Raw genomic sequence first — 72089 nt, forward strand, 5'->3', positions numbered from 1 at the left:
AATTGTAGTAGTTGAATTGTATATTAGCTACTAAGTATGAACTTAACGGGTAGGTACTACCCGAATTTAAACTTATAAAACGCTAATATGAAGAAAAAGCTTTTATAAATGAGTTCATATTATGCTACGAAATACTATTAACTACTCTTAATATTCTGTATGATTAACTTGTTCCATTTAACTATTTTGAAGGAAATGGCACCGACTACTCGACACACCGTGAATATGAATGAAGAGGAATTTCGTACTTTTCTAGCTTCAAACATAGCTGCAGTACAGGCTGCGCTACATACCAACAATAACCTTGGATCTAGCAGTACAGGAAATCGTGTAGGATGCACCTACAAAGAATTCACTGCCTGCAAACCTTTGGAATTTGATGGAACCGAAGGACCGATCGGATTGAAACGGTGGACCGAGAAGGTTGAATCGGTGTTTGCCATAAGTAAGTGTACTGAAGAGGACAAAGTGAAGTACGCTACGCATACCTTCACAGGTTCTGCGTTAACATGGTGGAATACCTATCTAGAGCAAGTGGGACAAGATGATGCGTACACACTACCGTGGTCAGCATTCAAGCACTTGATGAACGAGAAGTACCGTCCCAGAACCGAGGTCAATAAGCTCAAGACAGAACTTAGAGGGTTATGAACCCAAGGATTTGATATTACCACGTACGAAAGACGATTCACAAAATTGTGCCTATTGTGTCCGGGAGCATTCGAAGATGAGGAAGAGAAGATCGACGCGTTTGTGAAAGGATTACCGGAAAGAATCCAAGAAGATATAAGTTCACACGAGCCCGCCTCCATACAACAGGCATGTAGAATGGCTCACAAACTAGTGAACCAGATTGAAGAAAGAATTAAAGAACAGACTGCTGAAGAGGCCAATGTGAAGCAAGTCAAAAGAAAGTGGGAGGAAAACGGTGATAAGAATCACCAATACAACAATAACAGTAATTACAACAATAATCGCAACAATTATCCCAACAATCGCAACATCAATCGTAACTACAACAAACGGCCCAACAACAACAACAACAACAACAACAGCAACTACAACAATCATCCCAACAACAATAATAACCGCAACAACAACAATCAGAAGCAGCTATGCCAAAGGTGTGAAAAGAATCACTCGGGGTTCTGCACCAAATTTTGCAACAAGTGTAAAAGAAATGGTCATAGCGCGGCGAAGTGTGAGGTCTACGGACCAGGGGCTAATAGAACGAAAGGAACAAATGGTGTCGGAACGAGTAATGGCGGAGCAAGTAGTGTCGGAGCAAGTTATGCCAATGTAGTTTGTTATAAATGTGGAAAACCAGGCCACATTATTAGAAATTGCCCGAACCAGGAGAACACGAATGGACAAGGCCGTGGAAGAGTTTTCAATATTAATGCGATAGAATCACAGGAAGACCCGGAGCTTGTTACGGGTACGTTTCTTATTGACAATAAATCTGCTTACGTTTTATTTGATTCGGGTGCGGATAGAAGCTATATGAGTAGAGATTTTTGTGCTAAATTAAGTTGTCCATTGACGCCTTTGGATAGTAAATTTTTACTCGAGTTAGCAAATGGTAAATTAATTTCAGCAGATAATATATGTCGGAATCGAGAAATTAAACTGGTTAGCGAAACCTTTAAGATTGATTTGATACCAGTAGAGTTAGGGAGTTTTGATGTGATAATCGGTATGGACTGGTTGAAAGAAGTGAAAGCGGAGATCGTTTGTTACAAAAATGCAATTCGCATTATACGAGAAAAAGGAAAACCCTTAATGGTGTACGGAGAAAAGGGCAACACGAAGCTACATCTTATTAGTAATTTGAAGGCACAAAAACTAATAAGAAAAGGTTGCTATGCTGTTCTAGCACACGTCGAGAAAGTACAAACTGAAGAAAAGAGCATCAATGATGTTCCCATTGCAAAAGAATTTCCCGATGTATTTCCGAAAGAATTACCGGGATTACCCCCACATCGATCCGTTGAATTTCAAATAGATCTTGTACCAGGAGCTGCACCAATAGCTCGTGCTCCTTACAGACTCGCACCCAGCGAGATGAAAGAACTGCAAAGCCAATTACAAGAACTTTTAGAGCGTGGTTTCATTCGACCAAGCACATCACCATGGGGAGCTCCTGTTTTGTTTGTCAAGAAGAAAGATGGTACATTCAGGTTGTGTATCGACTACCGAGAGTTGAACAAACTTACCATCAAGAACCGCTACCCACTACCGAGAATCGATGACTTATTTGATCAACTACAAGGCTCGTCTGTTTATTCAAAGATTGACTTACGTTCCGGGTATCATCAAATGCGGGTGAAAGAAGTTGATATTCTAAAGACTGCTTTCAGAACACGTTACGGTCATTACGAGTTTATGGTCATGCCGTTTGGTTTAACTAATGCACCAGCTGTGTTCATGGACCTTATGAACCGAGTGTGTGGACCATACCTTGACAAGTTTGTCATTGTTTTCATTGATGACATACTTATTTACTCAAAGAATGACCAAGAACACGATGAACATTTGAGAAAGGTGTTAGAAGTATTGAGGAAGGAAGAATTGTACGCTAAGTTTTCAAAGTGTGCATTTTGGTTGGAAGAAGTTCAATTCCTCGGTCACATAGTGAACAAAGAAGGTATTAAGGTGGATCCGGCAAAGATAGAAACTGTTGAAAAGTGGGAAACCCCGAAAACTCCGAAACACATACGCCAGTTTTTAGGACTAGCTGGTTACTATAGAAGGTTCATCCAAGACTTTTCCAGAATAGCAAAACCCTTGACTGCATTAACGCATAAAGGGAAGAAATTTGAATGGAATGATGAACAAGAGAAAGCGTTTCAGTTATTGAAGAAAAAGCTAACTACGGCACCTATATTGTCATTGCCTGAAGGGAATGATGATTTTGTGATTTATTGTGATGCATCAAAGCAAGGTCTCGGTTGTGTATTAATGCAACGAACGAAGGTGATTGCTTATGCGTCTAGACAATTGAAGATTCACGAACAAAATTATACGACGCATGATTTGGAATTAGGCGCGGTTGTTTTTGCATTAAAGACTTGGAGGCACTACTTATATGGGGTCAAAAGTATTATATATACCGACCACAAAAGTCTTCAACACATATTTAATCAGAAACAACTGAATATGAGGCAGCGTAGGTGGATTGAATTATTGAATGATTACGACTTTGAGATTCGTTACCACCCGGGGAAGGCAAATGTGGTAGCCGATGCCTTGAGCAGGAAGGACAGAGAACCCATTCGAGTAAAATCTATGAATATAATGATTCATAATAACATTACTACTCAAATAAAGGAGGCGCAATAAGGAGTTTTAAAAGAGGGAAATTTAAAGGATGAAATACCCAAAGGATCGGAGAAGCATCTTAATATTCGGGAAGACGGAACCCGGTATAGGGCTGAAAGGATTTGGGTACCAAAATTTGGAGATATGAGAGAAATGGTACTTAGAGAAGCTCATAAAACCAGATACTCAATACATCCTGGAACGGGGAAGATGTACAAGGATCTCAAGAAACATTTTTGGTGGCCGGGTATGAAAGCCGATGTTGCTAAATACGTAGGAGAATGTTTGACGTGTTCTAAGGTCAAAGCTGAGCATCAGAAACCATCAGGTCTACTTCAACAACCCGAAATCCCGGAATGGAAATGGGAAAACATTACCATTGATTTCATCACTAAATTGCCAAGGACTGCAAGTGGTTTTGATACTATTTGGGTAATAGTTGATCGTCTCACCAAATCAGCACACTTCCTACCAATAAGAGAAGATGACAAGATGGAGAAGTTAGCACGACTGTATTTGAAGGAAGTCGTCTCCAGACATGGAATACCAATCTCTATTATCTCTGATAGGGATGGCAGATTTATTTCAAGATTCTGGCAGACATTACAGCAAGCATTAGGAACTCGTCTAGACATGAGTACTGCCTATCATCCACAAACTGATGGGCAGAGCGAAAGGACGATACAAACGCTTGAAGACATGCTACGAGCATGTGTTATTGATTTCGGAAACAGTTGGGATCGACATCTACCGTTAGCAGAATTTTCCTACAACAACAGCGACCATTCAAGCATTGAGATGGCGCCGTTTGAAGCACTTTATGGTAGAAAGTGCAGGTCTCCGATTTGTTGGAGTGAAGTGGGGGATAGACAGATTACGGGTCCAGAGATTATACAAGAAACTACCGAGAAGATCATCCAAATTCAACAACGGTTGAAAACCGCCCAAAGTCGACAAAAGAGCTACGCTGACATTAAAAGAAAAGATATAGAATTTGAAATTGGAGAGATGGTCATGCTTAAAGTTGCACCTTGGAAAGGCGTTGTTCGATTTGGTAAACGAGGGAAATTAAATCCAAGGTATATTGGACCATTCAAGATTATTGATCGTGTCGGACCAGTAGCTTACCTACTTGAGTTACCTCAACAACTCGCGGCTATACATAACACTTTCCACGTCTCGAATTTGAAGAAATGTTTTGCTAAAGAAGATCTCACTATTCTGTTAGATGAAATCCAAATCAACGAAAAACTTCAATTCATCGAAGAACCCGTCGAAATAATGGATCGTGAGGTTAAAAGACTTAAGCAAAACAAGATACCAATTGTTAAGGTTAGATGGAATGCTCGTAGAGGACCCGAGTTCACCTGGGAGCGTGAAGATCAGATGAAGAAGAAATACCCGCATCTATTTCCAGAAGATTCGTCAACACCTTCAACAGCTTAAAATTTCGGGACGAAATTTATTTAACGGGTAGGTACTGTAGTGACCCGAACTTTTCCATGTTTATATATATTAATTGAGATTGATATTTACATGATTAAATGTTTCCAACATGTTAAGCAATCAAACTTGTTAAGACTTGATTAATTGAAATAGGTTTCATATAGACAATTGACCACCCAAGTTGACCGGTGATTCACGAACGTTAAAACTTGTAAAAACTATATGATGACATATATATGGTTATATATATAGTTAACATGATATTATGATAAGTAAACATATCATTAATTATATTAACAATGAACTACATATGTAAAAACAAGACTACTAAGTTAATGATTTTGAAACGAGACATATATGTAACGATTATCGTTGTAACGACATTTAATGTATATATATCATATTAAGAGATATTCGTACATCATAATATCATGATAATATAATAATTTAAAATCTCTTTTGATATTATAAACATTGGGTTAACAACATTTAACAAGATCGTTAACCTAAAGGTTTCAAAACAACATTTACATGTAACGACTAACGATGACTTAACGACTCAGTTAAAATGTATATACATGTAGTGTTTTAATATGTATTCATACACTTTTGAAAGACTTCAAGACACTTATCAAAATACTTCTACTTAACAAAAATGCTTACAATTACATCCTCGTTCAGTTTCATCAACAATTCTACTCGTATGCACCCGTATTCGTACTCGTACAATACACAGCTTTTAGATGTATGTACTATTGGTATATACACTCCAATGATCAGCTCTTAGAAGCCCATGTGAGTCACCTAACACATGTGGGAACCATCATTTGGCAACTAGCATGAAATATCTCATAAAATTACAAAAATATGAGTAATCATTCATGACTTATTTACATGAAAACAAAATAACATATCCTTTATATCTAATCCATACACCAACGACCAAAAACACCTACAAACACTTTCATTCTTCAATTTTCTTCATCTAATTGATCTCTCTCAAGTTCTATCTTCAAGTTCTAAGTGTTCTTCATAAATTCTACAAGTTCTAGTTACATCAAATCAAGAATACTTTCAAGTTTGCTAGCTCACTTCCAATCTTGTAAGGTGATCATCCAACCTCAAGAAATCTTTGTTTCTTACAGTAGGTTATCATTCTAATACAAGGTAATAATCATATTCAAACTTTGGTTCAATTTCTATAACTATAACAATCTTATTTCAAGTGATGATCTTACTTGAACTTGTTTTCGTGTCATGATTCTGCTTCAAGAACTTCGAGCCATCCAAGGATCCGTTGAAGCTAGATCCATTTTTCTCTTTTCCAGTAGGTTTATCCAAGGAACTTAAGGTAGTAATGATGTTCATAACATCATTCGATTCATACATATAAAGCTATCTTATTCGAAGGTTTAAACTTGTAATCACTAGAACATAGTTTAGTTAATTCTAAACTTGTTCGCAAACAAAAGTTAATCCTTCTAACTTGACTTTTAAAATCAACTAAACACATGTTATATATCTATATGATATGCTAACTTAATGATTTAAAACCTGGAAACACGAAAAACACCGTAAAACCGGATTTACGCCGTCATAGTAACACCGCGGGCTGTTTTGGGTTAGTTAATTAAAAACTATGATAAACTTTGATTTAAAAGTTGTTATTCTGAGAAAATGATTTTTATTATGAACATGAAACTATATCCAAAAATTATGGTTAAACTCAAAGTGGAAGTATGTTTTCTAAAATGGTCATCTAGACGTCGTTCTTTCGACTGAAATGACTACCTTTACAAAAACGACTTGTAACTTATTTTTCCGACAATAAACCTATACTTTTTCTGTTTAGATTCATAAAATAGAGTTCAATATGAAATCATAGCAATTTGATTCACTCAAAACGGATTTAAAATGAAGAAGTTATGGGTAAAACAAGATTGGATAATTTTTCTCATTTTAGCTACGTGAAAATTGGTAACAAATCTATTCCAACCATAACTTAATCAACTTGTATTGTATATTATGTAATCTTGAGATACCATAGACACGTATACAATGTTTCGACCTATCATGTCGACACATCTATATATATTTCGGAACAACCATAGACACTCTATATGTGAATGTTGGAGTTAGCTATACAGGGTTGAGGTTGATTCCAAAATATATATAGTTTGAGTTGTGATCAATACTGAGATACGTATACACTGGGTCGTGGATTGATTCAAGATAATATTTATCGATTTATTTCTGTACATCTAACTGTGGACAACTAGTTATAGGTTACTAACGAGGACAGCTGACTTAATAAACTTAAAACATCAAAATATATTAAAAGTGTTGTAAATATATTTTGAACATACTTTAATATATATGTATATATTGTTATAGGTTCGTGAATCAATAGTGGCCAAGTCTTACTTCCCGACGAAGTAAAAATCTGTGAAAGTGAGTTATAGTCCCACTTTTAAAATCTAATATTTTTGGGATGAGAATACATGCAGGTTTTATAAATGATTTACAAAATAGACACAAGTACGTGAAATTACATTCTATGGTTGAATTATCAAAATCGAATATGCCCCTTTTTATTAAGTCTGGTAATCTAAGAATTAGGGAACAGACACCCTAATTGACGCGAATCCTAAAGATAGATCTATTGGGCCTAACAAACCCCATCCAAAGTACCGGATGCTTTAGTACTTCGAAATTTATATCATATCCGAAGGGTGTCCCGGAATGATGGGGATATTCTTATATATGCATCTTGTTATTGTCGGTTACCAGGTGTTCACCATATGAATGATTTTTATCTCTATGTATGGGATGTGTATTGAAATATGAAATCTTGTGGTCTATTGTTACGATTTGATATATATAGGTTAAACCTATAACTCACCAACATTTTTGTTGACGTTTAAAGCATGTTTATTCTCAGGTGAATATTAAGAGCTTCCGCTGTTGCATACTAAAATAAGGACAAGATTTGGAGTCCATGTTTGTATGATATTGTGTAAAAACTGCATTCAAGAAACTGATTTCGATGTAACATATTTGTATTGTAAACCATTATGTAATGGTCGTGTGTAAACAGGATATTTTAGATTATCATTATTTGATAATCTACGTAAAGCTTTTTAAACCTTTATTTATGAAATAAAGGTTATGGTTTGTTTTAAAAATGAATGCAGTCTTTGAAAAACGTCTCATATAGAAGTCAAAACCTCGCAACGAAATCAATTAATATGGAACGTTTTTAATCAATAAGAACGGGACATTTCAAACTGAAATGTCCCGTTCTTATTGATTAAAAACGTTCCATATTAATTGATTTCGTTGCGAGGTTTTGACCTCTATATGAGACGTTTTTCAAAGACTGCATTCATTTTTAAAACAAACCATAACCTTTATTTCATAATTAAAGGTTTAAAAAGCTTTACGTAGATTATCAAATAATGATAATCTAAAATATCCTGTTTACACACGACCATTACATAATGGTTTACAATACAAATATGTTACATCGAAATCAGTTTCTTGAATGCAGTTTTTACACAATATCATACAAACATGGACTCCAAATCTTGTCCTTATTTTAGTATGCAACAGCGGAAGCTCTTAATATTCACCTGAGAATAAACATGCTTTAAACGTCAACAAAAATGTTGGTGAGTTATAGGTTTAACCTATATATATATCAAATCGTAACAATAGACCACAAGATTTCATATTTCAATACACATCCCATACATAGAGATAAAAATCATTCATATGGTGAACACCTGGTAACCGACATTAACAAGATGCATATATAAGAATATCCCCATCATTCCGGGACACCCTTCGGATATGATATAAATTTCGAAGTACTAAAGCATCCGGTACTTTGGATGGGGTTTGTTAGGCCCAATAGATCTATCTTTAGGATTCGCGTCAATTAGGGTGTCTGTTCCCTAATTCTTAGATTACCAGACTTAATAAAAAGGGGCATATTCGATTTCGATAATTCAACCATAGAATGTAGTTTCACGTACTTGTGTCTATTTTGTAAATCATTTATAAAACCTGCATGTATTCTCATCCCAAAAATATTAGATTTTAAAAGTGGGACTATAACTCACTTTCATAGATTTTTACTTCGTCGAGAAGTAAGACTTGGCCACTGTTGATTCACGAACCTATAACAATATATACATATATATTAAAGTATGTTCAAAATATATTTACAACACTTTTAATATATTTTGATGTTTTAAGTTTATTAAGTCAGCTGTCCTCGTTAGTAACCTACAACTAGTTGTCCACAGTTAGATGTACAGAAATAAATCGATAAATATTATCTTGAATCAATCCACGACCCAGTGTATACGTATCTCAGTATTGATCACAACTCAAACTATATATATTTTGGAATCAACCTCAACCCTGTATAGCTAACTCCAACATTCACATATAGAGTGTCTATGGTTGTTCTGAAATATATATAGATGTGTCGACATGATAGGTCGAAACATTGTATACGTGTCTATGGTATCTCAAGATTACATAATATACAATACAAGTTGATTAAGTTATGGTTGGAATAGATTTGTTACCAATTTTCACGTAGCTAAAATGAGAAAAATTATCCAATCTTGTTTTACCCATAACTTCTTCATTTTAAATCCGTTTTGAGTGAATCAAATTGCTATGGTTTCATATTGAACTCTATTTTATGAATCTAAATAGAAAAAGTATAGGTTTATAGTCGGAAAAATAAGTTACAAGTCGTTTTTGTAAAGGTAGTCATTTCAGTCGAAAGAACGACGTCTAGATGACCATTTTAGAAAACATACTTCCACTTTGAGTTTAACCATAATTTTTGGATATAGTTTCATGTTCATAATAAAAATCATTTTCTCAGAATAACAACTTTTAAATCAAAGTTTATCATAGTTTTTAATTAACTAACCCAAAACAGCCCGCGGTGTTACTACGACGGCGTAAATTCGATTTTACGGTGTTTTTCGTGTTTCCAGGTTTTAAATCATTAAGTTAGCATATCATATAGATATAGAACATGTGTTTAGTTAATTTTAAAAGTCAAGTTAGAAGGATTAACTTTTGTTTGCGAACAAGTTTAGAATTAACTAAACTATGTTCTAGTGATTACGAGTTTAAACCTTCGAATAAGATAGTTTTATATATATGAATCGAATGATGTTATGAACATAATTACTACCTCAAGTTTAGTAGTTAAACCTACTGGAAGTGACAAGAAATGATCTAGCTTCAAAGGATCTTGGATGGCTTGAAAGTTCTTGAAGTAGGATCATGACACAAAAACAAGTTCAAGTAAGATTTTTACTCGAATTAAGATAGTTTATAGTTATAGAAATTGAATCAAAGTTTGAATATGAATATTACCTTGAATAAGAAAGATAACCTACTGTATATAACAAAGGTTTCTTGATCTTAGATGATTACTTGGAATGGATTAGAAAGCTTGGAAGTAAATTAGTAAACTTGAAGGGATTTTTGAAGTGTTCTTGAAGTGTTCTTCCTATGATGAGTATAGCTTGATTATTGAAGTGATTTTTGATGAAGATGATGATTAACTACTGGAAAAATACGTTCATAATAGTGTGTGTGTGTTGAGAGAGAATTAGAAAGAGAATTGGAAGTGAAATGGAGTGAATGATGAGTGGTAATTGGTGAGTGGTGAGTGGGGTTAAAAGGAGTTCTAGTTAGTTGACTAGCTCATGGTAGAAGTTTAAAATTGATTAGTCATACAAGACATAATCAAGAGTGGAATCCCATGCTAGTTCCTATTGGTATATACCCATAGTAATTACGTTTTGAAGCTGTGTATAATACGGGTAAGAATACGACTAGAATTCTTGATGAAAGAAAAGAATGGGAAAGTAACTGTAACCATTTTCGTTAAGTATGAGTGTTTTGATATATGTCTTGAAGTCTTCCAAAAGTATTTTAATACATCTAAATACACTACATGTATATACATTTTAACTGAGTCGTTAAGTCATCGTTAGTCGTTACATGTAAGTGTTGTTTTGAAACCTTTAAGTTAACGATCTCAATTAATGTTGTTAACCCATTGTTTATTATATCTAATGAGATGTTAAATTATTATATTATCATGATATTATGATATATTAATATATCTTAATATGATATATATACATTTAAATGTCGTTACAACGATAATCGTTACATATATGTCTCGTTTCGAAATCCTTAAGTTAGTAGTCTTGTTTATATGTATATAACTCATTGTTAATATACTTATGGAGATACTTACTTATCATAATCTCATGTTAACCATATGTATATCCATATATATATCGTCATGTCGTTTTTACAAGTTTTAACGTTCGTGAATCGCCGATCAACTTGGGTGGTCAATTGTCTATATGAAACATATTTCAATTAATCAAGTCTTAACAAGTTTGATTGCTTAACATGTTGGAAACATTTAATCATGTAAATATCAATCTCAATTAATATATATAAACATGGAAAAGTTCGGGTCACTACACGTATGAACTGTTATGTTCATGTAGGATTTCACATTCAAAATAATGAACATGTTTTGAAAGTTCAAGACTTTCTCCTCTAACAGTACCTCATCGTGAAATGATGGGTAATGAAATGGCACGCTTAAGAGGTATACGTACCAAGTAGAACGTTCGGAAGACTTTACTTCCTTAATGAGTGGATCTGAGTCACTCGGAAGTGCCAATCTGTTTCAATTGACACTGGTTTTGAAACAACTTTCGGAAGACTTTACTCCCGATAAATCCCGAAAACCTTCGGGTTCCATAGCTTTTGGCTATGGGTTGTGTTGTCTAAGCAAACACAAGCACGTAGCTATTGCTCCTAAAAAGGACAGCACTGGTGAAGCTCAAGGCTCCTCTTCCCACAGTATCACATCATTAAATGATGCAATAATAAAATGATATAGTTTCGGAAGTCTGCTATACCAAGTAACCAAAAGTTTTTGATCTGGCACGTGATTCGGTCACAATCACGCTATGCAATCACCGCTCTCTCACGGTTTACACCCGTTTTGGTACAGGTGACCTACTATTGAGTTCTTTGAACTAGTAGGATTTCATGTTCAATGGAAATGAACATGTGGAACACTTTCGGCTTCTCCAAATTCACAAAATAAAAATACCAAGCCAAATCTTAAACAAGGGTTTTGGTCGAATTTTTAACTATTTTTCTATTTTTTTTTCGCTAACTAATTTTTCATTTTTTTTTTTAATGTCCCCTAAATTTTTCAAATTTTTTTTTTACGACCAAAACCCCGTGAAACGTCAAGTCTTTTAGATATCAAAACCAAAATAATGATGATTCTATTAACAACCAACCCGAGAGATTTTACATCCCCACCCCACACTTGAGATCAAGTAATGTCCCCATTACTTGAGATAAAAAATGGATTAAAATCGAAAGGGTAAGAAAAATAAAAACTTATCGAGCTTAACCACTAATCGTGGAATGACAGTGACAGATGGCGCTGAACTGACTGCCAGCATAAGAACATCGTCCATTCCCGATCCTAACACCAATATCATCACTCAAGTAGTTTTGCTGAACTTAATGCCAGACTTGAAAAAAAATTGTTTCACCAACATACCTAAGAAAAGAAAAACACACGAACTACATAAATGGAACAAGGTGGCACCACCCGGTACCGAAACGCCTTGTCCCTAAATAAATCCACAGTACATAAGCAAAATATAAAATTATCCAAGTACAAACCAACGAAACGGAAATAGTTTAAAACAAATTACAACATAATCACACGCTGTAAGACCCGAATAATTATCTTACTTACCTGTGTATTATGGCGTTCAAGGGTGTGGGTTTTATTGTATATAAATTAAAATGCAAAAGAAACTGTTTAAGTAGGATCGCGCGCCGCGCGGGTTTAGGGCGCGCCGCGCCATTTGGCGCTGACAGAATCCTTTGTTTTAATTGGTTTAAATGAAGGGTAATTGGGTAATTTCACTTGGGGCCGGATTTGTGAGCCATATTAGCTGGTTTGGATCAGTTTTGGATCATTTTCACATCCATTCATCACTCCCAACTATCTAGAGAGAGAGAGAGAGAGAGATTCTAGAGAGAGATTTGGGGTTTTGGAGAAGAAGGAGGCCGTTTGGATCAAAAGCTCGGGTTCTAAAGTTGTTCCTCTCGTTCTTGGCTACGCGGTGATAGTATTGGTAAGCTCAAACTCTGAATTTCATCTATTTGATTTGATATTCAAGTTAGGGTTTGAGTTAGTTTGATGAAAAACCCTTTTAGATGATGAAATGGGTTTAGTGATGCTAGTAATTGGGTTTATTGTTAATTGTTGGTGGATTTTGGGTTGGTGAACTAATTGGCCATGTTTAGGACTTGAAATTGAGTTTAATCACTTAAGTTAGTGATTATGAAAGTATTGAAACCCATTTAAGGTTATTTGGTTGACTAATTGTGACTTTGGGTCAAATTAGGGTTTGGTGGTGATTATGACCCATTTGGCGATTTAATGAGGTTTATAAACTTGAAATGGATTAAGTTGAAGTATAAAACCAAGTTAAATGTGTTTTGGTGTCAAAACTTGTAAATGGTGAGATTTTGACCTTATGGGTCAAAATTAGGGTTTAAGTGTCAAAATGGGTATGACACGTGTTTAACACTTGAGTTCGGGTTTAATTGGTGTATTAGGACCATTCTCACTTGTGTTAGTGATTATTGGTTAGTTTTGGGCACGGTTTGTGCTTGGAAGTGCATTTGGGTCGAAATTGCACTAAGTGACGAATTGGGTTGATTTGTAAATCCACTCTAAGTGTATTGTTGTAATTGTGATAATGGAATAGGTACTTTCCATTGGTGAGTTGCGGATTACTTGGAAGCATTCTTGAAGACTTCAAGGTGAGTGATAATATCCTATGTGCATATGTATGTGTAGGATGGGTGCGGGTCGGGTGAAGTGATTCTCGGCTATAGAGCTCACTTCACATATAGATGGAGTTGATGGACTTTTGTATGAGTCCAATTGGCACGGTTGTGCGTTTTGGTTGACCATCTTTGGCGAAGTACGCGTTCGCGTGTACATTATCACACGTGATTGTGATGTGGTTGATATAACCCCAATGGCGAAGGGTATAATGTTGAGAAGTGAATCGCGTGTGTATTCGGATTCACGATGATGCGTGTGGTTTCGGTCATCTTATTGTATTGTGGAAATGAATCTCGTGTAGTTCGGATTCATGGTGACTCGTGTAGTTCGGTCATCTTATTGAGGTAGTAATCTCGTGTGGTTTCGGATTACTAAGGCTCGTGTAGTTCGGCCAACCTCGATGTTGTGAAGATAGTAATCTCGTGTGGTTTCGGATTACTAAGGCTCGTGTAGTTCGGCCAATCTTCATTGTGGTATTTGGTTCTCGGTATTGGGTTAAGGTGTTAACCTTGTTCGTTTATATTGTTATATATTAATGTATTGTTGTGTTGTAGCTAACCCTCCGGGTGTAGCTATTTGGCGTTGTTCACATCATCGTTGGTGAACTTATATTGTTGTTGTATCTTTAGCTCGTTGCTTAGAGATCGTACGGTATGCTTAGTGTAGTGCCTTATATGGATGCCTCGGTATGCGGTATTTGTTATTTTGTGGCGTGTCCATTTTATACATATATATGTATGTAGTATATTATCATTCACTAAGCGTTAGCTTACCCTCTCGTTGTTGACTCTTTTTATAGATTGCATGCGGATGGTGGCTCGGGTAAGCGCGAGGATTAGAGGACTTGCATAGTTTGCGTAGAAGGCTTGCTTTTGGATTTATTAGGATTGGGTAGCGTATCCCCAATCGCCATGCTCGGCTTTGTTTCGTATTAAAAGTCGTATGGTCGAAAATTGTATTTTGGTACTTAAGGGGTAATTTGGGTCAATGTGGGCCCTGCTTCGTAAACTAAATTTTATTAATGGAACGCGCTAGTTTTTATATATTGAACATGCGGTTAAAAGCGTTTTGTCTAAATACGTCGGGAACTAGTCAAACATTTTCGCATTTAAAGACTTTTCGGACAGTCAGGTTTGGCGCGCCGCGCGGCCTATATGGCGCGCCGCGCCAGGTGGCAGTCCAGCAAAAAAAAAATTTATTTTGTATTTTCACGTGGTTTGTTCGCGGGTTGGTTTGGGTTGTTACAAGTGGTATCAGAGCATGGTCTAAGGGATTTAGGTGACTTGAGATAGGTGCCTAGACTTAGACTTGTGTGTGCTTAAATTGTTGCGGGACTTGTAGGATTACGGGTCGGAATGGGTTTGGTTAGTGCCTTGGCTATAGGTTGACTAACGTTTATATTAGTAATGCGGATATTATTAATATGTTGTTGTGTTGTGATAATAATTCTCGCGTGTGTTTGTACCGCGTAGAATTTTGGTTGTGTTTGTGTATATCATCGAGCGAGATGGTCGTTGTACTAACGAGTCGATGCGGCATGTGTGCGTAATAAGAACTTGCAAACCTTATTACGGGTGCAAATCGTGTCTAACAAGTGATGTACGATGAGTGTTTAGCAAGATGGGGCTGTGTCGTGCGTACGGTTTTACACGTTCGTGGACTAATCGTTTTGCATTCTTTAGAATGACGACGCGAAACGAGACCGAGGCGAATGACGCGGAGTTTAACACTAGGGTTGCGGCCGCCGTTGCGGAGCAAATGGGTGCGTTAGAAGAAAGAATGGAAAGGAGGTATTCCGAACTTCAAAGTAGTGGTGAAATGGAGCGTTATCTTAAGAGCTTCATGAGGACTAAACCCCCGATGTATGACGGAAAGCCGGATCCTTTGGTAAGCACAACTTAGATTTCGGACGTCGAAGGGTGTTTCCGTACTATTGATTGCCCTCCCGAGAGAAAGACGAGACTCGCTACGAGTTTGTTGCGGGGTAGGGCAAGGGATTGGTGGATGGTAAGATTGATCTTGTCGGTGGCGAGACGTTTATGGCTTTATCGTGGGACGACTTTAAGGAGGAATTCTTCGAGTAGTTCCGGACTTCGGCCGATTTGTGGGAATTGCGTAATGAGTTGCGAAATTTGCGACAAGGATCTATGGATTTGAGTACTCTCAAGACGACCTTTATGGCGAAGGCTCGTTTTTGTCCGGAGTATTTGGGGAATGATCGTTTGTTGATGGGAGATTTCTATCGGACCTTGAATGATGACTTGAAAAGTAAAATTAGCCGGGGTCAAGCGAAATCGTTTTCGGAATTATTCGACTTGGCTAGAGGTTTCGAGTCGTATTCACGATCGAAAAAGGGTGAACCTTCAAGTGAGCGAAGGGTCGTTTCTTATGGTGCTTCGAGTAAGAGGGCTAAGGGTCCGAGTGTGAGCACGGGTGGTACGCGAACGGGTATGTCGGATTCTAGTGCGGCTAGATGTTACAATTATGGCGTGAGGGGTCACAAGTCTTGGGAATGTTCGGTACCAAAGGGTGATGGTATGGTGTGCTTCAATTGCCAAAAAGAAGGACATCGTAAGTCGGAATGTCCCAAGTTAGCGGGGACGGGTGCGGCCAGGAGACGTTAAGGTACGTTTAATTTTGATAAATATGTCTTTTGATTATTTATTAAATGCCGTTTGAGTTTGAGTTGCGTGCCTTTGTTGTGCATGTTATGCTATGGGTGACGTTCCTAATGGAAGTACCCTATGTTGATGATTGATTGACGGGCGAAGGACGTAAGACTTGGCGTAACCAAGCATTCCTTAGTATTTGGGAAACGTTTCTACCAAGCCACGGAAATGGTTTTGGTGTTTGGTTGTTAAGCGCGTGTTCGCTTTTATGTTGAAGTGACGAATCATGAGGTTCGTCGGTTGGTTGGAACCCTTGAGATCGAGTGTTTTAAATCTCGATGTGTGTTGGTAATGGAGTCTTTATGACGCCACATTAGGTGCCTCTTTTATACCTACTAGCGTGGTGTTCGACTCCGATTGTGTTGCGGTACACTTTTCGTTCAAAGTGTTTAAGAGTTGGTTAAAATCCTTCGTGTGCTCAAGGTTGGAGCAAGATGTAGATATGGAACGTGGTTCTAAGTGGGGGAGTTACACTCCCGCACGAGGAAGTTTTAGTGTGAGATTTCGGGTGATGCTTTTGGTAGATCCGGAAAATGTTGTCGAGACCTGGTTGGGTCGATTTGTGGTAGAGTAAAATTTCGGATAAATTGTACTTATGGTTTGGATTTGAATCATCACCGAGGTGGTAACGTGGTAAATCTCGTTGAGAGATAATGGACGTGTTTGGCGAGCAAGGTGAAATCCTCCGGTTAAGGGAGGTGTGTGTCGGGTTCTCTTGTGGAGAATTATTGTTTGGTACCTATGTTTGGTATAGGTGGTTCTTGCTCGATTATGGTATGGTTGTTTGATGAAGCATGATCTTTAGGGTTCGCTGACTTCATCATGGGAATACGTGATTGGTGGAGCATGACTTTCGGGGTCCGCTGACTTCATCATGAGCGTGGTGTTATATCGGTGAAGCATGATCTTCGGGTCCGCTGACTTCATCCGGTGTTGTGATTGGTGGAGCATGACCTTCGGGGTCCGCTGACTTCATCAAGGGAGTAGTGTTATGTCGGTATGGTGTAACACTATCGGGAAATGCGAGTACCGGTGGGAAATGCGAGTACCATTCCTGTGTTGAGATTGTGGATCGCGTGTGTTTTCGGATTCACGATGACGCGTGTAGTTCGGTCATCTTATTGGAATGAATCTCGTGTAGTTCGGATTCATGGTGACTCGTGTAGTTCGGTCATCTTATTGAGGTAGTAATCTCGTGTGGTTTCGGATTACTAAGGCTCGTGTAGTTCGGCCAACCTCGATGTTGTGGAAGTGAATCTCGTGTAGTTCGGATTCACAAATGACTCGTGTGGTTTCGGTCATTGTATTGAGGAGTGAGTCTCGTGTAGTTCGGATTCATAAATGACTCGTGTAGTTCGGTCATTCCTCCGGGATAGTGACTCTCGTGTAGTTCGGATTCACTATGGCGCGTGTAGTTCGGCCATTCCCGATTGTTGTTGTGGTGAAGGTAGTGAGTCGCGTGTAGTTCGGATTCACTAGGGTGCGTGTGTTTTCGGCCAGCCTTCGTGTCGTGTGATCTATTGGTTGTTTGATACACCAATGGTAGGGTCGTAAGGACCATGTTGCAGGAACTATCGGTCGTTTTATACGTCGATGGTGGGGTCGTGAGGACCATGTTGTGGGATTAGTGAGGCGATAGCCGTGTTTCGCTCACATGTTTGTTACGGGTGTGACGATGGTTGATTTCGTGCACCTTGGGTTTTGCGTTTCCATAGTCGTTTTGGGCGCTATCGGTTCTAGCCGTTGGATTATGATGTTACGGTGGTTGCGTATTGGTCGTATGGCGCACTACAAAGGATGTTTAGTGATTGGTGTAATCCGAAAGGGTTCGTTTGGTTCGAGCTTTATCGTTTCGGATTGTTGACTTTAGGATTTAAACTTGGTTGCTTTTAGCATTGTACTTGGTAATGTTACGCTAGAGGGTTGATATCTCGGTTCGAGATTGGTTGAGTTTCCCGATGTGAGGGATTGAGCATGGTTCTAGTGCTCGGATTGTGATTTGTTAAATCGTGTGTGACGATTTTGGTTGTTAGAGGTGATTCATTGGGAAGAGTTGCCTAGGAAAGTCGGATTGGGACGTATGTTTGAGGACCGTGGAGTGTGGCCCGTTTGGTTAAGTGACGAGGATCACGAGGACGTGATCGAGTTTAAGTGGGGGAGAGTTGTAAGACCCGAATAATTATCTTACTTACCTGTGTATTATGGCGTTCAAGGGTGTGGGTTTTATTGTATATAAATTAAAATGCAAAAGAAACTGTTTCAGTAGGATCGCGCGCCGCACCATTTGGCGCTGACAGAATCCTTTGTTTTAATTGGTTTAAATGAAGGGTAATTGGGTAATTTCACTTGGGGCCGGATTTGTGAGCCATATTAGCTGGTTTGGATCAGTTTTGGATCATTTTCACATCCATTCATCACTCCCAACTATCTAGAGAGAGAGAGAGAGAGAGAGAGATTCTAGAGAGAGATTTGGGGTTTTGGAGAAGAAGGAGGCCGTTTGGATCAAAAGCTCGGGTTCTAAAGTTGTTCCTCTCATTCTTGGCTACGCGGTGATAGTATTGGTAAGCTCAAACTCCGAATTTCATCTATTTGATTTGATATTCAAGTTAGGGTTTGAGTTAGTTTGATGAAAAACCCTTTTAGATGATGAAATGGGTTTAGTGATGCTAGTAATTGGGTTTATTGTTAATTGTTGGTGGATTTTGGGTTGGTGAACTAATTGGCCATGTTTAGGACTTGAAATTGAGTTTAATCACTTAAGTTAGTGAATATGGAAGTATTGAAACCCATTTAAGGTTATTTGGTTGACTAATTGTGACTTTGGGTCAAATTAGGGTTTGGTGGTGATTATGACCCATTTGGCGATTTAATGAGGTTTATAAACTTGAAATGGATTAAGTTGAAGTATAAAACCAAGTTAAATGTGTTTTGGTGTCAAAACTTGTAAATGGTGAGATTTTGACCTTATAGGTCAAAATTAGGGTTTAAGTGTCAAAATGGGTATGATACGTGTTTAACACTTGAGTTCGGGTTTAATTGGCGTATTAGGACCATTCTCACTTGTGTTAGTGATTATTGGTTAGTTTTGGGCACGGTTTGTGCTTGGAAGTGCATTTGGGTCGAAATTGCACTAAGTGACGAATTGGGTTGATTTGTAAATCCACTCTAAGTGTATTGTTGTAATTGTGATAATGGAATAGGTACTTTCCATTGGCGAGTTGCGGATTACTTGGAAGCATTCTTCAAGACTTCAAGGTGAGTGATAATATCCTATGTGCATATGTATGTGTAGGATGGGTGCGGGTCGGGTGAAGTGATTCTCGGCTATAGAGCTCACTTCACATATAGATGGATTTGATGGACTTTTGTATGAGTCCAATTGGCACAGTTGTGCGTTTTGGTTGACCATCTTTGGCGAAGTACGCGTTCGCGTGTACATTATCACACGTGATTGTGATGTGGTTGATATAACCCCAATGGCGAAGGGTATAATATTGAGAAGTGAATCGCGTGTGTATTCGGATTCACGATGACGCATGTGGTTTCGGTCATCTTATTGTATTGTGGAAATGAATCTCGTGTAGTTTGGATTCATGGTGACTCGTGTAGTTCGGTCATCTTATTGAGGTAGTAATCTCGTGTGGTTTCGGATTACTAAGGCTCGTGTAGTTCGGCCAACCTCGATGTTGTGAAGATAGTAATCTCGTGTGGTTTCAGATTACTAAAGCTCGTGTAGTTCGGCCAATCTTCATTGTGGTATTTGGTTCTCGGTATTGGGTTAAGGTGTTAACCTTGTTCGTTTATATTGTTATATATTAATGTATTGTTGTGTTGTAGCTAACCCTCCGGGTGTAGCTATTTGGCGTTGTTCACATCGTCGTTGGTGAACTTATATTGTTGTTGTATCTTTAGCTCGTTGCTTAGAGATCGTACGGTATGCTTAGTGTAGTGCCTTATATGGATGCCTCGGTATGCGGTATTTGTTATTTTGTGGCGTGTCCATTTTATACATATATATGTATGTAGTATATTATCATTCACTAAGCGTTAGCTTACCCTCTCGTTGCTGACTCTTTTTATAGATTGCATGCGGATGGTGGCTCGGGTAAGCGCGAGGATTAGAGGACTTGCATAGTTTGCGTAGAAGGCTTGCTTTTGGATTTATTATGATTGGGTAGCGTATCCCCAATCGCCATGCTCGGCTTTGTTTCGTATTAAAAGTCGTATGGTCGAAAATTGTATTTTGGTACTTAAGGGGTAATTTGGGTCAATGTGGGCCCCGCTTCGTAAACTAAATTTTATTAATGGAACGCGCTAGTTTTTATATATTGAACATGCGGTTAAAAGCGTTTTGTCTAAATACGTCGGGAACTAGTCAAACATTTTCGCATTTAAAGACTTTCCGGACAGTCAGGTTTGGCGCGCCGCGCGGCCTATATGGCACTCCGCGCCAGGTGGCAGTCCAGCAAATTTTTTTTTTTTTTGTATTTTAACGTGGTTTGTTCGCGGGTTGGTTTGGGTTGTTACACACGCAACAATCAATCACTTCCCGGCCAAAAATCTCTGGTAGGGTCCCAGTTCACACCATACGTATCCTGACAAGCTTGGTACGGGTCATATGAAGGATCCGGTCTCGGAGGAGTAACAGACGTATAATCGGGAATAGTAGTTCGCGTCGGAATATACGCCTCCGGGTTATGACGCATCTGACGCTGAATTTGTCGTTGATGGATCTCCCACTGATTGTGGGCCCTAATTCCCCTAACATCGTACTCAACCCTGTCAACACGCTCTCCCAAATGACCCAACTCTGTTCCAAACTGTCCTAGTGTTGTGTTAATCGACCCATAATTTTGTTGGTGCCAAGTCATCAAATCCTCATTATGCCTACGCTGCTCTGCCAACATCCGCTGATTATGCTCCACATGAGCATCATATGCTGACCTGCTGTCCCTGTACTCTAAATGAAGACCGTCCACACTGTTCACCAAAGAATTCCAACTCTCTTCACCCATTGACCACGTACCCTGTACGTTCACACCACTCGAGCTCCCAGCCTCATACGTGGATCGACTAGCTTCACGTCCACGTCCTCGACCTGCACCGTCACCTGGCTGTTGCTGTTGCTGTTGCTCTTCATCAGACCACAAAACCCATCCTGCTGGACCACGACGGATAAACTCAGCCTTTGAGAAAAACAGAATATTGGTGGGCATCGCCTCAACTCCCACCACATCACATCGACTCGTCGGGACTGAAAACGCCCGAGCTAACCTAGTAACAAAATGCCCACCTAACAATGGGCGTTCCGTGCGGTTATCCATTCCAATTTCCTGCAACCATACCCCTAACATACATGGGACATCGATCGGCTCCCTCAGTTTAATTTGTTGTAGGATCCAAAGATCCCTTCGCTGAATTTTGTTTGCATTTCTCCTTGCCATAAACATAGTAGCTATCATCATAAAAATTATTCGATCCTCAGGAAGTCTAAGCATCGACTGAACACTTCTACTCGAACTAAACGGACCAGCACTAGCAGTTGCCACAGTCGGCCAATAATCACTTTCACTGAAAACTTGCTCCCCAAACACTCTGCAATTCATCAAATGCCACTTCAAATCATTATCAGTCAACTCAGGATATAGATCTAATGCCCGAGCCAGCTCAATCTTAGACATACGACGCTCTAACCCGCCAAGCCTAAACGATAAGAAATCTGCCTAGGTCGGAGAGACTCGAGGTTGACAACTAACAGTTGAGAAAAACTATATAGTTATCTGCTCATAAATATCCTCATTAATCTCAAATAACCTTTCATAAGGTCTCAACTCATTGCCCGCATAGACTACCCACAAGTAACGACGCAACTCCCGAACAATATTAGGACCCGCTGATGAAAGATGCGTCCAATCTAAATAATAAGTTCGCTCAATCGGACGAGCGCTATTTGTGGTGAACCTTTCCTCCAAATCCTCATTATTCGAGATATGAGATAACCATAATTCAGGATTATTCGGTGGTTGCCTTGGTTGTTCCTGGGATCCTCTTGATCTCTACATTCATGAAACAAGTAAAGAAAACAAAACAACAAACTCAAAAGTTAATGTTAGTCATAATAATAGACACCAAGTACCATTCACAACCAAATCATGTTTCATGCCAATCCACTTTTGAAAACAATCTCCAAGTTAACAAATAATACTTGAAAAAAAAAAAAAAAAAAAAACATGTCAAAAACTACACTCTCAACCAAACCACATTATCCCTTAAAACAAAACAACTCATGAACCATAATCATAAATCAACATAACCCAAAACATGACAAACATGATTACTTATCACTCATTTAGATTCCAACAATCCAATAAACTTCATCATGTTTGCAACTTTTACCAATTCCAACAACCATTAACAAAATCTTCATCACAATTCAAAATCATATGTTTAATCCTTACTAGCATGGCATTACACATAATTAGAACAATATAGCTCAAGTCATTCAAAACAATTTGACCCGCCCATATGGACACAACCCCACACTAGCTCAAAAACACATGAACAATTCAAGAACTACCACACCTTCAAGCAAATATCCCCTTTCTCGCTTACAAAATTCGGATTTTTAAACCTACAAACCCTAGGTTCATGTTAAACTTTCCAAAAACACAAAATTAATCATGAAATCAAAGCATACAATGATAATCTAACAAAACCCATGACTAATTGAATCACATAACCCAAATTAAAGCAACCCCACACTAATTCATCATGATACTCAAAAATTAAACAAACAATTACACATAATAAGATGAAATTAGTTAGAAAGAAACAAATTCGGACCTTGGTGGGAGCCATTCTTGAAAGATTGAAGTTAATTGAAACAAGAAATCAAAGTTTTGAGATTTAGGGTTTTGAAAATCAAAGTGTTTGTAAGTGTTAAAGAGATGTTATGAATGAAAAGAATAAAAGGAATTGGGGTAAATACAGCTACCAACCCGTTTCTAATTGTGTGGATGTAAAAATTCGGGTTTGATTTTAATTATAAAAGAAAACAGCTGGCCGACAGGAATTGGCGCGGCGCGCAAGGTATCCGCGCGGCGCTCCGAAATGTCGCGCGGCGCTCCGATTAACTGAAAAATCATGTCGAGCTTTTTTCAATATCTGGTACATCAGGTGTCTCAAAGTGGCGCGGCGCACCATGATCTGGAGCGGCGCTCCATGTGCTGGTACACCAGAATTTCGTATTTTTAAACCTTTAAATCCCATTTTCTCAACCTAAAACCACCAAACTAACCCCAACAAAAATCCAAGCATGATTATATTGCACATATTGTCAAACAAGCACAAAAATATACAAACTCTACAACAATGGTTTTAACCATGATTATTACGCGTCGTTAGAGGTAAAGATGAGTTTAATCTCATCGTCCACCTCTTGCGGTCCATCGACATAGTGTTTTAACCGATGACCGTTAACCTTGAACTCTTCCCCTTTCAAATTTACCAAATCAACCGCCCCATGAGAATAAACCTTTCGAACAACAAAAGGTCCCGACCATTTAGATTTTAACTTCCCGGGAAACAAACGAAACCTCGAATTGAAAAGAAGCACACGATCCCCTTCCTTAAATTCTTTAGGATCCTTCAAGCGACTATCGTGCCACTTCTTCGTTCTTTCCTTACTAATCAATGAGTTCTCATATGCATCGAGCCTTAGCTCTTCTAACTCATTCAATTGACTCAACCGAAGGCGACCCGCCTCCTTAAGATCAAGATTGCTCGTTTTTAGAGCCCAATAAGCTTTGTGTTCAATCTCCTCCTGGAGATGACACGCTTTGCCATAAAGTAACCGAAAAGGAGTGGTTCCGGTTGGCATTTTGTACGCCGTTCTAAATGCCCATAAGGCATCATCGAGCTTAAACGACCACTCCTTAGGATTAGAACCAATAGTTTTCTCAAGAATCCTCTTTAAAGCTCGGTTGGTGTTTTCGACTTGCCCATTCGTTTGAGGATGGTAGGATGTCGAAACTTTATGGGTTACCCCATACCATTTCAACACCTTTTCGAGTTGGGCATTACAAAAGTGAGTTCCCCGATCACTAATTAAAGCTTTCGGGGAACCAAACCGAGAAAAGAGTTACTTTAGGAACGAAACTACGACCCGTGCATCATTAGTGGGCAAAGCTTGTGCTTCAACCCATTTTGAAACATAATCGATAGCAACAAGAATGTAGAGCTTATTATTCGACTTCGGGAACGGGCCCATGAAATCAATCCCCCAAATATCAAAAACTTCACAAACTTGAATGACATTTTGAGGCATCTTGTCTCGTTGGGTGATTTGGTCCGCCCGTTGACAAGCATTGCACGATTGACAAATCCGGTGGGCATCCTTAAAGATAGTAGGCCAATAAAACCCGGCCTCAAAGACTTTTCGCCCCGTAACTTGGGGACCATAATGCCCACCTGTCGGACCATGATGACATTGGACAAGAATGCGTTCGCATTCTTCTCCGGAAACACACCGGCGGATCATTCCATCGGAACACCGCCTAAAGAGATAAGGGTCCTCCCAAAAATAATACTTAAGGTCACTAAAGAACTTCTTACGTTTATGATGTGACCAACCCTTCTCTAAGAATCCACCAACTAGATAATTCGCAAAATCAACGAACCAAGGGTCTTCACACTCCTCCACCTTCATGAGATATTCAACGGGAAAATCATCATGAATAGAAGTCTCATCGAGAACCTCACGGGAGGGGTTCTCAAGACGTGAAAGGTGATCGGCCGCTAAATTCTCGGCACCCTTTTTATCCCGGATTTCTACATTGAATTCTTGCAAAAGCAATACCCAACGTATCAATCTCGGGTTAGCATCGGGTTTAGAGGGCAAATGCTTAAGGGCCGAGTGGTCCGTATACACAACCGTCTTTGCTAGTATGAGATACGCACGAAATTTGTCAAAAGAGAAAACAATTGCTAGGAGTTCCTTTTCGGTGGTGGTATAATTTAGTTGCGCTCCTTGCAATGTCTTACTAGCATAGTAAATGGGCTGAAAATGTTTATCAACACGTTGACCCAAGACGGATCCGATTGCAAAGTCACTAGCATCACACATAAGTTCGAATGGCATAGACCAATCCGGACTAATAAGGATAGGTGAATTAGTGAGCTTTGCTTTAAGAAGATTGAAAGCTTTGTGACACTCCTCCGAGAAAACAAACGGAGCGTCCTTTTCAAGAAGTTTATTTAAGGGCGTGGCAATTTTGGAAAAATCCTTGATAAACCGCCGGTAAAACCCGGCGTGCCCAAGAAAACTTCGAACACCTTTAACATCGGTAGGGGCTTTAAGCCCGGCGATAACATTGATTTTCGCCTTATCTACCTCAATTCCAACTTTAGAAATCTTGTGCCCGAGAACGATGCCCTCACGAACCATAAAGTGGCATTTCTCTCAGTTGAGCACAAGACTGGCTTTTTCGCACCGAATCAACATACGCTCAAGATTAAGAAGACATGACTCGAAGGTGTCTCCGTAGACTGAAAAGTCGTCCATAAACACCTCCATGCAGTCTTCGATCATATCATGAAAAATCGCCACCATACACCTTTGAAAGGTAGCAGGGGCGTTACATATATCGAATGGCATACGCCGATAAGAGAATGTGCCATACGGGCACGTGAACGTGGTTTTCTCTTGGTCTTCGGGTGCAATAGGGATTTGGAAATATCCCGAAAAACCATCAAGAAAACAATAGAAACTTTTTCCCGCCAACCTCTCCAACATTTGATCGATGAAGGGTAGGGGAAAATGGTCCTTTTGGGTGGCATCATTTAATTTTCGATAGTCAATGCACACCCGCCATCCCGTGACAGTCCTGGTAGAAATTAATTCATTCTTTTCGTTTATGATCACGGTCATGCCACCCTTTTTGGGCACACATTGAACCGGACTCACCCAAGGACTGTCAGAGATAGGATAAATAAGACCTGCATCAAGGAGTTTAACAATCTCCTTTTTAACCACTTCCTGCATATGTGGGTTTAGTCGCCTTTGTCGTTGCACACACGGTTTGAAGTTATCTTCCATTGGGATTTTGTGTGTACAATAAGAGGGACTAATACCCTTAATATCCTGAATTTTCCATGCAATAGCTGGTTTGTGGGCTTTTAACATGGAGAAAAGTTTAGACTTTTGACTTACAGAAAGATCGGAAGCAATAATCACCGGGAGTTTAGACTCCTCCCCAAGAAAAGCATACTCAAAATTATCTGGGAGTGGTTTCAACTCTAATTCAGGAGCCTCTTCAATTGAAGTTTTGCTCCTGTATGCATTTGCTTTCTCCAACTCCTCATGCTCTTCTTCGGTTGGCTCATAACCTTCAGCCATTAGGGTGGTCATCAAATCCACCTCATCTAACACATCCCCTTCATCACTTGCTATTTCACATTCCCCTGTTCCCTGCAATTCTAGAAACTCCTGCAAAAACTCAACATGTGTGTCCACGGTTTGCAAAAAATAACAAGTGTCATCTAGGTAACCGGGGTATTTTAATGCCTTATCAATAGCAAAGGACACCTTTTGGTCACATATTCTAAGGGTCAACTGTTGGCCATAAACATCAATTAGACATCTAGCGGTATTCAAAAATGCCCTTCCCAAAATAAGTGGAATCCTTTCATCCACTTCCATGTCTAGAACTACAAAGTCGGCGGGGAAAACTAATGTCCCGGTCTTAACTAGCATGTTCTCTATAATCCCACGAGGGTATTTAATAGAGCGGTCCGCTAGTTGTATGGCCATACGAGTGGGTCTAAGTTCCCTAGGTGCTAGTTTAAGGTAAATAGAGTATGGGCATTAAATTAATACTAGCACCCAAATCCGCCAATGCCCGCATACAAGCAAGATCCCCCAATAAACAAGGAATAGTAAAACAACCCAGATCTTCCAACTTCTCGGGAAGTTGGTTTGTCACCACCGCTGTACATGCTGCATTTAATGTCACGGATGAAACACTTTCCATCTTTTTCCGGTTGGTAAGCAAATCCTTCAAGAACCGAGCATACTTGGGCATCCCCGCAATAACATCAATGAAAGGTAAGTTGACATTCACTTTCTTGATCAACTCCATGAACTTTGATTTTTCCGCCTCTAACTTCTCTAACCTCTGTTTTCTCGGGTATGGGAGCGGTGGTTGATACTCCTTAGCTACCGGTTTAGCAGCAACCTTTACCGGTATATTTTCAACTTCCTCAATCACCTGTTCCGGCTCCTTATCCCCCTCCGGTTCACTATCAACTACCGGCTCACTATCTTTAACTAATGGAACTCGCAAATCATACTCAGCAGGCTTCTTTGGTGGATCATATGCTATACCACTTCGGGTGGTGATAGCATTAACGTGCCCATTTTTCGGGTTAGCATCCGTGTTACTTGGTAACTCCCCCGGTTTTCTCTCATTTCTCTGATTAGCAAGTTGACCAATCTGTTGTTCCAAATTATGAATCGCGGCTTGTTGATTCCGGAACATCTGATCATTCTTCTCATTATTCTGAGTAACAGTAGTAACAAGCTGAGTTTGAGATATCACAAGCTTTTCGATCATAGCTTCAAGATTCGACTTTTTCTCTTCGGCTTGGGGCTTTTGAAAATACCCAGGAGCTTGTTGCTGAAATCCTCCACCCAGCGAATTCTGATAATTACTGTTACTACCTCCCTGACAACCTTGAGGATTGTAGGGATTATTAAAATTGCGGTTAAACTGAGCGCGCCCTTGAAACTGATTATTATTTTGCTGACTGATGTACGCTATCTCTTCCTTTTGACCTATCGTTAACCCCGCATCACAATCTTTAGCTAAATGTAAACCCCCACAATACTCACAACCAACCTTCATACCATGAATATCCTTATTCATCTTCTCTAAATTTCTACCAAAAGAATTCAACTTAGCACTGATAGACCCAAAATCATCATACGCACCAGTGGTCTCGGTTCTCTTAACTGAAGCTGAATGGGATGACTCATGATCTTGATGCCATTCGTGAGAGTAAGCAGCTTGCTTTTCAATTATCTCTAACGCCTCTTTTTCGGTCTTATCCATTAACGTACCACCTGCTGCTTGATCAATACTCTGACGAGTTGGAATGTCACAACCTTTGTAGAAAATCTGAACCTTTTGTAAATCATTCAATCCGTGTTGCGGACACGAGCGTAACAAAGTAGCAAAACGGTCCCAAGCATCAAATAATGTCTCACTGTTCTTTTGTCTAAATTGTGAAATTTCTGCTTGAAGTCTAGCAGTCGAGACGCAGGGAAAAACATCGACAAAAACTTATCTTCCAAAGTCTCCCAAGAGGTAATCGTGCCCTCTGGTTGCTTATCTAACCATCTCTTAGCTTCTCCCTTAAGAGTCCAAGGGAAAAGCCTTGTCTTGATTGAAGTATCGGCAACCTCATGTAGCTTAAACAAATTGCAAACATCATTAAAATTACGAAGATGCTCGTTAGCATCCTCAGTATCCTTGCCATAAAATCGGCAATCAGAAGAAATCAAATTCAGGATCAGCCCTGTAATTTGAAAAGGCTGAGTGATGTTCGGTTGAGTAATCGAATTGCCTTGGCCCCCTCGTGTGGCCTTCAACTTTTGTGCCATAGTCTGAGGACGAGGTGGTTGTTCTTGGTCAGCCATATCTTCAGTCTCGAAAAGATCTAAGGAAATATAAGATTCTTCTTCTTCTCTGATTTCAGGTGGTGTATCGGGCACCACAGTTTCAGAACTACTTCCCAAATTAATTATATTAGCACTTGAAGAAAAAGATGAATCCACTGTAGACTGTTGTTCGTGACTTAACGCTCTGAATAACTCTCTTTTGGGTTCTGCAAATGGTTGAAAAATCGGAGAATTAGAAGAACGCGTATGTGGCATGCACTACCTGTTACCTGCGAAATCACCACTAACAACCGATTAAATGCACCGATTCAACTTGAGAATAACGAAAAGAAATAATAATCTATAACTAAACTAAACTAAGAACAATTAGATAGCAATCTTAATCTTCGACACAACTGTCCCCGGCAGCGGTGCCAAAAACTTGATGTGTGAAATTGCGTCTATTATTTATAATGGGAAAAACCGGTTTAAAGATTGATGCGGTAGCGGAGTGGTATAAAATACTATTAAATTTTTGCAGGAAATACTATTAAATACGATACAATTTTACACAAGATATTTATTTATTTATAGAATGGATATACTTAAACCTTGCTACAACACTTATAGGCAGTGTACCTAATCGTACAGTAGTGTAGTTTTTAGTAAGTCCGGTTCGTTCCACAGGGAAAATCTTTAAACAAAGCTTAACGCTATATTAGTTTACTTTTATAAAAATACAAATATATATATATATATATATATATAAGTAATATTATTATTATAAAGGGGGGGTTTTTACCATTTAATGACCGGTTTGTCGATTTTAAAACTTTAGTTGCAGTTAAAACCAAATGTAAAATATTAAAAATGAATACAAGACTTAAATTAAAGCATAAAGTAAATAACGATAATGAAATTGCGAATAATAAAAGTGCGATAAAATAAACTTGCGATAATTAAAAAGTACGATAATTAAAGGTGCAATTAAATACAATAATAATAAAAATGCGATATTTAGAAGTGCAATTAAATATAAAATAAAGGAAATTAAATATGAAATAAAAGAATTATGCTTATTTAAACTTCCGTAATCATGATGTTTGACGTGTTGATTTTTGTTTTATGCCCATGGGTTAATTGTCCTTTGTCCTGGATTATTTAATATGTCCGTCTGGTTTTTGTCCATAACAGTCCATCAGTCATAAATATAAAATGCGAGTGTCCTCGTCAAATTATCCTTATACCTGAAGTTAAATATTCCAACTAATTGGGGACTTAAACTGTAACAAGATTTTAATACTTTGTTTAATAATTACACCAGGATGTCGACTGAGTGTAACCCAAGGTTTTAATATTTTGTTATCAATTATACCAAGTGTCCTTGTACATAATTTCACCCCTGTTTTAATTATTCTAGTGGCTATTAATCCATTCCCGTATCTGGTTAAATGAACGATTATTCGTTGGTATAAATACCCCGCCCATCGTGTCCGATCGAGTGTATATGGTAATTTATAGGGACGCCCAATTGTAAATCTTTATATTAACATTAACAAACTATCATTTAGTTAAACAAATATAAAGCCCATTAATAGCCCATAGTCTAATTTCCACAAGTGTCGTTCTTTTGTCCAAACCCCAATTATGGTACAAAGCCCAATTACCCAATTTTAGTAATTAGCCCAACATCATGATTACTTCGTTTTAAATAAGCATAATAATAACTTAGCTACGAGACATTAATGTAAAAAGGTTGAACATAACTTACAATGATTAAAAATAGCGTAGCGTTACACGGACAGAATTTCGACTTACACCCTTACAATATTCGCTAACATACCCTTATTATTAGAATTATAATTAAAATTAAAATTAAAATATAAATTATAAATATAAATATATCGTATGAATGAGGAGAAAAAAGATGATGATTTGCGATCAGAATTCGGTTGCTTTTATAGGAAAATTCGACTTTTGGGGCTCCGCGACTCGCGGTGAAATACTCTTCAAACTCCGCGAGTCGCGGAGAATGAAATTACAGCTCAGTCCCTTTGGAGTCTTTCTTGCCGACGGTTTTTATTATTTATTATAATATATAAATAATTATAAGAATTATTTAAATATTATATTATATTTATGTGCATAGTTGACTTGTAATTTTTAGTCCGTTGCGTCGAGCGTTGAGAGTTGACTCTAGTCCCGGTTCCGGATTTTCGAACGTCCTTGCGTACAATTTAATATCTTGTACTTTGCGTTTTGAATCTTGTACTCTTGTAATTTCGAGACGTTTCTTATCAATAATTGGAACCTCTTTGATTGTCTTTTGTACTTTTGAGCTTTTTGGTCGTTTGCGTCTTCAATTCGTCGAATCTGTCTTTTGTCTTCACCTTTTATTATTTAAACGAATATCACTTGTAAATAGAACAATTGTAACTAAAAGCTTGTCTTTCTTGAGGAATAATGCTATGAAATATATGTTCGTTTTTAGCATTATCAAATATTCCCACACTTGAGCGTTGCTTGTCCTCAAGCAATATCGTCTTGAAATACTAGAATCACTTCTTTATTCTTCACACTTTGTACATCGGTGATTTCTATACGGCGGTATAAACAATGGTAGTAACGATATGGTTTACAGTCCCACATGACTATAAAAATTTAGATCCATTAAGGAAATTGGATCTTTATGAAAACATTTGATCTTTTGAAAATTAAATCTAGTTTTTACCCTAGATAAGTTTTCCGGAATAACCCTTTACCGGTGTTTGCAAAATATTTTTGTGGGTTTGGTGGGTTTCAGATTTGAAAATTTTAGCTCAAAACTTGCGGTTTTGTGTCATCCACTTGCTAACCTTGTATTTGGAAAGCAACACGTCCAGTTTACTTGTCCCGTATATTACCTTTCGGTAAACTACCGTCCGGTTGAAAGGAAAGCGTTGAACAAGCAACTGTTAAGGCAATGTCCCCTGATATGCTTTTAATTATGGTCTATAACGTGTCGGACGCAATTACTATCCTTGGTAGGAGCAATAGTAAAGCTCACCCTTATAATAATTTTTTTTTTTTTCGGTATGGCACAAGGTCCTGTCTTTTACCACTATGCAACCACCGTTCTTACGGTTGACACCCGATTTAGTTAAGGTGACCTAATGAATTCCAGGTGAATTCCTAGGATTTTACGTTCAATGGTAATGAACGCATTGAAAATAGGGTTTTCAGAAAACAAATCGGTTTGTAATTTTGATCAAAATATTTTCTCGTTCAAGCTCGAGTTTAGATATCATTGAATTCCATGAGTTTGAATTCTCAATCTTTAAGGTCAATCTCAAGGATTGAGTAATATCAGTCTTAAAAGCTGATTTTTAATCTTTAAGGAGATTATCCTTTCTGGGGATCTGATTCATTAGTCTTATCCAGCTAATTTGCATGGTGCCCCCCATTGTACGAGATAAATCCTTCTCATGGTTAGGATAAATCTGACCACTTGGCGACCCTGTTTAATGCTGAGGTCCGTGGATTTCCTGCTGATTTTAGTGATGACTTTTCTAGATTTTTCGTCAACCTACAGCTGGTCTGGACGACAACTTCATGACCTAAATCAAGAAGCGCGTTTCTTTTTCGGAAGACTTTACTTCCTTTTAATGATGGAATTGATTCATCGTGTAGATCCATCTCTTCTTTTCTTTCATCAGTTAAAACAGTTTAGTTTAGTCCAAAGCAAAAGTATTTTCAGTTATTTGTTACAGATATATGTGACATATGTTTAAGATAACTTGGTAAATTTTCCCACACTTGGCTTTTATTTTCCTTTTTATCGTCCTCTATTCCATTTTAAATGAATTTTAACATTTTAGTTTGTTTCTCAATTTATGTCCTTTCCGAGGTAACAATAATTTCGGTGTTAAAACCTAGTTTTATCGTTCATAAATATGTATAAACATGATTTTGAGTTCATTAAATTGAAAATTTTGAAAAATTTTACTAGAATTGGGTAGTTAGTATATAAGACTAGGGCTGTTCTTTTTTATCAGAGAGCACTAGATTCTAATACAACTACTGCTTTACTAGTATTTTTAATGGTAACCAAGTGTATAAAGTAAAAAATTTTAAAATCCGAAAGAATTTAACCCCTTCCCACACTTAAGATCTTGCAATGCCCTCATTTGCAAGAAATCAGGAATAATTTAAATTATTGAGGGTGATTTGTGTGAAAATGATTAAATTTTTACCAAAGTTTCCAAATATATTGGCGTTTGTTTGCTGAATGATAAATGGTGCACATCATTTGTTCATTCCGTCTTGTTGTTATTTCACATATATTTTGCATCTTGTCGTCAAAATTAGTTGCTTTTGCTGAACTTAATGCCAGTCTTTGAAAATGCGTTGTTTTACCCTGTTGTGTACATAAGATAAACTGCAACCATATATACATATTTTTGAAGTTTGGTATATTACCCCACATTCAAAAATTATTAAAATCTAAGAATAAAAGTTAGACAATTATAAAAACTATTACAATATTAACAAAAGTATTAAACGTATCAATCATTACAAATTACAAAAAAAAAAATAAGTATACTAGGGATGATACTGGTACCAATAGGGGTTCCAGGCATAACCATAGGTGCTATAGAATGCTTCGGCAGGGTTATACGTAGGATATGGTGGCTGCATCTCTATAGACCAGGGAGGGAAGATGGGTTTCGGTGTAGGAATATAGTTTCTACCTATATGTTGGCAATGAGCTATGATTTGGTTCTGATGAACTTGCCAATCTTCAAATGCTCTCTGTCTAGCATTTTCGTATTCCTGAGAAGCTATAAACCTTTGCATTTCTTGCATCTCATTCCCCCCTCCTACATTACCTTGTTGTTGGTTTCTCTCCACCTGTGGATGTCTACCATGGTATCGTACTGCGGCGTTATTTCGCCTCTTCAAAACTTTCGCACCATGGTATACATTTAAACCTATAGTATCGCGGGGTTCTGGTTCTTCTACTAATAATCCCCCCCGACTTATATCCACACCGAGATATTCACCAATCAAAGTAATAAAAATACCACCTCCTATTATGCTATGCGGTCGCATCCCCCGAACCATAGCTGATAAATAATAACCCACACAATACGGTATACTTACAGTGCTTTGTGGGTCTCGAATACACATATGGTAAAACAAATCCTGTTCATTTACTTTTTCCTTGTTCTTACCCCTTTGTGTAATCGAGTTAGCTAAAAACCTATGTATCACTCTTAATTCGGCTCTATCTATATCCAAATAAGAGTAATTTCCCCCTTTGAAACGGTGATGGCTTGTAATTTGACTCCACACACCGTGTGTATCAAAATTTTCATCTATCTTTCTACCGTTTAGTATCAACCCTCTACAATCGGCAGATGCTAACTCCTCAGGCGTATATATACGTAAAGCCTGAGCCATGTCTAGTAAAGACATGTGGCGCATCGAACCGCCTAATAAAAATCTAATAAAAGAACGATCGGTTAAACTAGCTACCCGATCATTCAACTCTATACTACACAACAATTCTTCACACCATACTTTATATACAGGTCTACGCATGGTGAATAAACGTACCCAGTCATTAAAAGTAGAATTACCATACCTCTGTACAAGTAATTCCCTAATTGGCCCGGCCAATTCTACAGCTTCTAAGGGTCCCCATTCTATGACCCTCGGTACCTCAACAACCTTAGAATGAAGAGTATGCAAACCCCTTTGATATTTTGGATAATCTATCCAAAGTCTGTCAAATCTCAGGTTCGGGTGCAACTCTTCCAAGTGCATATCGGAAAAGGTCATGACTGGATGAGGTATAACCTGCTTGTAGTAGTTATCCACCTCCTGTTGTTCCGCATTCTCAGCAGGAGCATTACGAGCTTGGGATGAAGATTCACCCCTTTCAGTCTGCAAAACACATCAAACACAATTTTTGTGCATCCAAATATGCATTAGTGTCAGTAAAATCATCAATCAAAATAATTACAATGACATTTTAAACTTAAGCTTATTTTCACATTTTTATCAAATCTACACTTTTTCAAATAAGCATATACGAAAATGTTCGCTAAGTTCATAAGCATTCAACTCAAATAACATGTCAAAATAATTATTATTAGCAATTAAACAAGTTTCAAATGGCATTATCTTTCAAAAATCAAGTTCATGAATTTTAGACTTGAAAAAGTCCACTTTAATTCTCAAAATCATGTTTAGGCTCAAAGTTTGGATCATTTAACTACCTAAACATGTTACACTACTTAATTTAGCAACAATTCATGACAAAAATCGGCCATAACCTGTTTATATCAAAAAGCCCCAAATTGCTCAAGAACACAAACCCTAGATTATTCAAAATTTGAAGTTTAAGGCTTCTAATCATGTTAAATAGCATCAATCTAGGTTATACAAGCATAATACATAAACAATTTAAGCCTAATTACACTAAAAAGCATCAAAATCAAATTGGGGAAAAAATTGCTCAAGAACACTAATTTCGGATTAAATGGTGTTTAGGTGTAGAAATTTACCGTTTTTCTTGAGTAATTCCTAGATAGCATCCTTCTCAACATGATTTTAGTAAAAGATTTGGTGATTAACGGTTAAAAATTGTGATTTTGGGGGTTTTTTTCGGGTTTTTTCGTGGGTTTTTTTCTCAGTTTGTTTGAGTTGTGGAGTGTGAAACTGAGCTGTTGCAGCTCTTTATTTTTTTTTTCTGTAATCCGGTACTCCCGCGACTCGCGGCATTTAAGCCTTCAAACTCCGCGAGTCGCGGAGTTTGCTATATTTTTTTTTTTTTTTTTTATAATCATTAACTTATGAAACAATTAAGTACTTAATTTTAAAATTTTGTTTCCCTTGTTATTTAGGACGAGGTCGTTTCGGATCGATGTCCTAGTCCGTCCCTCGACAAAATTTTAAAATTTGTCTTTTTGTAGCGATTGTTTTAAAAGCTAAGATTTTTGGGGTTTTTTAATGTTTTTGGCATACTTTAATTCAATGAGATTAAAAATAATGATAATAAAAGTTCTCGTCCCTCTCTCGAGTAAAGCAATTTCGGTTCAAAGACCTAGTCTTCAACTTACGACGAATTTTAAAAATCATATTTTTAACTTAATGAGATAAAGTAAATTTTTGTTTTTAAATTCACACAACTTAAATATAAAATTCAAAATTTATATTAAAAATTCACACCAAACTTAAAATTCGAAATGCATAAAATTAAAATTTTATATTTTTTTAAAAATTAAAAATTCACACCAAACTTAATTTAAAAATTTATATTATAAATTTATACCAAACTTATATTAATTTTTCAAATATTTACAATTTTAAAAAATATTTTTTTTTTTTTACAAAGTTTACAATATTAATTTAAGATTTAAATATTAATTTTAAAAACATGGTAAAAATAAAATTAAAAATCTTTTTGGCTTTTTATCCCACTTTAATCAATCAAATATTATCAAAAATATGCGCCCCTCTTTTCGGTAAAGTAATTTCGGTTCCAAAACCTAATTTAACTCATGACGAATTTTTGAAATATTTTGGGTTGATTGTTTAAAGATATTTATACCTTAAGAATAAACGTTAAATTTCGCAGTGATGTAATAAATTTTTTTGAATGATATCAATAATTTCGGTCGCCAAACCTAATTTTATTCAATACCAATTTAATACTTTTTAGCGAACAAATTAGCGTTTATTATCAAAAGGTTAAAAATAAAAATAAAAATAAAAACTGTACAGACATACCTGTGGAATAGATTTCTTAGTTATATGATCTATCCCATTCATAAGATAGTCGGTTTAATTGGTTTTCCATGGCTACATAGGCGTAACCTCGAGCATTCAGTGTCTTTTCTTCTAAACATATGAACGGTCCGTCTCTGCATAAAGTAACAAATTCGGTATTTGAATAGGTTTGATTATTTGAACATTTACCTCCATGTGACCATTTTCCGCATTTGTGACATCTTTCTAGGTGTCGTGCTCTTCTTTTCGCTGCGGATTTTGATTTTCCTTTACCAAATTGTAACTTATTATCTTCGCATCTGGATTCTTTTCTAACTCCGTCCATTCTTTCTCTGATTACTGATACTATTTCACTTGGTAGTATGTCATTATTTCTTTTAGTGATCAAAGCGTGTAGCATTAGACCATGGTTTAGTTCACAGGCAGTCTTCATTTTGTAAAAACCTAAAAAAAATAAAAATTCAGAATGGGGGGAGAAGACTAGTTCTTTAGGGTCTGCTAGGAAAAGACCATTCGGGTTCCATTTTCGAGAACTACACGAAAACAGACAATCTAACTCTATCAGAAATACATATTATCCTTTAAAGACTTGATTCTCCCCACACTTAGTTAGCTGTGGTGTCGAAATTGTGATTAACTTCGTTGTCGACTTCCATCGGACCATGTATGTAATGTTTAACTCTGTGACCATTAACTTTAAATTCAATCCCATTTGAATTTATTAATTCTATCGTTCCGTATGGGAAAACTCTTTTGACTATGAATGGTCCAGACCATCTTGATTTCAATTTTCCTGGAAATAGCTTGAATCGTGAATTGAAAAGAAGAACTCTGTCTCCTTCTTTAAATTCTTTTGAACTTCTGATTCTTTTATCATGCCATTTCTTCGTTCTTTCTTTATAGATTAACGAATTTTCGTATGCTTCATGTCTTAATTCTTCTAATTCGTTTAGTTGACTTAATCGTAGACGTCCAGCTTCATGTAAATCAAGATTACATGTCTTCAAAGCCCAAAATGCTTTGTGTTCAATTTCTACTGGAAGATGACATGCTTTTCCTTAAACAAGTCTAAAAGGTGTGGTTCCAATTGGAGTTTTGTAGGCTGTTCTAAAAGCCCAGAGTGCATCCTCCAATTTAATGGACCATTCCTTCGGATTTGATCCTACGGTTTTCTCTAGAATACGTTTTAAAGCTCGGTTGGTATTTTCAACTTGTCCACTTGTTTGTGGATGATATGCGGTGGAGATTTTATGAGTTACTCCATATCTTTTAAGAACTTTCTCAAGTTGATTATTACAGAAATGAGTACCCCGGTCACTTATTAAAGCTTTCGGTGTTCCAAACCTTGCAAAAAGACGTTTTAAAAAGTTGACTACAACTCGTGCATCGTTAGTTGGGAGAGCTTGTGCTTCCGCCCATTTAGATACATAATCAATGGCTACGAGTATATATAGATTATTATGAGATTTTGGAAATGGACCCATAAAGTCAATACCCCAAATGTCAAATACTTCACACACTTGGATGACATTTTGTGGCATTTCATCACGTTGACTTATTTTTCCGGCCCTTTGACATGCATCACAGGATTTGCAAAGAAGGTGTGCGTCTTTGTAAATTGTTGGCCAATAGAATCCAGCATCATAAACTTTTCTTGCTGTTAGTTGAGGCCCATAATGCCCTCCTATTGGTCCTGTGTGACAATGGTTTAATATTTTACTAGCTTCATCTCCAAATACACATCGGCGTATTATTCCATCGGGACAACTTTTAAACAAATGTGGATCTTCCCAGAAATAGTGTTTTATATCACTGAAGAATTTCTTTCGTCTTTGGTACGATAATCCTTTTTCAAGGAATCCACAAACTAAGTAGTTTGTATAGTCTGCAAACCATGGGATTTCTTTATAATCTATCTTCAATAGATATTCATCAGGAAAGTTGTCTTGTATAGCTGATTCATTCAGAACTTCTAATTCGGGATTTTCAAGACGAGAAAGATGATCAGCGGCGAGATTTTCTGCTCCTCTTTTATCTCGGATTTCAATATCAAATTCTTGTAAAAGTAAGATCCAACGGATTAATCTTGGTTTAGCATCTTGTTTTGAAAATAAGTATCTAAGAGCAGAATGGTCGGTATAGACCACCGTTTTTGCTAGAACGAGATATGATCGAAATTTGTCAAAAGCAAAGACAATAGCAAGGAGTTCTTTTTCAGTAGTTTTATAGTTCGTTTGTGCTCCTTGTAATGTCTTACTAGCATAATATATAGGTTGAAATCGTTTTTCAATCCTTTGTCCTAAAACGGCTCCCATTGCAAAATCACTTGCATCGCACATTAGTTCAAATGGTAGATTCCAATTTGGTGTTATCATGATCGGCGCATTAGTGAGTTTCTCTTTAAGAATATTAAAAGATTTGATACACTCATCTGAAAAGATGAATGGAGCATCCTTTTCTAGGAGTTTATTCATAGGAGTGGCAATTTTTGAAAAATCTTTTATGAAACGTCGGTAAAAACCGGCATGCCCTAGAAAACTCCTAACTCCTCTAACATTGGTGGGATGTGGAAGTTTAGCAATTACATCTACTTTAGCTCTATCCACTTCAATTCCTTCTTTTGAAATTTTATGTCCAAGAACGATGCCTTCTTTAACCATGAAATGGCATTTCTCCCAATTAAGTACTAGATTTGATTTTTCGCATCTAATTAGCATTCGTTCCAGATTAACTAGACATGATTTAAATGTATCACCGAAGACTGAAAAGTCATCCATGAATACTTCCATGCATTCTTCTATCATGTCGTGAAAAATCACCATCATACACCTTTGAAAGGTTGCAGGGGCGTTACAAAGTCCAAATGGCATGCGTTTGTAAGCAAAAGTACCATAAGGGCACGTGAATGTGGTTTTCTCTTGATCTTCGGGTGCTATTGGAATTTGAAAATATCCGGAAAATCCATCTAGAAAACAATAGTAACTATTTCCGGCTAATCTTTCCAACATTTGATCTATGAAAGGTAAGGGAAAGTGATCTTTTCTGGTGGCGTCATTTAATTTTCTATAATCAATAAATACACGCCATCCTGTTACAGTCCTAGTAGGAATAAGCTCATTTTTCTCATTTGTAATGACAGTCATGCCACCCTTCTTAGGCACGCATTGAACTGGGCTTACCCATGGACTATCAGAGATTAGATAAATTAAACCTGCATCTAGCAGTTTAATAATCTCTTTCTTAACTACATCTTGCATATTAGGATTTAGTCTTCGTTGGCGTTGCAAATACGTTTTATGACCTTCTTCCATAAGTATTTTATGTGTGCAATACGAAGGACTTATTCCTTTAATATCATGAATCTTCCATGCAATGGCTGGTTTATGAGCTTTCAACACAGAAATGAGTTGTGATTTCTCATTTTCAGTAAGAGAAGACGATATTATTACAGGTAATTCAGATTCACCATGTAAATAAGCGTATTCCAAATGGTTTGGAAGTGGCTTTAACTCTAATTTCGGAGGTTCTTCTATCGAAGATTTGTATCGATATCTGTCTTCTTCTTTTAGCATTTGAATTTCTTCTGTTGTTGGTTCATATCCATTAGCTATAAGTGTAGCTAACATTTCAGCTTCATCAATTGGTTCATTACCTTCTCCTAAAGAACACTCTCCTGTTCCTTGTAATTCTGGAAATTCTTCTAATAATTCTGCATGTGCATCTATAGTTTGAATATAATAACATGTATCATCTGCAGATTGTGGTTGTTGCATTGCTCTATCAACTGAAAAGGTAACACTCTCATCCTCTATACTTAGGGTCAATTTCTTACCGAACACGTCTATCATTGCTTTAGCCGTGTTTAAGAATGGTCTTCCTAATATGAGAGGAACTTGAGAATCTTCTTCCATGTCCAAAACAACAAAATCTACTAGAAATACTAAAGTACCAACTTTAACTAGCATGTTCTCCATTATCCCTCTAGGATATTTTATTGATCTATCGGCTAGTTGTATGCTTATTCTGGTTGGTTTCAATTCTCCAAGGTCTAGTTTAGTGTATAGTGAATACGGCATTAGATTTATACTAGCACCTAAGTCTGCCAATGCTTCTATTGAACTAAGACTACCCAGAAAACATGGAATTGTGAAACTTCCTGGATCAGATAATTTTTCTGGTATCTTATTCAACAGCACTGCTGAACAATTAGCATTCATAGTAACAGCCGAGAGTTCTTCCATTTTCTTTCTATTTGAAATTAGATCTTTCAAGAATTTAGCATATCTAGGCATTCCTGAAATCACATCAATGAAAGGAAGATTTACATTTATCTGTTTAAACATATCCAAGAATTTGGATTGCTCGGCTTCAAGTTTCTCTTTCTTCATTTTACTCGGGTAAGGAAGTGGTGGTTGGTATGGTTTAACATAAGGTTTATCCTTAACTGTGTTATCTTCATTAACCTTTTCAACTACCGGTTCTTTTTCCTTATCTTGATCAGGTTGTGGTTCTTGTGGAGTAGGAATGGCTTCATCAGAAGTTACAGGTATTTCAGGTGGTTTAAGTGTTGTGCCACTTCTTGTGGTAATGGCTTTAGCTGTTTCACTCCGGGGGTTAGCATTTGTATCACTAGGTAGACTTCCCGGTTTTCTTTCACCTATTAACCTTGCTAGGTTACTCACTTCTTGTTCCAGATTTTGAATAGAAGCTTGTTGATTTCTAAATGCTTGAGCATTTTGTTCATTGGTTTGTTTCTGAGATGTGAAAAACTGCGTTTGAGTTTCAACTAGCTTCGTCATCATATCTTCTAAATTCGGCTTTTTATCATCGGTTTGTTGTGGTGGTTTGTTTTGAAAATTAGGTCTTTGCTGATTATAAGTATTATTGGATACTTGTTGATTGCTAGGACCTTGTTGGTTGTTGTATGGAATATTTCTGTTATAATTCTGGTTTTGATTGTAAATCGGTCTTGGCGGTTGATAATTATTCTGATAATTATTTCCAGGCCTTTGGTTTATGTATGAAATATTCTCTCTTTGTTCCATTGTTAATTCAATACTGAGACAATCTTTTGTCAAATGTGGTCCTCCACACTGCTCACAACTAATTCGTATTGAGTGAATATCTTTAGTCATCTTTTCCATTCGTCTCTCCACAGCATCTATTTTGCGGAAATGGAATCTAAGTCATGGCTAGAATCGGCTCTAGCTGCTTTAGATGATCTAACGATGTCTTTTTCTTGGTGCCACTCATGTGAGTGGGAAGCAGTATTATCAATAATTTTGTAAGCATCAGTTTCGGTTTTCTTCATAATAGAACCACCAGCTGCTATATCTATGTCTTTTCTTGTAGTGATGTCGCATCCTTGGTAGAATATTTGTACTATTTGACAGGTGTCTAAACCATGTTGCGGATATCCTCTTAACAACTTTCCATATCTAGTCCACGCCTCATATAGAGTTTCATTTGGTTTCTGTGTGAACGTAACAATTTCTGCTTGAAGTCTTACGGCTTTAGATGCAGGAAAGAATTGTTTAAGAAATTTGTCAACTAAAACGTCCCATGTATCGATCGCCCCTTCAGGTAACGATTCCAACCAATCTTTGGCTTATCCCTTTAAAGTCCAGGGAAATAACATGAGATATATCTGTTCATCCTCCACTTCTCGGATTTTAAATAGTGTCCAGATCCTATTAAAGGTACGTAGATGTTCATTTGGATCTTCCTTCGGCGCACCACTAAATTGGCATTGATTAGTCACCATGTGTAGAATTTGTCCTTTGATTTCATAATCTGGTGCATTAATGTCTGGATGAGTAATTGCGTGACCTTGGCCAGTGCGTTTAGCTCTCATTTGGTCTTCCATACTTAAAGGTTCCAGATTCTCCATAATTGAATTTGTTGAATCGGTATCACTAGATGATTCTGATTTAATGGTTCGTTCCTCAACAATCTCTATTTGAATGATTGGTGGCTCCGGAGGAAAGTTTAATGGTTCAGGATCTACGAACCGTTCCTGAATATTTTCCGGATTCTCAATTGTGAGGTCGGGTTCAAAAAATGGATTATCGGAAATTTGAACTGAAGTACTTGGTCTACTGGATGACGATTCTAAAGAAAAATCAACGGCGGTTATATTTGCTAAATGTCTTGATCTAGTTACAGGTGGTGAACGTACAAAAGGTGGTGAACGTCTTGCTCGGTGCATTCACTGAATATCCTATTAGTTTTAAAAAAGAAAGAAAAATTATAATAAGTTATCCAATCAATAGACTTTTCTGATTTTTCCCACGTTTCGAATAGCCAAAAGATGCAGCAGAGGGGCAGGATTCGTTTGGTCTCAATGTAATTGAGGACTGTTTGGCTCCAATAACCCGGTCCACGTACAAATCCAACTATTACTACGAACCAGAAAATTTTGATGTCAATCAATTTAACCACTCAAAATAAATTTTCGTAATTTTAAGAAATTTAGATAAGAAGTAGAATAAAAATCTATATCCTAAAACTAGAATAGCGAGAAATAAGAAAGAAAAAGAGTTCGTCGAAAAAGGTCGAAAAAGAAAAATGGTTGAAAAATAAAAGGTGACGAAAAAAATAAAAGAAACTTATAAAACTTAAAAATACTTGACTAACCTAACCTTATTACTACAACTAACTTAAAATTATAATCGCAAATTGAAATTACTAATTGGAATGATAATTGATACATAGGTAAAAGTCGTCTAAAAATATTAAAGCTTACAGGAAAAACTAAATCCCAAATGGAAATAACTTAAAAAGAAACTAAAACTTAAAAAGGCATCGCAAAATTCTAAAGCACCTAAATCTTAGTCTAAAGAAAAAGCACTTAAGGAATTTTACGGCAAAGCCTAAAAATCTAGGAGTAAAAATAACTATAGCAAAAACTAAGTTTAAAACTAAATATGAGCTAAAAATACAAATATTATGCTACAACGATTAAAAAGGGACAAAATATAAAAATATACAAAAAGTTGTAAAAAGTACAATTTTTATAAAAATATTATTTTTATATTATTTATTTAATAAAACTATTAATTTAATATTTTAATTAAACTAATTAAATAAAATAATAATAAAAACTAAAATTAATAATTAATTAAAACCTAATTAGGGTTTTATATTAATAATTATAATATAATCCGTAATTAATGTGAAATTAGGGTTCTGTCAGCGTGTCAGAGCAGCTCCGCGACTTGCGGTATTCAAAGCTTCAAACCCCGCGAGTCACGGGGTTCCAAAATTCAGCTGACAGGTTATTTAAATTCGACGCATTTTTCTTTATTTATTTATTTTTATTTTTTTTCTGTTTTTAATTTTTTCTGTTAAAAAAATATGTGTATAAAAACTTATATTTTAAAAACTTAAATAAAATAGAACTACTTTATAATTTTAATAAATAAAATGCTTAAAACTAGATTTATATATATATTTTTTTTATGTTTTTAAATAAAAACAAAATACTTAAATAAAACTTATGTTTTTATAAAATAAAAATAAAGAAACTTTATAAAACTTAAATATTTAACAAAATCTTAAAAATACTTATATTTTTGTTTTTCTTTTTATATTTTCGAATATTTAAAACGTATTTTTACAAAAGCGACTTTTAATAGAAGTAAACTAAAAATTTCTTTTTTTTTTTTTTTATATATTAGCGTTGCGCTTCTGGCGTTTAGAAAGTTCCCCGGCAGCGGCGCCAAAAATACTTGATGCGGTAGCGGAGTGGTATAAAATACTATTAAATTTTTGCAGGAAATACTATTAAATACGATACAATTTTACACAAGATATTTATTTATTTATAGAATGGATATACTTAAACCTTGCTACAACACTTATAGGCAGTGTACCTAATCGTACAGTAGTGTAGTTTTTAGTAAGTCCGGTTCGTTCCACAGGGAAAATCTTTAAACAAAGCTTAACGCTATATTAGTTTACTTTTATAAAAATACAAATATATATATATAAGTAATATTATTATTATAAAGGGGGGTTTTTACCGTTTAATGACCGGTTTGTCGATTTTAAAACTTTAGTTGCAGTTAAAACCAAATGTAAAATATTAAAAATGAATACAAGACTTAAATTAAAGCATAAAGTAAATAACGATAATGAAATTGCGAATAATAAAAGTGCGATAAAATAAACTTGCAATAATTAAAAAGTACGATAATTAAAGGTGCAATTAAATACAATAATAATAAAAATGCGATATTTAGAAGTGCAATTAAATATAAAATAAAGGAAATTAAATATGAAATAAAAGAATTATGCTTATTTAAACTTCCGTAATCATGATGTTTGACGTGTTGATTTTTGTTTTATGCCCATGGGTTAATTGTCCTTTGTCCTGGATTATTTAATATGTCCGTCTGGTTTTTGTCCATAACAGTCCATCAGTCATAAATATAAAATGCGAGTGTCCTCGTCAAATTATCCTTATACCCGAAGTTAAATATTCCAACTAATTGGGGACTTAAACTGTAACAAGATTTTAATACTTTGTTTAATAATTACACCAGGATGTCGACTGAGTGTAACCCAAGGTTTTAATATTTTGTTATCAATTATACCAAGTGTCCTTGTACATAATTTCACCCCTGTTTTAATTATTCTAGTGGCTATTAATCCATTCCCGTATCCGGTTAAATGAACGATTATTCGTTGGTATAAATACCCCGCCCATCGTGTCCGATCGAGTGTATATGGTAATTTATAGGGACACCCAATTGTAAATCTTTATATTAACATTAACAAACTATCATTTAGTTAAACAAATATAAAGCCCATTAATAGCCCATAGTCTAATTTCCACAAGTGTCGTTCTTTTGTCCAAACCCCAATTATGGTACAAAGCCCAATTACCCAATTTTAGTAATTAGCCCAACATCATGATTACTTCGTTTTAAATAAGCATAATAATAACTTAGCTACGAGACATTAATGTAAAAAGGTTGAACATAACTTACAATGATTAAAAATAGCGTAGCGTTACACGGACAGAATTTCGACTTACACCCTTACAATATTCGCTAACATACCCTTATTATTAGAATTATAATTAAAATTAAAATTAAAATATAAATTATAAATATAAATATATCGTATGAATGAGGAGAAAAAAGATGATGATTTGCGATCAGAATTCGGTTGCTTTTATAGGAAAATTCGACTTTTGGGGCTCCGCGACTCGCGGTGAAATACTCTTCAAACTCCGCGAGTCGCGGAGAATGAAATTACAGCTCAGTCCCTTTGGAGTCTTTCTTGCCGACGGTTTTTATTATTTATTATAATATATAAATAATTATAAGAATTATTTAAATATTATATTATATTTATGTGCATAGTTGACTTGTAATTTTTAGTCCGTTGCGTCGAGCGTTGAGAGTTGACTCTAGTCCCGGTTCCGGATTTTCGAACGTCCTTGCGTACAATTTAAAATCTTGTACTTTGCGTTTTGAATCTTGTACTCTTGTAATTTCGAGACGTTTCTTATCAATAATTGGAACCTCTTTGATTGTCTTTTGTACTTTTGAGCTTTTTGGTCGTTTGCGTCTTCAATTCGTCGAATCTGTCTTTTGTCTTCACCTTTTATTATTTAAACGAATATCACTTGTAAATAGAACAATTGTAACTAAAAGCTTGTCTTTCTTGAGGAATAATGCTATGAAATATATGTTCGTTTTTAGCATTATCAAAGATTTACTACACACTAACGGGCAGTGTACCCGATCGTGCAATAGTATAAAGTTGGTAAATCCAAGATCGTTCCAAGGACAGTTTAGACGTGAAAATTAAGATTGTAACTAATGAATTAAACTAAGTTAAATCTAGAAAATTGAATTACGAGATAATTCGTTTGGTTAGCTATTTAACGATTAGCCAAAATCAAAGATAGCTTTAATTAATAACAAGATTGAACAATATTTTTGGTGTTTTCAGTTTTAAGCTTTAAAGCAAACAAACGAGTAAAATAAGATAGTTGTAAACAATTAGAAAAAAAAAAACGAATGTTTGTCTAGACCTTTTCCACCTAGTATTGGATGCATTTAGATTAAGCCCCAGTTATTATCTAACTTATGTGAATTATCTAGTCGGTTCACCTGGAATTCCCCAGCGCAAACACTTCAATTAAGATTACACGACACGGAATTCCCCGTAGCCTAAGACCTCCTAATTGTGACTAAACAGTTCAACTGAGATAAAGATTCAAATCACAATCACACCAACTCTCGTTGCGCATAATTCACCCCTATTTCGTCTAGCCTTTTGAATTCAATTTACTCTCGTCTCCGAGTAAGCAAACAATCAATTAAGACAAACCAATTGTAAATTAATGCACTAAATTAATGAACTCTCGTCCTATCAAACAAGTACACAACCAATTGAATCAAAGAGTCTAGCTTCAATAAGAATGGTTCTTTAATTCAAACATCAAATCATCATAAATTAATCAAACAACTGATAAGTAGCATCCAATACATAGGTTATTAAATCTAGACAAACATTAAAGAACTTAGCCAATAATCATGGCAATAATAAAAATCACAAATAAAGTAATAGAGAAATTCATTGTTTATGACAAGAGATTAACCTAATCAATGATTGAATCCTGAAAGATAAACGAATCGAGACTTGTTTTCGGAATGATTGATACCTTAGAATGACCTTGGAAATCCCCAAAAATCACCTAAGTTCGTCAAAAAGCTGCTGGAATTCGTCTGGATACGATAATGATAAATTAGGGTAATTTTCGGGCTTTAAATATGTGCAATTCTGAACCCGATTAAGACCCTGCGTGGCGCGCCCTTACTCGCGCGGCGCGCCATTTCCTCGCGCGGCGCGCCATTTAACGGGTGAGCTGAAATCTGCCTTTTAAAAACGCTCGAACTGTATTTTATGTGGAATGGCGCGGCGCGCCACGTTTTGGAGCGGCGCTCCATGTCATTTTTACTGAAATGAGCTGAAAAACTTAATACAAACACCAAAACTCGAATCGAACCAAACTCTTTCACTCGTTTACATCGAAAATCACCCAAAACCATCAAATAACTTCAAAATTAACCTCCTTGGTCTTGGAACTCAAACTTTGCACAACTTTCACCGAAATAATTCCAAATCGTATCCAAAAGGACCAAAATGTACCCGATATCGCTAAGGAAAATGCGTATAAAATATGCGATATCAACCGCGTCTGGCGTTCCATCTAATCCGGATAATAGGAATTCGGCTCTGCTTAAGAGTCTTAACTTCTCGATCCATAACTTCAATAGGTTCCTCAATAAAGTGTAGTTGCTTATCAACATGAAGTTCTTCCAAAGGAATAGTTTTGTCGGCCTCGGCCAAACACTTCTTTAAGTTCGACACATGAAAAACATCGTGAACAGCACTGGGTTCTTGTGGCAATTTCAAATGATATGCCGCCGGTCCAACTCTCTCAACAATCTCAAATGGTCCAACAAAACGAGGACTTAACTTTCCCCTCTTACCAAAACGGATCACACCCTTCCAAGATGAAACCTTTAACATAACACAATCACCAACTTGAAATTCCACATCTTTCCTTCCCCTGTCGGCATAACTCTTTTGCCGACTTCTAGCAGTTCTCAATCTTTCCTTAATCTGTACAATCTTCTCGGTAGTCTCGTGAATAATTTCTGGACCTGTGAGTTGAGCATCCCCAACCTCATTCCAACAGACGGAAGACCTACACTTCCTACCGTACAGAGCTTCAAACGGTGCGGCTTGAATACTTGCGTGATAACTGTTGTTATAAGAAAACTCAGCTAGCGGCAAGTACTTATCCCACCCATTACCAAAATCAATAACACACGCTCGTAACATATCTTCTAACATCTGAATGGTCCTTTCACTCCGACCATCTGTTTGAGGATATTAAGCGGTGCTCATATCTAACCTAGTTCCCAAGGCTTCCTGTAAAGATCGCCAAAACCTCGATACAAATCGACTGTCTCGGTCCAAAATAATGGATATAGGAACACCATGCCTAGAAACAATCTCATTCAAGTACAAACGTCTAAGCTTTTCCATTGAATATGTTTCCCTAATCGGCAAAAAGTGAGCCGACTTAGTGAGTCGATCTACAATCACCCAAATAGTGTCATAGCCACCCGCAACTCTCGGTAACTTAGTAATAAAATCCATCGTAATTCCTTCCCACTTCCACTCGGGAATCTCAGGTTGTACCAACAGTCCAGACGGTTTTTGATGTTCAGCTTTAACCTTAGCACATGTCAACCACTTCGCCACATACGTAGCCACATCACCTTTCAAATTTGGCCACCAACACAGCTCCTTAAGATCATGATACATCTTTCCTGAACCAGGATGAATAGAGTACCTAGACTTATGAGCCTCATCTAAAACAAGTTGTCGCAGTTCACCAAACTTCGGAACCCAAAGACGTCCTGCAAAGTACCTAGTACCATCTGCTCGAATCTCAAATTTCTTAGCCATTCCTCTTACGTTCTCCTTCACAAAATTCTCTTCCTTTAAGGCTTCTTGTTGTGCCTCAAGAATCTGCCTTGCTAGGTTTGTTCTAATTATCATATTCAAGGCTCTAAACCTGCGAGGTTCAGCCCTTTCTTTACGACTCAACGCATCCGCCACAACATTGACCTTACCCGGATGATATAAAAGTTCACAATTGTAATCATTCAACGTCTCAATCCACCTTCGTTGTCTCATGTTCAACTGTTTCTGATCGAGGATATGTTGAAGACTTTTGTGATCTGTGTACACAGTACTCTTGACCCCATACAAATAATGTCTCCAAATCTTAAGCGCAAAAACAACGGCCCCCAATTCTAAATCATGGGTTGTATAGTTCTGCTCGTGAATCTTCAACTGACGTGATGCGTACGCGATAACTTTCTTTCGTTGCATCAAAACACAACCAAAGCCTTGACACGAAGCATCACAATAAACAACAAAATCATCATTACCCTCAGGTAGTGACAATATCGGAGCGGTAGTCAACTTCTTCTTTAAAGTCTAAAAAGCAGTTTCTTGTTCATCCTTCCACTCGTACTTCTTCCCTTTATGCGTTAAAGCAGTCAGAGGTTTCGCTATACGAGAGAAATCTTGAATGAACCTTCTATAGTAACCTGCTAATCCTAGGAACTGACGAATCTGAGTAGGAGTTTTCGGAGTTTCCCACTTTTCAATCGCCTCAATCTTAGCAGGATCAGCTTGAATCCCTTGCTTACTAACAATATGTCCAAGGAATTGAACTTCTCGTAACCAGAATGCACACTTAGAGAACTTAGCATACAACTCTTCTTTTCTCAGCAGATCAAGCACTAATTTCAAATGTTCTTCGTGCTCTTCATCATTCTTCGAATAAATAAGGATGTCGTCGATGAACACAATAACGAACTTGTCCAGATAGGGTCTACACACACGGTTCATGAGGTCCATGAACACAGCAGGTGCATTTGTCAATCCGAACGGCATAACAAGAAACTCAAAGTGACCGTAACGGGTGCGAAAAGCAGTTTTCGAAACATCAGATTCTTTAACACGTAACTGATGATAGCCGGAACGAAGATCGATTTTTGAATAAACAGATGAACCCTGGAGCTGATCGAACAGATCATCAATTCTCGGAAGGGGATAACGGTTTTTAATAGTAAGCTTGTTCAACTCACGATAATCAACGCACAAACGAAAAGAACCATCCTTCTTCTTAACAAACAGAACAGGAGCTCCCCAAGGGGACGAACTAGGACGAATAAAACCCTTGTCTAACAACTCGCGGAGTTGACTTGACAATTCTTGAAGTTCAGAAGGTGCAAAACGATAAGGATCACGTGCTACGGGAGCAGCACCGGGAACAAGATCAATTTGAAATTCTACAGCGCGTTGCGGCGGAAGGCCAGGTAAATCTTCGGGAAATACCTCAGGAAAATCTCTAACAACATGAACATCTCCAACGCTCTTCGTTTCTTTTTCGGAATCAACAACATGGGCTAGAATAGCATGACAGCCTTTGCGAAGATGTTTAAGAACTTTCAAACAGCTAATAATATTTAACTTTCGGCATTTCTTATCTCCAAGAACCATCAGCGGCTCTCCAACCACATTAGTAATACGAATAGCTGTATCATAACACACAATCTCAGCACGATTCACAGATAACCAATCCATCCCAATAACAATGTCAAAACTACCAAGTTCAATCGGTACCAAATCTATCTCAAAATCTCTACCCGCCAGATTAATGTTACACTTATGATACACAGTCTTAACAGTGAGTACCTTACCATTAGCTATTTCAACAACATAAGTATTGTCTAAAGGAGTTAATGGTGTTTTGATTTTTAGACTTAATTTACTCGACACAAAACTCAAATCAGCCCCTGAATCAAATAGTACATAAACTGATAAATCGTTGACCGAGAACGTACCAGTAACAAGTTTAGGATCTTCCTCAGCATCCCCGGCGTTAATGTTGAACGCTCTACCACGTGCAGTCTCTGCAGTCTTCTTGTTGGGACAGGCATCACGGAAATGCCCCGGCTTCCCACACTCGTAACAAACCCTCGGATTACCACCATTAATCGACTTTCCATTACCATTACCATTACCATTCCCACCTCTATTACCAGCATTATTACCACTATTACCACCTGCAGTAGGAGTAGCAGAACCCGGCAGAAGCACCGTACAATCCTTAGCAATATGTCCCTGCTTGGAACACCTCTTGCAAGTCACGGTACAAAAACCATCATGAGCCTTGTAACAACGAGGACACACACGCTGACTGCGATTATCTGAATCAGAAGTATCCTACTTTTTCTGCTGACTTTAGCTTTGATTGCGGTTATTATCCCACTTTCTCTTCCCATTATCAGATTTCTTAACAGCCTCTTCACTGGGTTCGGTTACAGCAGCCTTGCTTCTTCTCAAGATCTTATCATTCAACTTATGAGCCATAGACATCGCGGCCTCAATAGTCTGGGGCTCACTAGATTCAACCCCATGCTCAATTTTCTCGGACAACCCATCAATGTAAGCTTCGATCTTAAGATTTTCATCGGCATAAACATTACGGCACAACAAAATCAACTCAAAGAATCTCTGCTCGTAGGCATCTAATTCGGTGCCCTTCATTTTCAAGTTTTTAAGTTCAACCTCTAACTTCTTAAGCTCACCCCTAGGACGGTAGCGGGTGATCATTCTTTCCTTGAAATTATTCCAAGTTAAACCATAAGCCACATCATTTCCCAAACTGTTAACCAAGTTGTTCCACCAGGTCAATGCACTATCCTTCAAAGTGCAGCTAGCAAAACTAACCTTGTCCTCCTCTCGGACTCGACTAACCCTGAAAATAGACTCGATTTTCTCGAACCAGCGGGTAAGTCCTATGGGTCCTTCTGTACCACTGAATTCCTGTGGGCGACTTGCCATGAACGTTTTGTGGGAGCATCCCACCTGATTGTTGTTCGCATTAGCATTAGCATTCGCTGCCATAGCAGCAGCTATCCCTTCGTTAATAAGACGTTGCATACGGGCTTCGTTGGACTCTCTAGGAGGCATGATCTTCAAAACAGAATAACACAACCGTTAGTACTAAGAATAATACTAGTGTTATAAAGGAATAGATTGAACATGAAAAGATTAACCATTAAAATAATAGTCAGTAAACACTATGAGTAATAACATGATAGTTATGATTGTTATAAAAATAACCACCACATGCATACATATTTTATGATAACATCATACAACATACATAGCACCTAACATACATGATCTACATTACGCATAATATAACATGCCAAGAGTTACAACATCAGAAATAAAATGTGATAATGATAATAGATGTCAAAAAAATAACCATCCATACATAATGAAAAACATCCCATAACAAAATCTTAATAAAATCCTCGGCAAAACGCCGTACATAACCCAAAAATGTATGTATGAAAGGACATTAAGTCTTATGAAATAAATTATCAATCATGAATCATCATATCACATCTGCTTAGAGCGGGTGTGATAAGCTGGGCCAGCATGAGTCTCAGCAGGTGGCTCATACTTCCGCAACTTTCCTTTCACTTCTTCCAACTCTGCCTTCAAACCACGAACTGTGCTCTTTAGAGCCTCGAACCTAGCGTCAACTTCACGGTTACACTTACGATTCTCGAATCCCACATTGTTCTTGAAGCTAACAAACGAATCCATACTAGCTCAAATCTGGTCCATCATCTCGTTATGTGGCAAAGTACGCATACAATCACTAAGAGCATTGATACGCGTCACTTCATTGTATGCCCTGTTCATATGAGTAAGGGTGAAAAAGTAGTAGTGAACAGGATCATCGATCATAGGTTGACCAGCACGACGTCTGGCAGCAGCCGGAGGAGCAGGAGCAGCAACTGAGTTATCGCTCGAAGTCGACATCTGCAAACAATATAACCACAAACCATATATCAAATAGGAATAAATGTTAATGATATAACTCATACGAAATGAAATGCATAATAATGCTATAGCAAAAGGGTCGGGCTGTAGACTAGACTCTAATGCACCCTAAGAACCACGGGTTGACCACATTAAGAACGCCTAGTTCCCTACAACCAGAGCTCTGATACCAACTGTGATGGCCCCGTCAAAACACTTAACGGCTCCGTCACTTGGTCCCACAGCTTGATCGAACTTAAATGAATTTAACAAACGACATTGTATTCTTTTATTTCAAAAGTTTCCCAAAAAGGAAAGCATACCAAAATATGTAGTTTAAAAGTAACCCAACATATTAATAATCCAAAGTTGACACAAAACAATGTCAACAACCCACAAGTATTAATTATTCAAAAACCGAATGCAAGCCAAAGTTTCATAAATTGTTTCATTAAAATCTGCCCAAATACACGCAGACTCTTCTAAACACAGCGGAAGCATCACATAAACTCAAGTATCTGTGAAAACATGCGAGTAAACTGTCAACACAAAGGTTGAGTGAATTATAGGTTTAAATAATTAAATAAACTTTAGACCACAAGATTTAAAAATGTTAGAAAACATTAAACATTATTCCATTATCAATGAGCCACCTGGTAACCACTTAACTCTTTATTTACCCTTTCCAAACACAATAATAATATACACTGGACAGTGTATCTACAGCAAAATACGAAGTACTAAACATTCCGATTATAAATTGTTAGCGCGACTAGCTCGAAATGGGGTTGTCAAACCCGATAGATATATCCATAGGATTCGCGTTCACCGGTAGAAACCAATGATTACAGTTACCAGACTAGGGAATATTTTTGTCCAACTCACAATGAATAATTTAAATTTAATTGTCACTTGTGTCTAAACGTGAAATAAAATGCATGTAATCACATCCCAAAAATATACTTTGAAAAGTATGTAAAAACGGGACTATAACTCACCTTAATAGTAACGAAGTAACCAACAAAATTAAGCGAACAGCAAATGAGTACAGTGATCAGGAATGATCACAACGCCGACCTATAAATAAAGCAGGTCGATATAAATAACTAACTTAGGTCAAGTCTTAGTATGATAGCTATTGTACATGTTGCAAGTAGACATAGAACAATACTCAATATGCATCGGTTTGATTGGAATAGCTTACGGACACACACTTTCTATTTTTAGAAAGTTTCTATTTTTAGCAGGTTTCCATTTTTGGAAAGTTTCTATTTTTGGAAAGTTTCTATTTTTAGAAAGTTTCTATTTTTGGAAAGTTTTCAAATTTAGAAAGTTGCTATTTTAGGAAAGTTTATAAGTTAGGAAAGTTTCCTTAATTAGAAAGTCAACAAAAGTCAACTGAAAGTCAAAGTCAACCAAAAGTCAACTCAAAAGTCAACCTTGGTCAAACATAGTCAATGTTAATTTTAAAAGTGTAAGTTATAATAATAATATAAGTTATAACGTTTATTAAAGTTAAATATGTCTAATTATGTCATAACATAAGTTTAATTAAATTAAAATGAATTATTAAAGTTAATATAAGTTTAAATGATATAATTATTATAACATAAGTATTTAATTAATTAATTAAATATTAGTCATAATATAAGTATTATTAATTAATAATAAATTTTAAATCATATCATAAGTATTATTAATTAATAATGAATTATTAATCATATCATAAGTTTCTAATTATAATTATTAAATCATAAGTATTTAATAATTAAATTATAATTAAATAATAACTAAGCCTTATAACAATTAAATAATTAATTAATCCTTATTATAAGTCTTATAATAATAATCTTATAATATAAGTTTAATAATTATCATAAGTATTTTCCATTAACAATAAAAGTGTTATTAATCATAAGTTTAATTAAAATGATAATTAAAATGTTAATTAAATCATAAGTAATAATTAAATGATATAATAAATATATATCATAAGTCTTAAATAATAATAATAATTATTTTTTTATCATAAGTAATTAAATGATAATGAAATCCATTATTTATATCATAAGTTTAATAATTAGTCACAAGTTTTAAATCAAAAGTTCATCGGGTCGTATCCTGAGCCCCGGGTGTCGGTTTTCGGCGAGCCTTACATATATCTCCACTTAATCAAACCACCCGACACTTTGGTACACTCAATAACACACCATGAACAGCCCACAAGTCATGATGTACAGCCAATACACTACTTGGAACTTCAATTCAATCAAAAACGTGTTTTAGACGTAACGGGTGATTCGTGGCTCGGAGTGAGATGACCCGAACATGAAAGTTCGCCCCACCATCAGTCCTAACACACTAACACACCGTAAAGTCACCAAATATGGTCACAAAGTCGGACCAAACCTGGTTCATACCAAAATCACATTTCAATCTTAACAAAATACCACTTTGATCATATATATGGCTCCGGGAATCGAAACGACATGAATCCGGAGTCTAAAATTAATGTCTTGATGAGAGGAACTCATCTAGATACTTTATTTTAACTTTTATATCAGTCACAATAGCAGAAACACACGGAAAAGTTGTTGTCAAAATTATATCAAACCGAAAACATGTGTTTATGAGTAATTCTATGCATACAAACACCATTACAACAACAAGTAATCATCATAATATTAATATATAATCAAAATACATAAATATAATGAAAAATCAAAAGTTCTAGGGTTAGGGTTTATACCCTAATCAAGAAAAAAGAAGTATAATCGCGTAGAGAACGGAACGAGGAATGCGTTGATGTTGTTTAATCCTTGATCCAAGTAATAAAAATTGATGAAGATGATTGTAACACCCCAGCTTAACATGACCACAATATTGTCCGCTTTGCCCGCAGGCGCACGGCTTTTTCTTGGCGACCACACACGAGAAGCACTTTCCCAGGAGGTCACCCATCCTGGTAGTGCTCTCGCCCGAGCACGCTTAACCACAACGTACTCGCACTTCTACTCAACCTGTGATCCCAAAATGCGTTGTGTCATTTAAGCGTGAGTATTACCTTATAATCCCATGATCACTCATGTTCGTGGGCGATGTGGGATTTGCCTAGGGTGTTACATTCACCCCCCCTTAGGGACTCATCGTCCTCGATGAGGTTTGCCCCACCACCCTCAACGGCACATGAGTGGCTCTGATACCATTCTGTAACGACCCGACAAAATCGTCATTGACGGTGGCGTCTACTTAGGTCCCGTTGCGTGGTCATAGTCTCTATATGAGACGCGTTTGACCAAAATCATGTCGCATTCATTTGAAATGTACAAAACTTGCAAAGTTTAGTTTACAAAACGGTTCGACAACAAGTTTAAGTTTACAAAAGTTATAAAGTGTAAATGAAATAACTTGCGACATAATTAGTTTAAAATCACGGTTTGCTATAAATAGCAAAAGTATGTAAGCTTTAAGTTTGAATCCAAAAGCGCTATCCCTAGCGTATGCATGTATACTTGACTCCAAGCAAGTAATCAAAGTGCGCGGAAGCATAAATCAAGTAGCCAAGTATGAACCTGAGAAACATATAGAAAACTGTCAACGAAAAACGTTGGTGAAATCATAGATGTAGTAATAAACGTTATTTTTGAATCACAAGATTTAGTATTTCCATAAAATTGATCATCCAAAAGTTGCATTCCAAAAGTTTGTTCGCGAGCACCCAATTATCAAGACTTAACGTTTCCTTCCATAGAACCCCATCACAATAGTGTTAGAACATACACTGTTTCTCAAAAATATATTTCATCCGTAGACGGTAGCGAACCGTCCGAAATGAGGGTTTGTCAAACCCGTATGGCCACACAATATAAGTTCTCGCTTACGCCCTGCAAGTGTAACTAATGATAATCGAATTGAGGATTTTTGTTCTAACTCGCTGTGGAATGTTTGTTTCATCGTACTTGTGTTCAAAGTATAAAAGTAAGTAGTACAAAATGTAACAAAGTATATGTTTCTCAGCCCACAATTTAAAAGTATAAAAAGTTGTTGAAAAGGTGGGACTATGATCTCACCTCGAGTGCAAGAGTATAATAGTACTTCACAAGTAACGTATGCAAGAACGAATGCTAGTCTTGACCTAAACAAATAGGTTTGTATCAATATCGGTAAACACGGTCGGTCAAAGTGTTCAATTAGTCCTATGGCTCGTTACGACTCGATTAAGTAGCATGTGAATCAAATTATCACGTTTCATGCAAGATACAAGTATAGAAGCGAGTTAGAAAGATTGTATAAGTATTTGGTTAAGTTTTGCTAAAAGTCAAACTTGGTCGGGTCAAAGTCAACGAAAAAGTCAACACGTTCGGGTCGGGTCCCGAACTATTTTTCTGAGGTTTTTAATCATATATAAGCATGTTGGTCAAGTTTCATGTTAATCGGAGGTGCGTAGCATAGTTAGAATTAAACGAAAAACGACAATTTTGGACAGCCCCTGATAGTTCATCTGGACGGCGTCCAAAATGGCTGGACGGCGTCCAGTATTGAAGGCCTGGATGGCGTCCAAAAGGCTGGACGGCGTCTAAGTCTAAAGGGCTGGACGGCGTCCAAGAATCTGGACGGCGTCCAGATCTGTATCCAGGCCCTGTTTTGCTGCAACAAAGAAATGCACGAACCAAAACTCAAACAATCCCAATTTATGACCCGCAAACAATCAAAACATGTATCCTATATCATCGGGAAGGTATTTTGACAAAGGATACAACTAACCACATATCATCAATCGAGTTTATCATTTACAACAACAAAAACCTCGTCAAGAGATCGTTAAATGTTCATAATCAAAGTCTCAAGTTCGCAAAATGCATTTCATGATTCGGGAATCCAATTTATACATATGATATGCCGTTTTGAAGGTAACGAAACATACAATACAACTAAACACTTACTAACAATGTTTCATGGCATTCAAATCATCAAAAGTCCATTTTAAGAGCTATCAAACCCTAGTCAAGAATCACAAAATCAATAATCATGTTAGTGATGTTTTTCCAAATCAACCTACACACCAAATTGAAGCTAGTGATACTAGTAACACAATTAAAACATGAACTTTAACAATTTAACAACATTAACTCATCCAAAATCAAAGATTAAGCACACCCATTTCAATTGTTCATACTAGTTACTCAAAACAACAAATCAAGCAAGTAAATCATATATTCATGCTAGACACGAGCCATAGACACTAACTAACACCATTTCAAATCAAAAACACGAATTTAGAGAAATTTAGAGTTTTAGAAATGTTACCCAAACGAGATGAAGTTGGTATCAAATTGTAGAGGATGAAGAGAGGATTCCAAATACGTAATTTGTTTTGATGTTGGCCTCCTAGATCGAATTTAGATGATGAATGATTGAATTGGGTAAATGTGTGTGTGTTCTTGCTAGAGAGAAAGAGAGAGAGATGGAGATGATTGAATGGTGGTGATTGGGGTGGACTAGTTGACCTAGTCAACTAGTTTGCCCCGTGTCAATTTTAGTCCCTCGAATTTAGAAGCGGGTGCGGGATTTTACCGAACGAATATTTTGAAAACGCTCGAGTAAACGAGTGATGTTATAATTAAATAACAGAAATATTATGAACGTTAGTCAACGGAAACTACGAATTTAGATAACGGAAGATATTATCTATAAAAAAAAGACGGTCGTTAAAATAATTTAACGGAAAAATGCGGGATGTTACATTACCTACACCTTAAAAGAAATTTCGTCCCGAAATTTAGTTGGAAGTAGTAGTCGTTGTTTCTTCCTCGAGATCTTGCGTTGTCGGTTCTACGAATAAGTGAAGGTACTCCCTCGGGTATTTCAACGAACTTCGACAGTCGCGATTTTACGTTGGTTCAAAGTTTGGTTTCATGATTCAAAATTTCAACCGGTTCTCCTAGGAAGGAAAGTTTGTCATCGATAGTAGGTTCGTCGAAGACGATAACATGTTCCTGTTTCGCAAGACTCTTCTTCAAGTTTGATATATGGAATGTAGGATGAACGGAGCTCAAATGAATCGGAAAATCTAAACGGTATGCATCGGGTCCAATACGCCCCAAGATTTCAAAAGGATCAAAATATCGCGAATTTAGCTTTCTACGTTTCCCGAAATGAATTACACCTCCTCAAGATGCGACTTTTAACGTTACGCGGTTTTCCACATGGAATTTGAAAAGTTTACGTCTAACAGTGGCATAGCTCCTTTGGCGACTACGGTCGTCTCGAGCCTTTCTGAGGTTAAAGAAGTTTCTTGGTTGTCCCATGAATTAGCTCGGGTTCGGTGGTTTGATTATCATTAACTTAGTTCTACAAAAGGAGAATGACGTTTCCGGTCACATAAGATTTCAAAAGGTGTGACGTTAAAACTAGAATGAAAATCATTGTAGTAAGAGAATTCGGCTAAAGGAAAATACTCTTCTCAAGTAAATTTGGAGTTGATAACACAAGCTCGTATTACGGTTTCCAAGGTTTGAATCGTACATTTGCTTTGTTCGTCGGTTTATGGTTGATGCGTGGTACTCATGTTTAAACGTGGTCCCGAGGCTTTTCGAAAAGCACTCCGAAATCTAGAAGTGAAACGAGGATTTCGATCCGAAATGAGGTATAGTTCTGTAAGGTATATTCGAACAAGTTTGTTAGGACTTGAAAATGTTTGTTAGAACAAGTTTCTGTTTCTCGAGAATTTCACGCCGCGAAAGATTTATCGATTTCCGAAAACGTTCGTTAGGACTATTCACCCTCGTGGCGAATACTAGTATAACGTGAAGAGTCTCTCCCTCCATTGAGAATTTAGATAAAATATTTTCCTTAAACGGAAGTACGAGTGTAATACGAGAGAAATTTCCGCCTCGATGTGGGCATATCAAGCATATTGTAGTTCTTCGATGAAACCGTGCGAAGACGAGATAGTATACGCGTATAACATATGTTTGAAGTTGAAAGAATTTTCCATTCATTCGGAAGCATAAATATGGTTCGACAATAATCGAAGATGTGTCCCGGGTATGGTTGTTATCAATATTCTCGGAGTTTTCGGATATCCAAACAAGAAAAGTGAAGTCATGTACATGGCACATGGTGGTGATTAGGTTGATCGAGTCCAACCACCATCACGTGTCATTAGAACTTTGGTATGACTTACCGTAATATAACTACGTTGATCAAATGACGTTATATTACGCTAACTCATACCTCCATTCCCACATCACTCTATAGAATCAAGTTCGTGTAATCGTGAAAATTTAAAATAAACAAAGTGTAACGACGTCTCTAACGTGACTCGTATTAATCAAAAGAATTTGTGCAACTCTGAAGATGCATTTCCCGAGGGAAGTGTATAAATGATTGTTCACGTCAATGTGGTTCGAGTCAGACAATAAGGTATTCAGGTATGAAAAGAGTAACGAGTCATGATAACGAGTAGCACGCAACCGTAGTGATAAATGTTGATGACGATACTCACCTAGAGTAGTGATGGTAGTAACACCAAAAAGTAGATAGTAAGAAACACCAGTGGGAAACCGATAGTAAGTTGAAACGGTGGCAAATAACAATCCGGGAGACAGAGTTCCCGAACAAGTGTGACTAATGAAGTCGTCATCATCCATACGTGTATGAATCATGAATTTACGTGTGTTACCAAAAAGTGGCGGAATACGAGTTCGTAAGATGAAAACTTGGTACCATTAAGAAGTTTGCCTAAGAATGATTCAAGTATAATGCACAAGTAGTCAAGTAAGTGCTATCTATAGCAAATGTATGTCAGAATGCAATGGTTAACTATCCGGTTGTAGTCTAGATTCACTAATGTGTCCTAACGACTCTGTCAGACACACTAATGCATATCCTAGTTCCCTACAACCAACGCTCTGATACCATTCTGTAACGCCCCAGCTTAACATGACCACAATATTGTCCGCTTTGCCCGCAGGCGCACGGCTTTTTCTTGGCGACCACACACGAGAAGCACTTTCCCAGGAGGGCACCCATCCTGGTAGTGCTCTCGCCCGAGCACGCTTAACCACAACGTACTCGCACTTCTACTCAACCTGTGATCCCAAAACGCGTTGTGTCATTTAAGCGTGAGTATTACCTTATAATCCCATGATCACTCATGTTCGTGGGCGATGTGGGATTTGCCTAGGGTGTTACAATGATGATGTTGGGTGTTGGTGCCGTCGCCAAAAGGAAGAAGAGGAGAGGAGGAGAGCCAAAAATAAAAGCTAGGTTTTAGGGAAATTTTGGTGGAATGAAAATAATCACCAAAAAAAAGAAATCAAGGGAGTAATACTCCCTCCCTCCCCCATTCGGACGAAATTGGATGGGGTGGGCCAACTTTCTAAATGTGAAATCTCTTGTGGCCCGGAAGCCCGAACGAAACCCGAAACGCGAAAACACGCTTACGCGATTAAAAATTCGTAGAGATAACAAACGCACGACGAAAAATAAATATAAATACCCTATATAATTATATGATCTTAAAATATCATATTTAAAATAATTAGGATTTAAATATCCCAAAAACGCGACCGTTGGTTTAAAAACCGAAAAGATTCGCCGGATAGAAATCCGCGACACGTAGAAACGTATAAATTAAAATATGAATACAATTATTCACATAACATTTAATAATTAATATCTTATTGTTAATATAATAATATAGGTCATAGAAATGACGTAGTACAATTAACAGATAACGGTCGTTAAATGATTAACGGTAAAAGATAACGGAAAAAGTAGGGTCGTGACACAAAAACCCAATTTTCTCAAAGATTAAAGCATGAAAACTTGTGATTCTTACCTTGTTAGAATTAGTAAATCACAAAGAACACAAAGATGTAAAAGATTTGAGCTCATGAACAAGGATTCAAGATTAGGGTTTTGGTAGTTGGAAGAGATGAAGAACGAAGTTTTGTGTGTGTGTGAATATTCTGGAAACCAAATCCAAAGAAGGCAGTCACTACACACTTAAGTGGGGTTATTTTCCACACTATGCAACGCACGGGTATTTATCAGTTATCTGATATCTTTCGTACATCATTTGGCAACCCAAATGAAGTCCAAATTAAATAAACAAATCTGTTCTGTGACCCTTGTCACAAACTGGTCCTAACCACATCATTAAATAATAATAAACATTAAATAAAAATAAAAGCATATGTAAACACAACATATACTTAAGGGCATTTTAGTAATCCTACAGCTAGGCCCGATCGAGGATGTTACAGTGAGCAAGTGCCTTACTTGTTTGAAAGTTAATTCCGAGCATCAAAAGCCGTCTTTTTTACTTCAACAGCCGAATTACCCGCAGTGGAAGTGAGAATGTATCACTATGGATTTCGTTACTAAGTTGCCTAAGACTTCAAATGGCAACGATACCATTTGGGTCATAGTGGATCTTCTCACCAAATCTGCACATTTCCTACCGATCAAGGAAACCGACAAGATGGAGAAATTGTCACAACTTTATATCAAGGAGATTGTCTCACGTCATGGAGTTTCTATCTCAATCATTTCTGATCGCGACAGTCGATTTATTTCTAGATTTTGGAAAACTTTACAATCTGCTCTTGAAACTCAACTCGACATGAGTATAGCTTATCACCCGCAAATTAATGGTCAGAGTGAACGAACCATTCAAACGTTAGAAGATATGCTTCGGGCTTGTGCTATCGATTTTGGCAAAGGTTGGGATAGACACTTGCCTTTAGCTGAATTTTCTTACAACAACAGCTATCAATCAAGTATTAAGGCTGCACCTTTTGAAGCCTTATACGGACGAAAATATAGATCCCCACTATGCTGGGATGAATTAGAGGACAGACAGTTAACTGGTCCTGAAATCATTCATGAAACTACCGAAAAGATCGTTCAGATTAAGAAACGGTTAGAAACTGCCCGCGGCCGACAGAAGAACTATGCTGATAATCGTCGAAAAGATTTAGAATTCCAAGTTGGTGATAAAGTCATGTTGAAAGTATCCCCTTGGAAGGGAGTCATTCGTTTTGGTAAACAAAGCAAACTAAGTCCACGTTATGTTGGACCTTTCAAGATTATTGAAAGGATTTGTCCTGTGGCATATCGATTAGAATTACCCACTCAGCTTAATAATGTGCATGATGTATTTCATATCTCAACTCTTAAAAAGTGTCTTGCTGATGACACACTCATTATTCCATTGGAAGATATCCGTGTTAATGATAAAATGCATTTTGTTGAAGAACCGATAGAGGTTATGGATCGTGAGGTTAAAGGCTTGAAACAAAGCACTATTCCAATTGTTAAGATCCGATGGAACTCACGAAGACACCCCGAGTATACCTGGGAACAAGGTTGCAAAAGACGCGAGACGGGGTCGAGACGGTCGGGTCCTAAAAGGGTCGAGACAGTCGAGACGCGGTCGAGACGGAGGTCTAGACGGATGTTGACTAATGTTAACTTTTAAATAAAAATGTTATATATTATATATATATTGTACATTACATTATTTCTGAAATGTCCCGTTCATATTGATTAAAAACGTTCCATATTAATTGATTTCGTTGCGAGGTTTTGACCTCTATATGAGACGTTTTTCAAAGACTGCATTCATTTTTAAAACAAACCATAACCTTTATTTCATAGATAAAGGTTTTAAAAAGCTTTACGTAGATTATCAAATAATGATAATCTAAAATATCCTGTTTACACACGACCATTACATAATGGTTTACAATACAAATATGTTACAACAAAATAAGTTTCTTGAATGCAGTTTTTACACAATATCATACAAGCATGGACTCCAAATCTCGTCCTTATTTAAGTATGCGACAGCGGAAGCTCTTAATAATCACCAGAGAATAAACATGCTTAAAACGTCAACAAAAATGTTGGTGAGTTATAGGTTTAACCTATATATATCAAATCATAATAATAGACCACAAGATTTCATATTTCAATACACATCCCATACATAGAGATAAAAATCATTCATATGGTGAACACCTGGTAACCGACATTAACAAGATGCATATATAAGAATATCCCCATCATTCCGGGACACCCTTCGGATATGATATAAATTTCGAAGTACTAAAGCATCCGGTACTTTGGATGGGGTTTGTTAGGCCCAATAGATCTATCTTTAGGATTCGCGTCAATTAGGGTGTCTGTTCCCTAATTCTTATATTACCAGACTTAATAAAAAGGGGCATATTCGATTTCGATAATTCAACCATAGAATGTAGTTTCACGTACTTGTGTCTATTTTGTAAATCATTTATAAAACCTGCATGTATTCTCATCCCAAAAATATTAGATTTTAAAAGTGGGACTATAACTCACTTTCACAGATTTTTACTTCGTCGGGAAGTAAGACTTGGCCACTGGTTGATTCACGAACCTATAACAATATATACATATATATCAAAGTATGTTCAAAATATATTTACAATACTTTTAATATATTTTGATGTTTTAAGTTTATTAAGTCAGCTGTCCTCGTTAGTAACCTACAACTAGTTGTCCACAGTTAGATTTACAGAAATAAATCGATAAATATTATCTTTAATCAATCCACGACCCAGTGTATACGTATCTCAGTATTGATCACAACTCAAACTATATATATTTTGGAATCAACCTCAACCCTGTATAGCTAACTCCAACATTCACATATAGAGTGTCTATGGTTGTTCCGAAATATATATAGATGAGTCGACATGATAGGTCGAAACATTGTATACGTGTCTATGGTATCTCAAGATTACATAATATACAATACAAGTTGATTAAGTTATGGTTGGAATAGATTTGTTACCAATTTTCACGTAGCTAAAATGAGAAAAATTATCCAATCTTGTTGTACCCATAACTTCTTCATTTTAAATCCGTTTTGAGTGAATCAAATTGCTATGGTTTCATATTGAACTCTATTTTATGAATCTAAATAGAGAAAGTATAGGTTTATAGTCAGAAAAATAAGTTACAAGTCGTTTTTGTAAAGGTAGTCATTTCAGTCGAAAGAACGACGTCTAGATGACCATTTTAGAAAACATACTTCCACTTTGAGTTTAACCATAATTTTTGGATATAGTTTCATGTTCATAATAAAAATCATTTTCTCAGAATAACAACTTTTAAATCAAAGTTCATCATAGTTTTTAATTAACTAACCCAAAACAGCCCGAGGTGTTACTACGACGGCGTAAATCCGGTTTTACGGTGTTTTTCGTGTTTCCAGGTTTTAAATCATTAAGTTAGCATATCATATAGATATAGAACATGTGTTTAGTTGATTTTAAAATTCAAGTTAGAAGGATTAACTTTTGTTTGCGAACAAGTTTAGAATTAACTAAACTATGTTCTAGTGATTACAAGTTTAAACCTTCGAATAAGATAGCTTTATATGTATGAATCGAATGATGTTATGAACATCATTACTACCTTAAGTTCCTTGGATAAACCTACTGGAAAAGAGAAAAATGGATCTAGCTTCAACGGATCCTTGGATGGCTCGAAGTTCTTGAAGCAGAATCATGACACGAAAACAAGTTCAAGTAAGATCATCACTTGAAATAAGATTGTTATAGTTATAGAAATTGAACCAAAGTTTGAATATGATTATTACCTTGTATTAGAATGATAACCTACTGTAAGAAACAAAGATTTCTTGAGGTTGGATGATCACCTTACAAGATTGGAAGTGAGCTAGCAAACTTGAAAGTATTCTTGATTTTATGTAACTAGAACTTGTAAAATATATGAAGAACACTTAGAACTTGAAGATAGAACTTGAGAGAGATCAATTAGATGAAGAAAATTGAAGAATGAAAGTGTTTGTAGGTGTTTTTGGTCGTTGGTGTATGGATTAGATATAAAGGATATGTAATTTTGTTTTCATGTAAATAAGTCATGAATGATTACTCATATTTTTGTAATTTTATGAGATATTTCATGCTAGTTGCCAAATGATGGTTCCCACATGTGTTAGGTGACTCACATGGGCTGCTAAGAGCTGATCATTGGAGTGTATATACCAATAGTACATACATCTAAAAGCTGTGTATTGTACGAGTACGAATACGGGTGCATACGAGTAGAATTGTTGATGAAACTGAACGAGGATGTAATTGTAAGCATTTTTGTTAAGTAGAAGTATTTTGATAAGTGTCTTGAAGTCTTTCAAAAGTGTATGAATACATATTAAAACACTACATGTATATATATTTTAACTGAGTCGTTAAGTCATCGTTAGTCGTTACATGTAAATGTTGTTTTGAAACCTTTAGGTTAATGATCTTGTTGAATGTTGTTAACCCATTGTTTATTATAACAAATGAGATGTTAAATTGTTATATTATCTTGATATTATGATATATAATATATCTCAGTATGATGTATATACAGTTAAATGTCGTTACAACGATAATCGTTACATATATGTCTCGTTTCGAAATCATTAAGTTAGTAGTCTTATTTTTACATATGTAATTCATTGTTAATACACTTAATAATATATTTACTTATCATTTAACATAATTAACCAAGTGTATCAATATCTTAATATGATTCATATATACCTAGTAAGACGTTGTTATAACGATAATCGTTATATATATCGTTTTCGAGTTTCTTAAATTAATAGTCTCATTTTTATGTATATAACTCATTGTTAAAATACCTAATGACATACATACTTATAATAAAAACATGTTAACTATATATATAACCATATATATGTCATCGTATAGTTGTTACAAGTTTTAACGTTCGTGAATCACCGGTCAACTTGGGTGGTCAATTGTCTATATGAAACATATTTCAATTAATCAAGTCTTAACAAGTTTGATTGCTTAACATGTTGGAAACATTTAATCATGTAAATATCAATCTCAATTAATATATATAAACATGGAAAAGTTCGGGTCACTACAATTTCAAACATAAGCATTTCACACATGTTTAAATACTTCAACATTTCAAACATAAAAAAAGAAACCCTAAGTAATAGCACAACGTTTAATTTTTTTTTTTTATAAAAAAAAAAAACTTGAAAAAAATCAGAAAAACCCATTTTTTCCCGTCTCGGACCGTATTTGACCGTCTTTTGACCGTTTTTTGGCCGATTTCCATTTTTTCAAACGTTTTATGTATAAACGGGACGGGGCACTCCAAAATCCGTCTACACCCCCGTTTTTTCCGTTTTTTACAACACTGCCTGGGAACGTGAAGACCACCTCATCTTTTTCCAATCTCTGATGCGTCAGAGAAGTCTTCCTGAAACTTCGGGACAAAGTATAAATTAACGGGGAGGTACTATAAGAACCCTAATTTTTCAACTTTGAAATGACTAAAATGCCCTTAGGGTTTCATTGCTGTTTTGCACATCATTATTATTAGGGTTGTTATCCAAACATAATAAATGAAGTAATTAATACTCGTATTTAATGAACTAAACTCTAACCCTAAGTATTAAATATAAACCCAAAATCTAATAATATTATTATAATTATTACGTGAATATATCATGTATTAATATGTATGTAATACATATAAAATGTAAATGAATATATAATTATGTGAGTTATGGGTAATAATTATAAAATTTGTAAATTAAATATTTATAAGTATATATGTCGAATTAATTATATAAAAATATATATATAAATCGGATAAATAAAAATAAATATAAATAAATATAAATAAAGATAAGAAAATGCAAGATATTCTAGATTGTTCCAAATAAATAAAATAAAATAATATATATATATATATATATATATATATATATATATATATATATATATATATATATATATATATATATATGTCGGTCAAAAAAGAAAAAAAAGAGAAATTAATTAAATTTGTTTTTTTTAAATGGAATGTATTTTACTTGTTCTCCAAGTATTTTTAATCAATAAAAAGGCCATGATCTTTCATAAAATTTATTCACAAAAAAATTTTGAGGCTTTTCTTTTCTCTAAAACTTGTAAGTTTTTTTCCATTTTCTCTTTTCTTTCTTTCGTTTTTTTATTTTTCTTTCTTTTTTTCCTGCCGAATGAAAACAACAACAACAATAATTTTTGTGTGTTAAAAGCTTAGTTAAATCCAACTTTTTACATGATAATTATTAACATGATAAATTGGATTTATAAAAATTGATTTTTCAGAAAAACAATTCGTTTTTATATTTTTTTATATTTTTGTTTGTGTTCTAATCGGCCGAACCATAAATAAATATATATCAAGTTTTATAAATAATATATTCTGCATGATAATTACTAATAACTAATATGAGATCTAGGAAAAATAATATTACTGATTAATAATTTGATTTAATATTTTTAATAAATTAAAAACTATTTACTAATTATGTATATATACGGTATATGTAATTAATTATAAAAAAAATAGGAAAAGACTAATTAAATTATATAATTATTTTTCCAGTAAACTATAATATTAGACTTAATTATTTAGGTCAGTACATATTTTATAAAAATTAAATTCAAATTTATATAGATTAATACTACTTTTGCAAGCCGAAAATATTAAATATTGGAATAAATAGCAAACAAATATAATAAATAAATATTTACTGATGAAAACTCTTATTATTAATATTCTAAGGTAAAACATATTTTTATATATTATTTTGATCAATAGAATAATTATTTTCATTATATTATGTATTCAATGTATATATATTGGATTTAAATAATTTAAACACATAAAAATATTAAAAATAAGTTTTACAGAATGTATTTAGTTATTAAAAGTTATTAGAGTCTAAAATTTGATTTATAAATTAATATAGGTATTTAATCTACATTTACTTACTATTCGGTTATTATTAATATAAATAAAAGGATAGAAATTGAGTAAAACATTAAAAATAATAATAAACTTTAGAAACTGTTTAGAATAGTGTTAAGACTTATAAAAATAATTTTTTTAATTATTGAAATATTATTTATAATTAAATACGAATTATCTAGTAATTAGTCTTGTAAAAGGAATAAAATTCGTAATAAAAATATATAATAATAATAAAAATATATATAAAATTTTTCTAAGTTTAGTGAACTTTTAGGAATCTGGAAAAAAATATAAAATTATATTTTTGGGTCGAATTTATGTTTATTCCTTAACTAAACTTCTATTAGATGTAAACCGAAGATAAATAAAGAAATAAATATTAAATAAGATAAAATCTTATCTAAAGTTTTTATATGATTATCTTACCTATTTTAAACAGTAGAAAAATAAGGAATATTATTTTTAATATAATTTAGATATTTACTTAATTTAAAAGTAATTAGAGATAATAAGGTAAATATGAATTATAAATAAATAAATATAATAATTATATTAATTATTATATAATACTTTGGTTAGTATATAATAATTAAAAGTTTATAAAATAATTATAGTAATACATTATAATAAATAGATATATGATAATTATTAATACTTTTATTATAAGTATGATTTAAATAAATGTTGAGTCATTAATAAATATAATATAATATAATAATAACTTAGATTATGACTTAAACTTAATGAGAAGGATATAATCGAAAGATAATATGCACTATATACGAACCTCACCGCTACTTACTGCCTAGGGTGGTCCTTGTTGCCTTATGGGAATCGCTTGTGGATCTCGAATGCCAAGACATAGATTCTGGTCAAGAGTCCTGGGTGTAGTGACCCGAACTTTTCTATGATTATATATTATTTGAGATTAATATTTACATGAATAAATGTTTCCAACATGTTAAGCAATCAAACTTGTTAAGACTTGATTAACTGAAACGGATTTTGTGTTAACGTTTGACCACCCAGTTTGTCCGATGATTCACGAACGTTATAACATGTATATGACATGATATTATATATATGAACATATATATATGTTTAACATGATGAAATGATAATTAAGTATCTCATTATGTATATTAACAATGAACCTTATACATAAAACAAGACTACTAACTTAAGAAATTCAAAACGATATCTATACGTAACGATTATCGTCGTAATAACGTCTTAATATTTATATATCATATTAAGATACATTAGTACATCATGTTATCATGATAATGTAACAATTTAACATCTCATTAGATTTAATAACAATGGGATTAATTACATTTAACGAAATTGTTAACTTAAAGCTTCCGAAACAACATGTACATGTAACGACTAACGACGACTTAACGACTCAGTTAAAATGCATATACATATAGTGTATTAAAATATATTAGTATACTTTTGAAAGACTTCATGACACATATCAAAATACTTCTACTTAATAAAAATGCTTACAATTACATTCTCGTTCATTTTCATCAACAATTCTACTCGTATGCACCCGTATTCGTACTAGTACAATACACAGCTTTTAGATGTATATACTATTGGTATATACACTTCAATGATCAGCTCTTAGTATCCTTAATGAGTCACTAAACATGTGGGAACCATTCTTTGTAATCTAGTATGAATTATTTAGCAAGATTACAAAAATATTATTAATCATTCATGAATTATTTACAAGAAAACAAACTTACACATCCTTTATATCTAATCTATATATCACGACTTAAAACACATACAAATACCTTCATTCTTCAATTTTCTTCATCTAATTTATCTCTCTCAAGTTCTATCTTCAAGTTCTAAGTGTTCTTCATAAATTCTATAAGTTCTAGTTTCATAAAATCAAGAATACTTTCAAGTTTACTAGTTTACTTCCAAGCTTTCTAATCCATTCCAATCAATCATCTAAGATCAAGAAAACTTTGTTATTTACATTAGGTTATCTTTATAATTCAAGGTAATATTCATATTCAATCTTTGATTCAATTTCTATAACTATAACTATCTTAATTCGAGTAATAATCTTACTTGAACTTATTTTTGTGTCATGATTCTACTTCAAGAACTTTCAAGCCATCCAAGATCCTTTGAAGCTCTAGATCATTTCTTGTCATTTCCAGTAGGTTTACCTACTAAATTTGAGGTGGTAATGATGTTCATAACATCATTCGATTCATATATATATAACTATCTTATTCAAAGATTTAAACTTGCAATCACTAGAACATAGTTTAGTTAATTCTAAACTTGTTCGCAAACAAAGTTAATCCTTATAACTTAACTTTTAAAATCAACTAAACACATGTTCTATATCTATATGATATGCTAACTTAATAATTTAAAACTTAGAAACACGAAGAACACCGTAAAACCGGACATACGCTGTCGTAGTTAAACCGGGGGCTGTTTTGGGTTGGATAATTAAAAACTATGATAACCTTTGATTTAAAAGTTGTTCTTCTAGGAAAATGATATTTCATATGAACATGAAACTATATCCAAAAAATCATGGTTAAACTCAAAGTGGAAGTATGTTTTTCAAAATGGTCATCAAGATTCGTTCTTTCGACGAAAATGACTACCTCTTACAAAAACGACTTGTAACCTGTATTTCCGACTATAAACTTATACTTTTTCTGTTTATTTTCATAAATTTCAGTTCATTATGAAACCATAGCAACTTGATTCACTCAAAACGGATTTAAAACGAAGAAGTTATGGGTAAAACAAAATTGGATATTTTTGCTTGTTTTAGCTACGTGAAACTTTGTAACAAATCTATACTAACCATAACTTAACTAACTTATATTATATTATACATGTATTCTAACATATATTATGTAATCTTGATAGACCATAGACACGTATACAGTGTTTTGACATATCATATCGACGT

General features: G+C 35.8%; 1 protein-coding gene and 1 non-coding gene across 2 annotated transcripts; one reads left to right on the forward strand and one right to left on the reverse strand.

The window, feature by feature from the left end:
* Positions 1–26246: 26246 nt before the first annotated feature.
* On the reverse strand, positions 26247–27530 carry LOC139863209 (uncharacterized). The gene is made up of 3 exons (XM_071851873.1): positions 27338–27530; positions 26603–27228; positions 26247–26276 (listed from the first exon to the last, which is right to left on the reverse strand). The coding sequence occupies exons 1-3, from the start codon at positions 27528–27530 to the stop codon at positions 26247–26249; spliced, it is 849 nt and encodes a 282-aa protein (XP_071707974.1).
* A 1060-nt stretch (positions 27531–28590) lies between these two features.
* LOC139887192 (small nucleolar RNA R71) lies at positions 28591–28697 on the forward strand. The gene has a single exon (XR_011773032.1). It is a non-coding gene; the product is annotated as a small nucleolar RNA R71 (small nucleolar RNA).
* Positions 28698–72089: the final 43392 nt, after the last annotated feature.

Source organism: Rutidosis leptorrhynchoides, chromosome 1, assembly GCF_046630445.1.
Source record: "Rutidosis leptorrhynchoides isolate AG116_Rl617_1_P2 chromosome 1, CSIRO_AGI_Rlap_v1, whole genome shotgun sequence".
In the NCBI taxonomy this organism is placed as follows: Eukaryota; Viridiplantae; Streptophyta; class Magnoliopsida; order Asterales; family Asteraceae; genus Rutidosis; species Rutidosis leptorrhynchoides.

Coding starts and splice junctions, on each gene's coding strand:
- LOC139863209 (XM_071851873.1), bottom strand. CDS start 27,530: ATGGAGTTGATCAAGAAAGTGAATGTCAACTTACCTTTCATTGATGTT. Junction 27,229..27,337: donor CGAGAAGTTGGAAGATCTGG/GTTGTTTTACTA, acceptor ACCTTAAACTAG/CACCTAGGGAACTTAGACCC. Junction 26,277..26,602: donor TTATTGCTTCCGATCTTTCT/GTAAGTCAAAAG, acceptor AATTTCTACCAG/GACTGTCACGGGATGGCGGG.